Here is a 59188-nt window from a genome sequence, read left to right on the forward strand (position 1 = left end):
TTATGCTTAACGACCACAACAAAATACTGCTTCCACGATATATTATCCTGCTCTTGTTTTAAAAGTTGCATGTGTTCACCGTTAGCTAAGGAAAGCAATCGATTAAAGTGCTAGGCAGTACATGCAAATTGTAAACCAAATATATATATATATATATATATATATATATATATATATATATATATATATATATATATATATATATATATATATATATATATATATATATACACACACACACACACACACACACACACACACATTATATATATATATATATATATATACACACACACACACATTATATATATATATATATATATATATATATACATGCACACCCACAAATATATAAAATAGAACTATAAAATTATACAAACACCCCTTTGCCCACCCATTGGGTTCTATGGGAGGAGAACAGCGGGTCGGAGGGTTAACCCAGCGAGGCCAGCCCCTGGGGCCCCCTGCCCAACCAGCAAGAACCCCCCCCCCCAATCAACTCTGGAACAAAGTTCCAAATTTTTAGGCACTGTTAGGTTCGGGTGCTTTGGCTATCTTCAGGCACGACGGATTGAACGTTTTCTACCTGCGCATTAGCCCAATGTGGAGTGCTTTCTTTGTTTGGGGGTGGGGGAAGCCTCCATCTGACAGTACATTTAAATTCCTTTTTAAAGTTAGCTAAGGTGAAATACTGGAGGAGGAAAACGCTGGATGGTGCTTCGGAAATCCCAGCCCTGCAGAACGCTTCCTCCAAAGTGCATCTTCCCTGTGGAATCCACAAAGACAGCCAAGAAAATCCGGACCTTCCCAGCGACCTATCTGGGCTCAGCCCACTGGATCACTGGAGATTTCTGGGGGTTCTTCACCCCGGTTGTTCATTTTGGCCTTCAAAAGTTTTCAAGAAAGTAACCCAGCATAGAAATCAGCAACATTTCTTATTCCTTTTTAAAAAATCTATTTTTTTAAATTAGATTTTGTAAATGCTCTGCCTTTTTGCTGTTGCTCTGATTTAAATTCCCCACCCCCATCGCTTCTTGGAGGTGAACGCAAGAGCCACACAGCCAATATGCTCTTTCTGGCAGCGTTTCCCTCCCCACAGCAGGTAATCCATGCTCTCACTCTCTTGGGCGAAATGGTAACACTGTGAGAAGGTTTGCTAAGCCGTCAGGCTCCTGGGCAACAGAACCCATCCGCTAGGACCCGTCAGGGATCCAAGCAAAAGCCACACTCCTCTCTGTGTGTCCCCTCAGCATCAAGCTGATCAGCGGCCTACCCTTCCGGCTGCCCCCACCCCGCTGAAGGGATGGGAGACGAAATCCCAGAGAGGTACGGTGCCCTCTCCAAGTGATGCAGGATTTGGCTGCCTGTTGGTTGTGAGCCACACGTGACGTTCTTGTTGTAACCTGGATAGTTGCTGTTATTTGCCGCTTGGGTGGACCCGATTGTTGGCCCGCAGTGGTTTCTTCTTCCTCCGGGCTGCAGGCATGAGTGAGGCATATGTCTTGTGTGGAGAGAGCAGCGAGGAAGCCACGCTGATGCCCTGGCTGCCTTGGGCAATTCTGCTGGGTACAGAGCTGCTCAGGGGACCAGAGGGCTGAAGCCAGCTGCTGCTGGGACCCATCTGAGTGGAGGGCAATCCCAGATTGGCGGGCATGGGACGGTGCCCGTTTCCCGGCAGCTCTGCTCTCTGCGTGTCCCTCTTCCTCACCCTCCAACTCCGTGCTGCCTCCAGCCGGCACTCGATGTGGTAGACGTCCTCGGTGGCCTCGTTCACCCGGTCAAACTGAACAAGCAGGATCTCTAGGAGCGAGAGAAGATGCTGGATGTCGCTGTCTGCCTCGGAGCTATCCCGGGCGCTGGGGGCCAGGCTGAGCCCGTCCAGCTGGCTGGAGGAGGTGGAAGCGCTGTCGGAGACGGCACTGGGCGTGGGGCCTCGCAGGGAGCGGGAGTCCTGGCTGGACGAGCGCGAGGGCAGCGGTTCCATCCCTTCGAAGCGCACCTTGTGGCGGAACTGCAGAGGACAGAGATGTTTGGTGGCGTTACAAACCCAGAGATGTAGCCCTGCGACTCTCTAGCGGCAAAATTAAGCGGGAGACTTGTCACATACGAAAGACCAATAAAGTTTTCTTCTGGTGTAAGCATTTGTTAGCCTTTCTAGTCCCAGGTCTCCTATTCTAATTTTGCAGAGTTTTTAAGTGTACAGTTGTGTTCTAGCTGAAAACCCCAAGTGAAGGCAGTAGGCGAGCTGTTTCCATATCCTGATTCCTCATCTGGCATCGAAATTGGGGATGTATGCCAACAGATGGCCAGAACAGATTTCCTTGGATGGATCCTGTGTATCTGGTTCTACATCTGAGCACGGGGGGCACAGCAGTGTGATTCTGAGGGTTGGTGAATCAGATGCGGCTGATAGAAGGTGCTTCTGGCCTCCATGCCAACCCGCTTTTCAACCTACATTCTTGCAAATGGCGGGGGGCTGGAAAGGATGCCTGTGTCCCCCCACTATTCCCCCCATGCCCCCCCAGCATGTCACTCACACTCACCTCCTTGGCTTTGCTGACCCCCATCCATATCTTGAGCCTCCGAACGAAGAGTTCGACCATCTCGTAGTCCTGGGACTCAAAAGCCGGCCGGTACATCTCGAAACGCGTCTCCTGATAGTGATGGATGAGGACCGTGGTGAACAGCCGCAGAACCACCCACAGCTCCAGCGCAATGTAGCTGGCACAGAAAAGGTGGGAGAGCCCGACCGGCTCGGGGAGGCGGAAGTGGAGGTTGACGCTGCTGCGAAGTGCTGTGAAAAGCAGCTGGAGGGAACCGGAGAAGGTGCAGAAGGACTCCAAGCGGGAGGAGAAGAGCTGTGTCAGAGGAAAGAGGCACGGGCGAGAAAACTTTAACAAGGATGATGAAGAAGAAGAGTTGGTTTTTATATGCCGACTTTCTCTGCCACTTAAGGGAGACCCAAACTGACTTACAATCACCTTCCCTTCCCCTCCCCACCGCAGACACCCTGTGAGGTAGGCGGTGCTGAGAGAGTTCAGAGAGAGCTGTGACTAGCCCACGATCACCCAGCTGGCTTCGTATGTAGGAGTGGGGAAACAAATCCAGTTCACCAGATTAGCCTGTGGAGGAGTGGGGAATCAAACCCGGTTCTCCAGATCGGAATCCAGCGCTCCAAACCATCTCTCTTAACCACTACACCACGCTGGATTGAGGAAGTGGGGCAGAATCACCCGTGGGATGAGAAATAGCAGTCCAAAGTCTGGTCCAAAGCCGCCAGCTCCCCTGCCCAAAGTTGTTCGAAGGACCCTTTTACCATTCTTCCTCCCAAAAACACTAGGCCTTTCCCTCCACCACCTCTCACTGTGGTCCTCTTTTCCTCTGTGCCTCTTTCCCTTAAACGTTATGCCCTGCCTGTGGATAACCACCACGGGCAAGAACTCTTCTGCGGTACCAGCTCATCGCTCACATCCGGGAAGACACAGAGAAGCACACCTTCCCAAAACAACCAAAGCCCTCTAAGGCATCTCTGAAACAACGCACCCAGCCTCCCCCCCTGTGCTTGTGGGAGTACAGATTTACCAGGAAGCCGAGCTGCGCATAGGCAAAAGTGAGGATCCCGAAGGCCAGCCCCGTGGCAAACAGTTCTTTCGCAGACCGCCGCAGAGTTCTCCCAAATGTGGACCACTGCCGGATGAAGCGTAGCTGATGGGAAGCCTGTTTGGGACAAAGGTGACGGCTGAACTCAGGCTCCACCCAACGCGGGGGGGACTCCCCCCGATGAAGACCCCTAAAAAGTGTCTCCTCATGTTATGAAGGAGGAGAGAGCCACAGCCCACTCAGGGTGGTGGGGTTGACCCAGTAAGGGCCTCGCGGCATCCAATCCAAGCGGCAGCCCAGTGAGTAGCCAGCCCTGAGAGAAAATGGCAGGGCTGTTGATTGGCTGCCTCCAGATGCGTCTCCCCCACCCCAATGCCCTCCAGCAGTTTGGTAGCGCATCTGGTGGAACCGTGTTTCACTTCAGAATTCAAGGTTATACTAATGTGGGTCTGCATTCTTGCTCTCTGAACTGTAGCAGTGGGTAGGGACAAGCGCATAAGCCCACTGTCCCGACTGTGCGGTGGCTCGAAATTGCAAAGCGGTGATAGATCGTCCTCCCTTATTCGGAGGACCTTTGTCATCCGCCCATGAAACGTTACCTTGACAGTCAGCAGGAAGAGCAGAACGGCGGCCAGACAGCGGAAGGTGGCATTGAGCGAAGCCACCTGGTGGAAGCTGGTGAAGCCGTGCCTGTTCTTGAGGTAGGTGGCCCACTGCCTCCCAGTGGCAGTGGCCTGGCTGGCATACACCCCCACTGTGCAGGTGGCGAGGAGAATGAGCAGCCACTGGCTGTAGCTGGTGGCCAAGGCAAAGTAGGCCCTGCCAGCCTTCTTGATGGAGAGCGACTCGGAGACCACAAAGTGGACCACCACGATCATCAGGACGACCTAGAGCCGGAGGCAACTGGGGTGAACCCCAAAGGAGCACCAGGGGGCCGACCCAGTCCCGCTCATCACAGAATCATAGAGTTGGAAGGGACCACCAGAGTCATCTAGTCCAACCCCCTGCACAGTGCAAGAAATTCACAACTACCTCCCCCACGCACCCCCAGTGACCCCTACTCCATGCCCAGAAGATGGCCAAGATGCCCTCCCTCTCATCATCTGCCTAAGGTCACAGAATCAGCATTGCTGACAGATGGCCATCTAGCCTCTGCTTCAAAACCTCCAGGAAGGAGAGCCCACCACCTCCCGAGGAAGCCTGTTCCACTGAGGAACTGCTCTAACTGTTAGAAAATTCTTCCTAATGTCTAGACAGAAACTCTTTTCTGCAGCATTCACAGAATGGACTCTTAAGAACCTGAGCGCTTTCCCTTTGGGGAGGAATGTCTGGAGGTGAGAGCCGCTGGTCTGAACTCTTGGAGGAAGGGCGTTTAAAATGGAATCGATAAGATAACCAGCACTCATCCATCAACTGCAAGCTCAGGGACTTTGGGGCTTCAGCTCCCACAATCTCCAGCTCCTTCAGTCCCAAAGACCCAAGAGGGGAAAGAGGGACCCCCAGCACTGACCATCATGAGAAGCTGCACTGTCACTCCTCCATTGAGTGGAAGAACGGGGATGGACCCGACGGCGACCGCTGGCAGCACATGCCCTGCCATGGGGAACTCCAGCCTCAAGGTGACGACAGCCAAGAGGGCCAGGCCAGGGTTGTACTGGGTCAGTTCTACGAAGACCGCTCGACTCCTGCCCAGGATGGAAAGGAAATGTGGGAGTAAGGGTGGGGGAATAGGGTTGGGAACAGCGCCCAACAGGATGGCTGAGGGTCTACTTGTGGCCGCCAACTGCCTGCCTGGTTCCTCCTGGGGCTCGCCCTCTTCGCTTGCCTCCCCTGGATGCCCACACACTCCACTTACATGTTACTGATCCAGTTGTTCTGTTGGAGAAAGTCCAGCCTGGCTTTGCTTTCCTCAAAGGTGGTCCCCAGCTCCTGGATGTAACCACTGCTGTCGTAGAAGGAAAGGTAGCCCCAAAACCAGACTCTGAAATGGAACCAAAAGGGGGAGAAGCACCACAGGTTTAGCTTATGTGTGGGCGGACCCATTCCCTCTGCTCCAGTTCATCAATCTTCTCTGGAGTGGCGTTACCTGGAGTCATATTCTACCCCCCGCCTCTTGGCACGTTAACAAAACAGAGAGAGAGAAAGGCTTGGAAGAGAATGCCAGTTGGGAAGTACAAAGACTGAACCCAGGAACTGCATTCTGCATGCCACAGTGATAAGTCCCCCAAGGGAGCCAGCCAGCAATTTGGCCTACCACGGAATGTGTTGGGAGCAATAGTTCTGACAGCAGATTTACAGCAGTGGGTGTGGCGATTTGGGAGCGTCTTACCCTGTAGACTCAGGAGGCGAATGGATCCAGCGTTGCGTGAGGTTGTCGGAGATCCTTTTCCAGCCAACGGCATAAATGCTGGTGTCAAAACTGTCGGAGCAGAAGGCACCTTTCTTCCCGGCTGCAGGTGGATCAGTCTCACTCAGAAGGCTGTCAACAGGATCCAGGCACTCTGCTGTGGAAACAGTCGGCCCTGTCTTACCTGCTGGTTGTGCGGGGAACACGACATCGCTACTCCCCGCATGGCTGGAACTGCCTCTCTCAAACCTTTCCGTGCTTCTAAACTCTTCTCCCCGCTCTGGCACCAAACAGATAGGAGCCCCTGAGCAGATCTTCCCCATGATGGTTTTCAGAATCAAGAGACGTCGCCCTCTCCAAGGACCCCCCAGTTCTGTGGAAGGCAGGAGTCTCTACCAACCCACCAAAGCCAAAGAGATCAAAACCACCCACAGCGGACAAAAGCTGCTGGCAGGCCAATTCGCTCTAGATGAGTCAAACAAGCTAGCCAAGCTAGATGGTACAATGGGCCCTTCCAAGACCAGAATCTCTCTCTGCTTACTAAACTGCCAAAGGTGTCCTGCAGAGCAAACAACTGAACAGGGTGGGCTATAAGCCCCCCTACCTTCCTGCAAGCGGATTTGCCGCAGCCGCGGGGTTCCCAAGGTGGTGCTGCAGCTCCCTGAGCCGGAGTGGTTGTTGTACAGGTACGGCAGCAGCCCCCGTGACATCCAGACCCAAAACTCGTCAGGTCTGTGCAGAGACAAGAGGAGAGGGGAAGGAAGAGGAGGAGAAGGATGAGTGTGGAATGCATGGATCCTACTTTGGAAGACCCCCTTGGCATCAGGGAGCTGGGATCACTGACTAGCTGGAATGTCTGGGCCCCACCCGGTTTGCTCTGTGCAGCAAAGAGAAAGGGGTCCTTTCTCGGGGCCAGGGAGCCTTTCTGCTCTCGAGGAGAGCACACACGTCTGCCTGTGTCAGGCATGTGGTCCACAATACCCCAGTATTGACTGGCAGCAGCTCCCCAGGGTTTGAGCCAGTGCTCCCCATTGCATGGGACTGCTGGCTTCATGCCCCACATGTGGGCTTGCTTCCAACCCCTGAAAACAGGGAGCTGTTCTAAGTGGACCCTCAGCCTGATCCAGTAGAGTTCTTCTGACCCTTGAACTGGACATCCCTGGGATTTGAAACCTTGGACCTTCTGCGTGCCAGACAGGGACTTTAACCACCTGCCACAGCTCTTGGTCAGTGCCCAAAGACAGCTAGGCATTGTGCAGAAAGAAGAAAAACCCTAGGCTTACAGTGAATATTCAAAGGAACAGTCTTGAAGAAAGAGGAAAGAAGCCAGTCCTGCCAAGAGAAGAGATAAGGAGAAATGGACGGACACCCTGGGGCCACATTCAGTGGAAATTTACTAGGCAATGAATGAGAAGGAGTTCAGGCAGGAGACACGTCTGGGCTCTTCCTTTTTTCAGACTGCCACTGCGTGGGCAAGGAGATGAGGCCAAAAATGAAAATGTTTTGCTCGAATGCCTTCTGCAGAGGGAAACGAGAAGCGCCTCGCGCCACGAGGACCAGGAGCCTGAGCAGCCTGTGCTTTGCGGCGGTACCTCTTAATGCGCAGGAACTGATCGCTGGCCATCTGTTGCTTGATGGAACTCTGCAGCAGGAAGGCCCGGCTGTTGAGGGAGGTGTCGCCGTAGTTGGTGAGGAGGGTGGCCAACAGGAACAGCATGTAGATGAGGAAGTTCTGGCCGGAAGAGACAGGAGAGAGCAACGGAGGACAGGGTTAGCCCCGTTCCTGCCGCCTCCGCCAGAGGACAAGCTGAACAGGTCTCGCTTCGTTAATGCTGCCGTTGCTCACATGCAAGGAGCTGTGGGGAGCCCTCCTTGGGAATAGCCTGGCGCTGCCAGGAGACCCCACAGAACCAGGGCTCAATCCCTCTACCTCCTCTGCACCTCCCTTCTGATGCGCTGTCTCCACCCCCACCCCCCTCACCTTCAGCATCCTGTGCAAAAGTTTCACTTTCCTGGCCTCCTCCTTGGCCTGGAAAAGAGCAAATCCCTGTGGGGGGCGGACCTTGCCGATCTTCTCGGAGATGTGCTCCACCAGCGGGTACTCCACGAGGGTGTCATCCTCCTCCGGGTGCAAGCGCTTGACCACCAGGGAGAAGTAAAGGGCCTCCAGCAGAACCTGAGGGCAGCAAGAGTCTTGCTACATAAGAGGTCCCCGCTAGATCGGCCGCCATCCCCACAACATGTTGAGAGCATGTGCGTTTTCCCAAAGATGAAATAAACTACCCCCCACATCTTCAGTGACCCCTACTCCATGCCCAGAAGATGGCCAAGATGCCCTCCCTCTCATGATCTGCTTAAAGTCATAGAATCAGCACTACTGACAGATGGCCATCTAACCTCTTCTTAAAAACCTCCAGGGAAGGAGAACTTCCCACCTCCCAAGGAAGTCTGTTCCACTGAGGAACTGTTAGAAAGTTCTTCCTAATGTATAGGAAGACCCTAATGCCAGGGTCCAGGAAGGCAGAAGCAGCTACCTCGGCCAGGTCTTACCTTGAGGGGTTCCCAGAACAAGAAGGAAGAGAGGAAGCTAAAAATCCCTGAGATGAGCCACATGAGGGCCACGCTGGACGTGAACGTGACGCCGATCCACGCCGAGACCCCGAAGCAGATGGCCAGCAGGGCGAGGCTGAGGGCGTGAGCCAGGTGCGAGCACCAGGAGGGCAGCAGGCGCTTCCGGAGGGCATGGTCCGCCACTGGAGGACACAAAGCACCATGCAGCTTTTAATCAGAGGTTTTATCTTATCAACCTTTTAATGGTCTGCTTCTGTTTTAGGGATAGTTTTTACGCTGCTTATTTCTAATGGCTTGTGCTTTTTCTGTGCTTTTTAACGGTAGGGCTCTGAAGAGGCAACATAGAAATATTATAAGTAAATACATTCCGAAGGCAAGGCCATCCCACTTGTTGGGGGTCCTATGCCCGAACAACACTGTTCCCATTCCATTCCTAAAACAAATTCCCTCTGTGTGGCCCCCTCCCCCAATGCTCTTGTGGCCAAAACTCCACGCGACACAGGGGATCCCTGCAGGGGCTGAGGAGGAAGACTGCGACAAGAGAGTAGGCCAGAGGAAGGTGGTAGACCTGCTTCTCAGGGGACAGAGAGCATCCCAGCTGGGAACTAAGAATGCAGCCCTTTCCCACCCACCACCCAGTTTTGTGCAGGGTTCGAGATTGAGAGAGCAGCTGGGGACACCCACATACCTGTCCGTGTTGATTTGGCTGAGCAATTTAGTTCCCTGCTGGGGGCTGCCACATTCAGCCTCTGCATCATGATGGCCTCCGTCTTCTCTCCAAGCATGCTGGATCTGCCAGAACCAAATCAGGTGCATTAAATCCAAGCTGCTCTTACTTGCTCCCAGGACAGGGGCAGAGCCAACAAACAACACAAATCCACTGCCAGGATTTCTGGAGCTGGGAATACCTCGTGGCAAGCGTTCTGACCCCTGCACAGCAGGTGGATGAGATGGCAGGTTGCGTATAAGAGGCATGGTCCTCTTGCAAAGAAATCCCACACAAAACCCTTCACAAACCAGATTTTCCTTTTGGCTCACGCACTTACGTACATCCACATTTTGTGCAGGGGGGGGAAATCACTGGAGAGCCACAGCAATAAAGTATTGGTTGGACTAGGATCTGGGAGTCCCAGGTTTGAATCCCTGCTCTGCCATGGAGGCTGACTGGGTGATCTTGGGCCAGTCACATACACTCAGCCTAACCTACCACACAGGGTTGTTGTGAGGATAAAAAATTAGGATGGGAGAACCAGGTATGCAGCTCCTCAGAGGAAGATTGGAATAAAAATGTATCAAATGCGTAAATCAAAGTGCTGGCCCACAGGCTAAGGTGCCCCCTCCAATTCACGGATGCCTTTGGGTACCAGCACCACCCAAGACAGCCTGCAACTCAGCCGGACTTACAGCCCTGAGATGAGGTCAGTCTCCACCCTGGCATACGACCCTATATCCTGCAGATGGGAGATGCTGCCTGCTCCGTCGGCGAGGATTTGCCTGATCAGGTCTTCATCTGTGGTGGAGAAAACACACAAGATGGTGTCTGGGGAGGGTCTCAAGAACGGCCAAAGAGTGCAAAGTGTATCTGTTCTGACATCGTAGAGGAGTTGATGAATGCCAGCCATATGAGGCGTCCAGACCCTGGCTGGGCTGTGCCGTCCGTCTGTCCATGTCTCACCTGAAGCGGAAAAGTATCTGGTCTGAGCTTGGGGGAAGCCGACCGACAAGCCGTCCTCCTCCGTGGCCAGAGGCGCCTCAAGCCCAAGATGGCGGCTGGTCCTCCCCCTCTTCAGCTTCTGGATGGTGTTTCCCATGATGGAAGGATCGCTGAGGAGATCCGGCCAGTTGGGGAGAGCCTCATTGGAATGCCACCGGATCAGGCTGAGGAGAGAGAAGACCTTTAGAAGGAGGCTGAAAACAAGGAATCCTCCAGCAGCTTCCACAAAACTTTGCCAGAAATACCACTTTTCATCACAGAGAACAGCTCCCTGGGCTGGCCTCAGCTGCAAAATGTCCTTCTCTCATCCAAATGCCCTTGGCAAAGAGGGAGATAGTGGAAGGCACCAGCAGAAACGAACTGGGGCAGAGGGGGTCCCACTTACCTCTTGGAGTCGTCCAGGAACACATCTGTTTTTGTCTGCTCCGAAAAGGCCTGTGGAGAAGGAAAAGAGCACTTTTAAGAAATATTTTATTAAAGGTTTTTTAGGGTACAGAAATAAAAAGGGGTATGGGAAAGGAAATGGGGAAAGCATTACATTTCTGTGTCCAGACATTTCCAGTACACTGTAGACAAGTCTCTGCTCTCAGAGTCCTGAGCAGAGCAAGGTCTCCTTCTGGGTTACTTGTGGCGTCAGCCTTGATTTGAGAGCAATGGGACCGTGCCAAGGGACGGCTAACCTGATGCCCACTAGCCAGTCACTGAAGGAAAATAAGCTGGGGCTCAGAGGGCCAAGAGCTGCCTACATTCGGGGTGGGATTCTGCGCGCACTCCCTGACATCCTGCCATCGGCCCTCACCTCTGTCCGGAGCCCAGGGAAGGTGAGGAAAGAGCTCTCCAGAAGTGAGGAGTCCAGGTAGTTGTCAATCTCCAAGGACTGCTGGTCAGAATGAGTCAGGGACTGGCTTACAGACACCTGCCAGAGAGAAGGGCACTTGAAGGGAGAAGCCATTTCTGTGAGGATCATGGAGTGGGGCTGTCAAGAAAGGGGCAGCGGCTGTAGCTCAGTGCAAAAGCCCCTGCTTTGCACGCAAAAGATCCCAGGTGCGGTTTCTGATGTCTTTGTGCAGGGTTCTTTTTTTGAATGATAAGGTCCCCCGCGACATTTCCTTGCAGCACCCGCCCAAACGGACTCTTCCCGCCGTTACCTTGCTGCGTGCCATCCGAAAGAGGAACAAGAGGAGCAGGTAGAGTGGGTAGACAACCAAACTGGATACCAGCCCAACCGAGACTGTTTCACTGCTGACAGGGATCAGGGTGGAAACCGCCACATTGCTGGAAAAAGACAGGGGAGGGAAGAGCTAATGGGTTGGGCCTCTGCTCAGAAGGTTATTCCCCTGGTCTTGGTTACTAGTTTTAAAAAAGAGAGGTGCTGGAGCTTAAGCCTGCCAACACGCCACACCTCTTGTGCTGCACACTTCTCCCCTAATCCCTGACTTTTAGAGCTAAAATGTGACTACTCAGTGCAGGTAAAAGGCCACAACAGAGGAGGATTCGCTGCCTCGGGCGCACCTGAAGTTGACGTCTCCCACGACACCGTACCACACAGCGTTGGCGCAAAGAAAGAGGAAGACGAGGAGGCAACAGCAGGAAGCCCTCTGGACGCGGGTGAAACGGCTACGAGGGGGCCGATCCCACAGAGACAGCCAGATGTGCTTCTCGAAGAAACCCCGCTGCAGCTCGCTCAGAAAGATCCGCAAGAAGCTCCTCAGGTTGGCCTCGCCTGTGTGGAAGGCATTAAAAAAAAACACATGGCCCTTGAGCTGAATTCAGACATTTCCCACAGGTGTCTTCTCCCAGCATGGAAGCTAACATAAGTCTCATGAAAACATGAAGCTGCCTTTTACTGAATCAGACCCTTGGTCCATCAAAGTATTGTCTGCTCAGACTGGCAGCGGCTCTCCAGGGTCTCAGGCAGAGGTCCTTCACATCACCTACTTGCCCGGTCCCTTTAACTGTAGATGCCGGGGATTGAACCGGGGACCTTCTGCATGCCAAGCAGATGCTCTGCCACTGAGCCACGGCCCCTCCCCTTCCCTGTGGCGTGATGCTCCAGCCGGCAGCCAGAAGGGTATATCCCAATCGTCGTCCTGGGAAAGGGAAGAGCCATGGCCAGCCCCATCTCATCCCCAGAGCTTGGTGATGCTTGTGTCGGCAGAGTTTCAGGTCGAGGAATGGATCTGCAGGCAGTTACCTTGCAGGTCTCTGTCCCTCCCCCTTCCCAGAACTGGGCAGACTTGGCCCATCCCTGTTCACTCACTGGCAGCAAAGACCTCTCTCTCCACCAAGCCGTTGTTCTCCTCGCTCTCCACAGACAGCCAGTCGTTCACCAGGAAGTGGAAACTCTTGCAGGTCTGCAGGTCTCGGATGACAACGTGTTGGAGGTACCAGGAGGGACTGAGCCCTGAAACGTCAAGTGGAGAGGGAAAGGAGGGGTAAAGGCCGGCTCCTCTCCGCTTTCAGGTACAGCCAACGAATGCGCAAAGATTTTAAATCACAGTGTTTTGGAAACTTCAAACAGCCTAAACAAAGAACATGTAAAAGCAGCCATTTTGCGAGCACAGCAAAGATTCAGAAGAAGAAGAAAAGTTGGTTTTTATATGCCGACTTTCTCTACCACTTAAGGCAGAATCAAACTGGCTTACAATCACCTTCTCTTCCCTTCCCTTCCCTTCCCTTCCCCACAACAGACACCCTGTGAGGTAGGTGGGGCTGAGAGAGCTCTAACAGAGCTGTAACTTGCCCAAGGTCACACAGCTGGCTTCATGTGGGGAAACAAACCCAGCACCAGATTAGCCTCTGCCGCTCATGTGGAGGAGTGAGGAATCGAACCTGGTTCTGCAGATCAGACTCCACCGCTCCAAACCACCGCTCTTAACCACTACACCACTCCAGCATCTTGTTTCGCACAGTGGCCAACCAGAGGGCTCCCCCCATAAGGCCCACGAGCAGAAACAGTGATCAAAAAATCCCCAGCTATTTAGTATTTAAGAGCCAGTGTGGTGTAGTTGTTACGGTGTCGGATTAGGACCTGGGAAACCCAGGCTCGAACCCCAAATCTTCACTGTGTTAAGTGTCCCCGTCCCATCCCCCCGCTTCAGCAGGACTCTGCCTTAACCTTCAGAGGACCGTACCTGCTGCACCGGGTCCTGCTTTGTCTTCTACACAGCAAGCCTTACCTGCACATCTGGACCAAGCCCCGCTCCCATGCCACGCAAACCCGCTAAGAATCAGGCCCAGCTCTTTGGGGCCTGGATGCAGCCCAGCATGGCCCCCTCTGATCAAGCTGTACCTTTGTTGTCGTGCCAGATCCTGATTTTCCAGACGGTGCCCAGGCTCTGCTCCGTCGCGATCTGAAAGATGTCGAGGCTGTTGCGGTGGAAAGCGTCCTCGCTGTCCAGGTGCCTGTGCCCGGATTTATGGTCCATCCCGTACAGCGTGATCCCCACGTGGGCTGTCGTCCCTGGGGGAAGAAGAAGAGGAGTTGGTTTTTATATGCCAACTTTCTCTACCACTTAAGTGGTAGAGACTCAAACCGGCTTACAATCACCTTCCCTTCCCCTCCCCACAACAGGCACCCTGAGAGGGAGGTGGGGCTGAGAGAGCTGTGACTAGCCCAAGATCACTCAGCTGGCTTCATGTGTAGGAGCGGGGAAACAAATCCCGTTCACCCAGATTAGCCTCCACCGCTCGTGGAGGAGTGGAGGAATCAAACCCGGTTCTCCAGATCAGAGTCCACCACTCCAAACCACTGCTGTTAATCACTACACCATGCTGGAGGAAGGAGCGAGAGCGGATTCTTAAGGAGAAAGGCCCCTTAAATTGGAAACGTCAAGAGACCGAATCCCGGGCCTTTGGCGTGCAAAGCTGCCACTCTGCTGCTGAGTCCTATGGACTACAGCCCTTTGCCAGCCTGCAAGAAACCTTTCCCTTGCAGGGTTTTGAAAAGGTTACTTGGCATGGGGATAAATGCAGTAACAGGCTTCTCTTCCATGCTGTTCCACACCCAGAGATCACATTACGGCAGCCTTGGGAGGAGCAGCTGATGGGGTTGGGCGGATCCAGCTTCGTTTCCTCTCCAAACAGGAGTGGCTCCACTCTTTACTGAGCTGCCAGTATCTCGGAGGGAAGACGTGTTTGTCCTGGACGTTCTCTCCACAGAGTAGTCAAAAACATGCAGGGTTGGGCGTTCATTGCACTCTGCCAAAAGCAGCCGGCTGCACCCGGTTCTACCTGGCCCACCTCAACGATCCACTTGCCCACAGAATGAGCACCCACCCCTTTCCACAAAGCTAAGGGCAGCTGCCCTGCCGATATTCCCAGGACACACAGCTACTTCCCTTACGCTGATCTCCAATTGCTCAAGGGCAGTCCTGCCATTGGGAGTCAGCAAGAATGAAATGTGAACTGTGTTAAAATTAAGGGGAAGGCAGATTCAACGGCATGCATCAAGATGCAAAGTCTGGAGCACTTCTCGGGTACAGAGCGCTAGATTTGCGACTCCATTTAGCAGGAAATACTTCCAGAGTCTGTGGAGGCAGCTGGGGGTTACCAAGTTTGTTGTTGGCACCTCTTAGGGGCGAGGGGAAGCAGTGGCCCCGCCCAGCAGAGATTTGGGGTGGCCACGGGTTTTCCTGACCTCCTAGGGGCCAACCAGAATGAACAGGGAAGGGCTTGCAAGTCTGTTCCTCTACAACGTACACGTGGAACTTAATCTCTCTTGAATTGTAATGTGAGTTTCCAATTGTTTAACTTAGATTTTTAAAATGAACAGGAAAAAAACCCATTTTTTTCAGCGCAGGCTGTCTAACTGGTGCATAGCGAGAGGGGCAGGATAGACAGCTGATCATGATAGAAGGCACTTTCGGTCACACAAACTGCCAAGCTGAGCTCACAGCCAAGGGTGAAGACCCACCCGATGATGACTTCTTGCTAGGTATTACATCTCTTCAAATATTGTCCCAACTTAACAGTCAGTTTTAATGCAATGATTTCCCTCCAGCTACTGCAGGATGCGCACACATTTACCCAAGGTTGTGCCGGGCTCCCCCGGTTACTAACCTGACCCTGTGCCCCAGCCTGTTTTCACCAGGATCTCGTACTTGTACAGCCCATTCTTCCCGCAGAACGGGATCACCCCCACTCGGTTAACGTCGATCAGATCCAGCTTGTGCACGATCACGGCTGCCACCGAGTATGTCACGAAGCAGATGGCGCAGGTGAGCAGGACGATGTAGTTCAGCCCTGGGCCCGGAGGCTGAGTGAGAGAAAGGGACATTGAGAGGTTTCTGAGCCTTCCCTCTGCCTGTTGGGATCTTTGAGGGCAAGAAAACTCGGCTGGCCGAACACAAGGAAATTGCAATGAGGGATGACATTCCCCTGTGCCCACCAGAGAAGCTCCAGAGCCCGACCCTTTAAGAACACCCTGACCATGACTCACAGGCCGTATGAACTGGACAGAGTGCGGCGGGACGAAGAGGCTAGCGCCGAAGGCTGTCAAGTGTTGGGTCAAGCACACGGCCCGGTTGGGTGTGGTCCCCTCCAAGGGAGCCATGCCTTCCGTCTTCCAGCACTCCTCCTCTTTGCTGAAGTACTGGCACAAAGAGCTGTACAGGCCCAGCGTCACTTCCACCGGGGACCAGAGGAAATGGTTCGTGATGTTCAAATAATAATCCCTCACAGCAGCGTCGGTGCTGAGGGAGGGAAAAAATCGAAGAGGTAAGGAGGAGGCAAGGCGGAGGGTTGCTGTTGGCACGCTAGACCAAGCTGGAGGCGGGGGCAGGGAGTCCTCAAACCCTGTGTGTGATCCACAGCTGCTAAGCACAATCCCTAACTCACTGTAGGTGCTATCAAGGTGGCAGATTTGAGGAGGGTTCTTAACCTGCACCCACTGCCACTGACATATGGCAGCAACTCCACCCTCTGTCGGCTTCCTTCTCATGTCCCGCCATCACGCTGTAGGCAGGAACAAACCTGTGAGGAGGCAGTGAGGGAGGAATGGTGCCTCCATGTACCAAGCACGCACACCCAAGCCAAGACAGCACAGCGTCACCATTCGGTTCAAGAACATTGCTGTGCCAGACCCCGTGCCTGCCATGAACTCGATCTTTCTCAGGTAATAATTACTTTGTGTACCGTTGTGTCCCTATTCCATGTTAGTCGCAGGTCAGTCCAGTTTTCGCCCCAGGCATTCCCACTTATCCCCCCCGGACCCCCTCCCGAGATTTCACTTACACTGGGGAGACAAAGAAAGTGTAGTGCCGGGGGTCCCCCTCAGCCATCCGGTTCATGTCCTCGAGGCGGATCTTCTTGGAAGCGGTGCAGTTGTGCTCATTTGGCTGAGGGGAGCGGTGGAGGTAGACGGCAATGAATGGCTCTGGCTCATAGGATACGTAGCGGTCTAGGGGGAGAGATGGGGGAGCTTTGCCAATCCAGCCCGATTGGGAAACCCACAATAAAGGCTCACCTTTAGTGGGTCCAAATCCCATGAATATCCCCTCACCATTTTATCCTTGCAACAACCCTGTGAGGTGGGTGAGGCCGGAAGAGTGAGACTAGCCTGAGGTTTTCCAGAAAACATCATAGCGATGTTAGTGATTTTGAGCCCAGGCTTCACGGGTCCTAGTTTGACACGCTAACCATTATATTGCACAGGATTGCGAGATATATAATCGTTAAATATTATTTATAACTGTGAGTTAATAGCTGTGTGGGGTTTGCACAGATAAAAACTGTGTAAGATGTACAAGCTGTGTACTGAATGTGCATAGCTGCGTGTTTGCACAATCTCACATGCATCGATAAGGTTTGCATTCTGCACAGATAGCAGGGTCTTCTCGGGTGTGGCTCCCTGTCCCAAAGTCATACCAGAAGAGGTGGGACTCCCCAACAACAAAGCATTCAACTTGCACCCCACTTGGCTTGCCTTGTGGTGAAATGCCAGGCTCTCCAATAAGGAAAAGCACAACCCATGTTTGAACCATTAAATGGGTGAAGTTTCAGCTTCCTCAGTGGCCTGAAAGTGGTCAGCTGGCTTGTCAGAAAGTACCCTAGAAATTTCAATACTGATGCCCAATAATATTTGTTTTATGAAACTTCCTGGGCCAATCACCCTCTCTGTGAGCCTAACCTACCTCGCTGGGTTGCTGTGAGGATAAAGTAGGGTAGCCCCCATCCTAGCCCAGGCCAAGCATGGAATACAAGTGTGAGAAATACATTAAAAGGTAAAGTCCGCTGTGCAAGCTCCGGGTCATTCCTGACCCAAGGGTGACGTCACATCCCAACGTTTACTAGGCAGACTTTGTTTACGGGGTGGTTTGCCGCTGCCTTCCCCAGTCGTCTTCCCTTTACCCCCAGCAAGCTGGGTACTCATTTTACCGACCTCGGAAGGATGGAAGGCCGAGTTGACCTTGAGCCTGCTACCTGAAACCAACTTCCGTCGGGATCGAACTCAGGTCGTGAGCAGAGCTTGGACTGCAGTACTGCAGCTTCCCGCTCTGCGCCACGGGGCTCCTCAAGAAATACATAAAGACACACAATTAAGACTCTACACTTGCGCAACAATTTCTCCAATGCGACAAACACGCCCGGCAGGGCTCGGCAGTACGCGTACCGTTTAAGACGCTGAAGGTGACTTGGAAATACAACCCCGCTTCTCTGTTGCCGTTCTCCGTCGTGAGCACCACGTTCACCGACTTCCTTTCCTCCACCATGACCGTCCCTGCTGTGATGTTTTTGGCCGCCGGGTCAGACACCATCACAGTGATGGCCCTCTCCGGATCCAGGCTCCCAACGGGGATTTCGGTACCATTGTTGCTCTGGAACTCCATGGAGGCCACTTCGGAGGACACGGTGTAGTTCAGGATGTAGCCGAAAGGGAAAGGGTTGTAGTCCACGCGGATCATGACCTGGACCACGTCAGTCAGGTCAGAGAAGGTGGTGTTGAAAGCTGGAGGGATGGAGAACCTGCAGCTAGGGCTGCCCTCGTAGCACAGCAGGCCGAATGGGTCCGAGCGCTTGCCCTTGGCCATGATGTCGCTGCTCACCAGCTCCAGCGGCTCCTCGTTGAGAACCCGTGACTTCATCAGGATGCGCATCAAGTCAGTGGAGAGGGCGTATGCCTTGGAAGCCACCTGCACGTGGTTCTGGCCGCTGTTCAGCCCCTGCGACTTCGACGGCTGTGGGACCGTGTTGACCAGGTGGATCAAGTCCCCTGTGAAGAAGGCAGGGAAGATGATCTGTCTCGCCACAACTGGCCTCCTCCAGATTTACCATGCGGAGAGGAGAGCCCACGCAAGGGGAGGCACATATAGAATCATAGGCCATTTATGCTTGGTAATTAGCAGCGCGTTCCAGGCTGAAGTGCCCCGCATATTTTTTTTGTTTTTCACGCTGAACCATCATTTAGGAAGCGACTGCGAAGCTGGTGCATACCTGCTTTGCATTTCTTAAGAGCCCCTTTAACGCGACCTTTTGTGTTTGCTCCGCCCACGCACTGAAGAATCCCCTCAAGGAAGCATGCAAAATGACAGCCACACGTTAGCTATGCAAACAGGAGTTGGCTAATGGAAGGAACAAAGGAGTAGGCAAGTGTGTAGGGGTGAATGGGCATTGTAAAGGTTGCATTTTTAAAGAGCTTTGAGCGAGCATCAAAACTGACCCTGCATAAATGGCCATAGAGTTGGAAGGGACCACCAGGGTCATCTAGTCCAACCCCCTGCACAATGCAGGAAATTCACAACTACCTCCCCCCAAACCCCCAGTGACCCCTATTGTATGGTTGCCTCCTGGCTAAATAAACGAGCCCGTCCACCCCTCTCCCCCCGGCACACGTATCATTACAGTTTCAGGTCCCTCTCAGTCTGTTCTTGCGCAGCGTGGGCTTGAGAACTGACCCATGATGCTGAGGATATTGTCTGCAATGGAGGTTGGTGTCATGGTCCCTTGGAGGGTCTCCCCCTGAAGGATCGACAGCATGCTTTCCAGCTTCTTCAGGGTCTCCGTCAAGCAGGCACGGCACACAAACTCTTTGTTGGCCACCTGGGAAATCCAAAATCCCAAGATCAGCCCTCGCAGTCAAGTTCTTCAATAGCCCAACAAAAAATATCAGGCCGTCCCATCTATAATTGAACAAGAGTTTGGCCGCTGTTCTTGGAGGTTCAAGCACACAAACTTTTTAATCAGCCTCTGCCACTTTCTCAATTAGAAATAAGACTGGAAAGCTCTAGGAATATTCATTAGATGTAAAACAGTGTCCTGAGTAACAATCCAGGTTCTTGTCTCAAGCCACTTTATTGGTCACTTTCATCCAAATAGCATCTCTCGGGCTCTGCTGAGACACCGTTTATTACAATGAGGTTGGGGATTGTAGCCAGACCTTCCTACTCTCAAATCCCTGCGGACGATATGAGGCCACTGTTATCCATCTCTCATAATCAAGGACAACGCTGCAAGTGCACAAAACAAGGAGAAATATGCGCAGAGCTGATAAAAGCCCTGTGGTCCCGTGGCTCACCTGCTGGGAATTGGGACCCCAAAAAAGGTGCAGCACAAAAGCTGGATGGAGGAAGTGGAACAGGGTGAGCTGGAGGGAGAGACTCGACAGCTGACTTTGTACAAAAATGACCCTGATCGAGTTTGCCTCCCGCCATCCCTCTTTGTCTCACTAGTGGGTCCTCACACTACCTACCGTACACTGCGCCAGAGCTGCTGTGATTTGCTGAATGTCGTCCACCGTGTTCACTTTCATGGATATCAGGGTTTCCGTGATGTTCCTCCGCGTCCAGGCGCTGAAGTTTTCCTCGTCCTCAGCTCTGGCTTCTGAATGCATGAAGCGCTCGTACTGCAGTTGGAGAAGAGGGAGGGAGAAAAAGCGGCTGACCACAGTTGGAGGCAGGATACTGGACCAGATGGTCAGATCCAGCGAGGCTGTTTTTTCCAGCAGTGTGCAGTTTTGTGGCACAGCAAGAAAGAGGGGTATATACGTGTTCGTGTGGCATTGCCCGTGTACCAAAGAACTCCCTTCCATTCTTTCTGCACCCCCTCAGACTGGGAGCTTACATTATACCTCATTCAAGATGGTGATGAGAGCCAGCGAATATTCAATGACTTGTTGGGGGTCACTCTGCTTGACCAAGCCCTGGAGGACCACGTCGGTCTGGTTGTAAAGCCACTGAGGGAGGCTGTGGAATCCATCAGGTGTGCTGGGCAGGGTGATAGCCATGGTACTGGAAAAGGAAAAAGCCTCTTCAGTGTTGTATTCACATCCCTGTACATAGAAAGCTAGGTACAATAGCGCACTTGTCCCTGAAAAGCTGTATTTCTAAAAACATGATTTTTGGGGGGAGGAGTTAGCTTTCAACTCCAAAATTTGATCACACATCACACCCGGCCACAGTCAAAAGTGTCTTGGAAAATTAGACCCTGTATCCTGAACACCCCTCTGCCTTCGGAGAGTACCACTTATTACTCCAGGGCCCAGATAGGATTCTGCACTGTTTAGAGCTGAATTAGATGCTCTGTGTGTATCTTTAAAGCAGCAGAAGCAGTCCAGTGTTGAGACAGATGAGCTGTGGGCGCACTGATCATGAGCCGTTTTCCAAGGTGCCTGCATGATCTGTACACCTGCCAGATCCTCCTTGGGCTCAAACGTTGTCCTTAAACACCTTTGTGTGTCGGCTTGATTCTTATCTACTCCCTGAACCCATTCCCCACCCCCCAAATAATTCGCATTGCCAAGCAGAGCGTGGGATGCCATGTCAAGAGCTTAGGACAAAGGGATTCTGTAAAGATAAATGGCCCAACGTTGTGTTTCCCAATTTGTCTCCGGTTGCACCCCATTCATCACTGTGCAGCTGCTCATGGCCAGGGAGGACAGAACATTAAATTCTCTCCCGTGCCAAACAAACAGTATGGTTACCACAGCTGCAGGCTCTTCCTTGATTTACAGCCCAAGAACAGACTTTCATTTCAGACGGTACAGATCTTCTGCCTGCCTCCCAAAATGACATATCATCTTAAAGGAGTTGTAAATCTGGGTAGGTACGGAAAACTTCTTCAAGAAGGGTCAGTGAATGGCAAGGGAAGTAATTTTGGGTGTGAGAACCCTCCAAAAGAAGAGGAAGGGGGTGAAGGGGACGCAACTCAGTCTAAGCAGGGAGGTAGATCTCCATCCGCACAAGTCCTGTTGAGCGTATGATCAGGACTCTGTAGAGTTCACCAGGCATGAGTCATACACTTTCAAGCATATCTTCAGAACCATGAGGACTAGAAACAGTGATAGTGCTGTTTGCTTCAGAGTTACTGCCAACATGAACTTGTGATGAACTCTATACTACCACCTGGTGACAGAACACAGCATTACAACAGCGTTAACTGTCACAGAATACAGAAAAAAGATATCCAACAAGCACATTCTTTCAATTGCTAGCTATGGCACATCTGCATGATGTACTCTTTAGTAACCAATAGAGCAGAGAAAAAGCAGAGTGGCAATGTGAAGATGATGACAACTCCAAACTGTGGTAGGAAACAGCTTGGATTATGCATGCTTCACTGTGAATGGCGAAAGGAAAACAGGGCTTTGACTCTCAAAAGCTTGTACCCAAAAAAGCTTGTCAGCCTCTAAGGTGCTACTGGGCTCAAATTTAGATTATGTAAGATCGCCCCAAAATATGCATCCAAGCAAGGAGGCACCGGGATTTTGGGATTTTGTTTTTACTGGCAGAAACCAAGGCTTGAAGGCTGGCAGTACTCTTGTGGTTGCCTAGCAATGGCCAGAATGGCCACAGAGTTTCTTAAAGCTAGAGCCACTGCCTTTATTATTTGAGGGGGGTTAATCCCTCATGGCTCCAGTCTCTAGATTTCAGCATCCACAGATGGGGCTCTTTGAGAAATGTCTTATGGGAGTGGCCATGGCTCAGTGGAAGAACCTCTGCTTGGCATGCAGAAGGTCTCAGGTTCAATCCCCAGCAGCAACTCCAGTTAAAAAGGGCCAGGCAGTAGATGGTGTGAAAGACCTCCGCCTGAGACCTGGAAGAGCTGCTGCCAGTCTGAGTGGAGGATATTGACTGTGAGAGGATAGCTTCATGTGTACCAGTGGGCCTTTTGTCAGGAAAGAAAGACCTCCCTTTACCTGTTGAGGGCTACCACGGTTGCTCCCAGCTGATCCTGCACCAGCACCGAAATGTGCACCAGGGAGGCGCCGTCCCGGAACCCCGGCAGCAGGAAGGCGGCATGCTCGGAATGGCTCCCTTTGTACACCCAGAATTCCTCACAGTGGCCGGTCCGGCAGCGCGTGGCCAGGAGGATGTACACCAACGGGGTATCTTCGTCCTCATTGTCCCTCCAGCCTAACAGCGAAACACACAGTTAAGACGTCAGGCACGCAAGGGGGGGCACATTCCCCTCGGCAAGGGACCCCCCCCCGGCTCCTTGCCCCCTTCTGGCATCTGCAAATCTGCAGTCAAAACGGCAGTTGTGAAGAATGAGGGCTGAACAGATTCCCTCGTCTTGGCGTCACAGCAACCTAACACCAGCTTGCAAGGACAAAAGAGGAGAGAGGTGGCCATGAGGTGGAAGAAGGGTCTTACACCCAGGGAGACCCTGAGCATGGAGCGACCACTTCTGTGTTGCAGTGTCCACCTCATAAAAATTACTGTGATTCTCAGACAGGAAATTAGGGTATTTGATGGGGATTACTTCAGTATGTCCTGAATTGTATGGTCCAGGCTACCCAGTCTTGTAAGATCTCGGAAGCTAAATAGGGTCAGCCCTGGTTAGTACTTGGATGGGAGCAAGGCCAGGGTGGTGACACAGAGGCAGGTAATGGCAAACCGCCTCTGTTCGTTTCTGGCCTTAAAAACCCCACACGGTTGCCGTAAGTTAGCTGCAACCTGATTGTTAAAAAACTGGATTTGAAGGACACAATTAAGAGAAGTAAGAGCTGAGCTAAGGCTAGCCTGACCTCATCAGATCTCGGAAGCTGGGTAGGGTTGGCCCTGAATGGTAGTATTTGGATGGTAGTATTTGTGGTCACCAAATGGTAGTATTTGAATGGTAGTATTTGTGGTCACCAAGGAAGTCTGGGGTTGCTACATGGAGCCAAGCAATGGCAAACCAACTCTGTTTGGTCTAGAATGTCTAGAAGGCATATGCAGCTCCCAAAGTTTTATGCTGTGAAACAGATTCATAAACTCTTCTCACCATTCTTTAAGGAGGTGGGTGTAGCCTAGAAGGATTTGTGTCATTTTAGCCTCATAATGACCCTGTGAGACCAGTCAGGCTAAGAGAGAGCTGCCGGCCTCCGGGTGAGCATGAGAAAAGGGAGCTTCAAATGAACCCAACGCTGCACCATGCGGGCTCTCTTCCCCCTGCTGGGAACCCTTGAAACTAAATCTAACCTGCTCTCAAAGCCAGGGTTTGATGCCCTGGGGGGCCAGTCCTCACCTGTGCACTCAAAGTGAACCTTTGCTGTCAGTGCTTGGACATGCCCCAGGGGAGACAGCCGACAGAACCCCCCAAAAGGAGGCTGATTCGGAAACAGGTCGATGGAGGCGTAGCCCTCCTCTCCCATGGCCAGATCGGTGATGTGGAAGGTGAACGTGTATCCCTCGCCGTCCTTCAGAGCCCCCGGCCTCAAGACCAGGTTCATCCCCACGTTGCCCGTCGAGGTGGTGGTTTTGTCCAAGACCAGAGTCTTGTTTTTGAAGCTGTGGGCTGCCCACCGCTGTGCAGAGAAGCAACGAAGAGAAATACCAAGGGGAAAAGTTTCAGTTTTGTAATCTGAAAACTGAAGAGAGACCTCCACTGTTTTTCAAACCAGAGGGGGGAAAGGTTTCTACATTCAAGCTTCCAGGCACATTTTTGGCTGATGCCACAGCCCCGTTTCTCATGCGCTTGGACCAAAAAGCACAGGAACAGGTCCAAACTGTCTGATGGGAATACTTCCACCCTGCAATCCGCTTTTAGCCTCCCGCATTACATCACCCGCCCATGAAATATTTCATAAGAGGGAAAAACACAGGAAATAAACCGGGTAGGCCTGGGATCTTTGCAGAACCTCAGAGGTTTGGTGCACGGGCTCCAAGTTAGAGGCTCCTGCGTGGCCTGGCTGGCAGAGATTTCGACATCAGAAGAGACCTGTTGGATCCAGTGAGGGTCCCTCTAGTTCAGCATCCTGTCTCACACAGTGGCCAACCACAGTATGACCAACTACTGGGAAAGGCCCAGCAGAGGGGTGCTGTGATTGCATACAGGAAGAATGGTGTATTGATTCTCTCTCTCTCTCTCTCTCCCTCCCCTGTGCTTGATTTTAAGAAGCCACGCCCTCCGATCTATAAAGCCTGCCTGCTTATTATCTATCAGAACTCACGTTCATGCCTTTCCCAAAGACGGAGGGTGCCTAAGTCTGAGAAACATCATACAAAGTGGTGGGCTAGGGGTGCACAAGTAACAGGCCAGCAAGTCATGCCAGGCTCTTCTCTGCGGGCCCAGAAGTCCCCTTACCCCCAGTTTGGAATTGTTTTGGCAGTTCAAGCAGGTCCCCTCCAGGTACACGTAGGAACTCCGGCTGACTTCGTAGACAGACTGGGCTTTGCAGGAGACGCACTCCAGTGCCACAATGGGGACCGTCCCTTCCTTGATCAACACCTGGAAGAGGAAGTGACAGCATTGTGTGAAGGGAGCCCTGAACATCCCACGGGACCAGATGTTCTCCCTCCAAAGCCAAATTTTCCCCATGGCCAACGTGCTCTTCACTGGTCACCAAGGGAGACCACCCTGGCTCCAGGCAGCATCTCCCCCTGGGGGGTGGGCTCTAGCGGGATTGAGCCAGCCCTTTCCACCACAATTCTTGGCCACCGTTTTGACCTTGACTTGTGCTCATCTCTGCAAGGAAGAGCAAAGAATGGGACCTACAATGATAAAGTCTACGGGGTTAGGACGACCCGGCACTGGAAAAAAAAATACAGGATCTTCCTGTTCCCTTCCTGTGCTTTCCGCCACATTGAGGGAGCATAGAAAGAGTGCAGAATGCCACAGCCCATTCCAAAATTCCCTTGGAAATAGGGAAGGGGGACACACAGTATTTCCTGGGGGGGGGGGGAACCTGGCTGCCTTCCGTCAAGACCCTCTATTGAGATTTGCATGGCAGTGGCCGTTCCGCTGATCATTACAACTGCCTTGTTTTATTTAAATAATTATGTTGTATTACCATTCATTGGCTTGAACAGCTCTCTGGAGAAGTGCTACGCAGATCTCCTTTAAAAAAAATGTTTAGCAGTTTAATTTAAAAGCCAGGAAGCACATCAATTAAAAATAACTTTTAATGCGTTCAAAGGGCGTTTATGAAACGGGCTTGAAGGCGTCCAGAGGAAAGATGGCAAATGGGGAGAGGAGGGGAATCGGCATCTCCAGCTGCACTGCACATGGGACGGCTTTCCCAGACCTCTGCCTGCCGTCCTGGGACCACGCCTGCCACGGAGCTCTCCGAAATCGCTGCGTAGGAGTGCCACTGAAAGCTCTTCAGAGCTTCGGCAATTTTGAAGTATCTCCGCATGCCTCCTCACCCTTTCTCTAAATCCCAACCGAATTCTGTGCTGCCTGCAGCCTCCTTGGCCGAACAGGTGATATTTGACAGGAATGAGAAAAGCTGCGCTTTTATAACGTGGCAGGCTGTCGAAAGAGCAGGACAGCTCTCTTGCAGAGTGGGTTCCAGCAGCATTTGCAAATTTCCTGCCACAGTCAAAGCTTTGTTTTGCATTCACGGACGCGAGAGCGGGAGATAGTACAGAATGTCCTTGAAAGTCTATCAAATTTGACTGGGTCTCTTTCTTCCCTCCCTCCCTCCTCCCTTCCAGCCTTCTGTTTCCAAAAGGAGAAGGGGGGTGGGGAGACATCAAGGCAGTTTTCCACTCGCAGACTAAATGTGTGCCTTTGATGGCCAGCCGTCTCTGAAGCACACGGGTGATGGAAACCAGAAGGTCTTTTGGCTGCAGATGCCCCTGCTGTTCATTCTGTTCTCAGACCTACCAATAGGCACAGCGATTAAAGGGGAAAAAAATCGTAGGGGAGAAGGAGGAGGCCTTCCCTCCCCTCCGCCTCTGTTTTTCCATGGCAGCAGAGGAACACTTACAGGAAATCTGGAGCAAGTGCCAGCGGTCAGCACAGGACTTCTCCTTCGGCTCACATTGCAAGAAGGGTGTGAAGAGCAAAACCGGGTGCTGTTCCTCCGCCCCGTGCGTGCACGCTGTGTTATAAACCTTTCCTAATCTCTTTGCGGACGAACACATGAAGCTGCCTTTTACTGTCTCTGACCGCCAGTCCCTCAAGGTGAGCACTGTCTACTCAAACTAAGAAGCAGCTCTCCAGGGTCTCCTGGATCTTTCACATCACCTCCTTCTTGATCCCTTTAACTGGAGATGCCGGGGATTGAACCTGGGACCTACCGCTTACCAAGCAGATGCTCTACCACTGAGCCACCACCCCTTCCCAGGTGCAAGTCTGTTCTCCAGAAAAACAAGAGAGAAGTCCCCTGTTATACGAACAGTTTGATTGGTGGCTTCGGGATTCATCTCCGTTTTCCAGACTGTGAGGTCGAATGTGTATTCCACATCTGTTTCCAATATGGCTCGGGAAATGGTAACCACTCCTCCCGTGGCGCTGAAGCTCAGAGCACACTCTCCTGAAGAGCTCTGTGCATGAGGAAGAAAGGGGGGGGGGAGGAAAGAAAGCTATTCGGTGCCTGCCCATGGAAGAGAAGCAATGCCCTCTGTGCCAAACTGATGATCACTCCTACCTGGAGTGCGTACTGCTTCTCCCGTATCCAGGACCCTTATCCCATAAAGCATGCCAAAGGAACAAGGGGAGGCAGAGGGTTTTTTTAAAAACCACTCCACCCCTCACACTGTCTCCAACGACCAAAAATTTGGGTTGCTTTCTTTTAGCTGACGTGGCACCTTCTGGACACAGTGCCCAAACCACATACCTTTGAAGAACAATTTTAAAATTCAAAGGATACCAAACTAAAGATTGGTAACCTTCCTGTTGCGAACCAGTCTAATCTTTTTCATCCTTAAAACGGGAGGCACCAAGGTACAAATCTGGTGGGGAGCCAAACACTCCTCACAGGGACCTTTTTGTCCCCCGCTGAGGCTGTGGATCTGATAGCTCAGTGATGACAGAAAGGTACCCATGTCTTGGGTCAGCGCCTGGTTGCCCTTAGGGGTGCCATGTGCCCTCCCCAAATTGCTGACCCTCCTGAAAGCAAACGATTGGCCCAGATGTGCAGACCCTCAGGCAGCAGAGAGAGGGGGAAGGAAAAAGGATACCCATCATGTCCACCTTCACTTCCCAAAACGGCTCTTGGACAGAAGTGGTTGCTAACTTAGATTCTCGCCTTTGGTATGATGACATATTCAAGTCTACCTCTAGCAGTGAAAGAAGGCTCCGAAGACAAAGTGGAAGCTATAGGGCAAGCTAGATTCAAGTCCAGTAGCGCTTTAGAGATTTTCGGGGTATGAGCGTTCAAGAGTCCCCCTTCATCAGATACAAAATAGGAAGGAAGATCCCTGAGCCCTTATATCCCAGACAGAAGATGGGAGGGGTATTACAAAGAAGATTCACTTACCTTGGTGGATGACACACAGGTCCATCGGTAGTGTAACGGCGTCTGCTCCCGGTCTTCGAGGTTAGGATCGTAGGATTTCTCACCGTCCAAGATTAAGTCTCGAGTGCTAGACCACACACGGTATGACCCCCCGTCTATGATAGGTACCAGTTTGTTGGGGACGACAGTCACATTGGCGAAAATGCTCTTGGCCAGGGGCGTGTCTCCGAAAGAGACCAGGAATTTGAAGCAGTAGTTCCCAAGGTCCAGGGCGAGCTTGGGGACGACCAGCTGGGGCCGGCTCACATCCACAGCGGGCAAGTAGACTTTGTTGGCGCCCCTCAGCTGCAGGCAGCTGGAGGTTCGGTAAATCTCCCACAAGTATTCTGTCTGGTACCTGAAGCATCCCCGCAGGTCGATCTGGGCCTCCAGGTAATTCTTCTGTGACCGTTTCATGACCACCTGTGCAGGCAAGACCAGCTCCGCCTCTGGCTCCTCACACTCCAGCACTCGCACCGTGACCGTCAGGTGGGTGATGGCGAAACTGATGAGGTTGGTGGCGTTCACCTCCACCAGGTAATCCCCTGGCCTCAGGTATGTGTGGCTGGCGAATGCCACAAGGCTCTTCTGTGCTGGTGAACCATCCCCAAATTGCCACCAAAACGTGACCTGCCTTACACTGGGGAACACCGATGCTTCGAACAATGCTGACCGGTTGGCAAAGGGTTCGATGGACTTGAGAGAAAACTGCACTATCGGGTCCTGGACATGAATCACTACACTTATGTTCAGGTTGCCCAGGCCATTGAAAGCGGTGAGATGGATTTCTAGCAACCCAGCAACCTCTGGTGTATAAGAAACACTCTTGCCTTCCAGGACCACCTGGGAATGTCCCAGCTCCTCCTCTAAGGAGAACTGCCACAAATAAGATACCCGCGAGCCTGTCTCGATCTCAGCTGTGAAATGCCTTTCAATCCCTGTTGGCGTGCCTGGCTCACAGCAGTCCACGATCCACAAGCCAGAGACGGGCTCCAACACCACGATGAGGACTTCAACCTGGACCCTGCTAACATGATTTTCTGCAGTGACCTTTACTTTGTAGTCTCCAACCTGGGCAAACGCGTGGGTGAAGATGGAGGTGTTGAGCGCCACCATACGATCCCCACCAATGCTCACCCCATAGCTCACAGAAGAGCCGGAAGACATTTCAATAACAAAGGAGACCTCTTCCCCAGGCTCCACCACTTCCTTGTTCATGCGGAGTTGTAGACCCTGGACTGCCTCTTGCACAGTGATATTGTGGCAAGCCGCTTCCCAGCTGACCTCATTGGAAGCATTCAGGCAGACAGAGAAGAAGCCCACCGTGGGGAACTCTAGAGCTACTCTCTGGCCTGATAAGGTTCTGTTCAGCATCTTCCACTTCCAAGCTATATCAGTTCCCCTTTCGAGTTCTCCACGGAAGTTCACTACCGAACCGGACCTGACATAACTGCTGTCTAGGCTTACAGCCTGGATCTTCAGGCCAACCACTGGCTCCTGGACAAATACCAGAAGTGTTGCGTTGGCAGAACCAAATTTGTTTTCTGCTGTAACCATGATTACCTTGATACCAGGGCTTTGGAAAGAATAGGTGATGAAAGGGCTGGAAGTGAGAAGAATGACACCATCCTCCAGGTACCAAGTATACACCAAGCCAGTCCCGGCAGTGACACTGATGCTTATGTTAATGGAAACATTGACCGCCACAGGGTTAGGAGATGCAGCAGGCTTCAGGACACCAATCTGCTCAATGAACTCCACTGTCTTGTTCACCGCCAGACTCCCCAGCATGTTCGTGGCGTTCAGATGGATAACATAGACTCCTGCTTCCATAACAAGTAAGGAGAAAGTCTTACCTGTGAACGTCTGCACAGAGTAACTTTCTTTCAGGGCTGACCAGGTGTAGGAGATGTTGGTCCCTTCTCTCACTGCTGCCTGCAGATGAAGCGTCTTGTTGGTGGGGAAGAAGGTGTCCTCCAGGAGGTCGCTGCTGGTCACCTGCAGTCCTTCAATCTGCTGTAGGACGGAGATGAAAATGCTGTCTTGCAAAGACCCAATCTCATTCTCTACCGTGACAATCACGTTGAAGGTCCCGACAGAGCGGAAAGTGTAAGAGATGGTGGAAGTGCCGGGGATGGGTGTGCACCTGTCACACAAGATCCAAGAGTACCGGACGGCCGTGCCAGCAAGCAAGGTAGCCACGAAGCTCACAGATCCGTTGAGCGGGACTATGGTCTTGCTGGCATTGATGGCGAGCCCTTGGAGACGCCTCTTCACCGTCATGTTGAGTCTCGCTTCTGTGTGGCTCACCTCGTTCCAGCCTCTCAAGCTGATAGTGTAAATACCAGTTTTGTTGTACGAGTGGGTGATGAATTTTCCCAGCTGGCTGGTGCCATCCCCAAAATCCCACAAGTAGCTCACTTTGGTGCCGCTTACATTGGCGGAGAACAGATAGATCTGGTTCAGTTCCAAAACCTTTGACCCATTGGACTCAATCTTGGCTACCCCGACTGGCTCCAGGACTTTCACAATGGCTGTGTCGTTGTTGAAAGACACGTTGTTGGACACTGTTACCGTGACTAAATAGTTCCCTGGGATCTTATATGTGTAGCTGACTTCTGTCCCGCCAAATCGAGCTGAGTCGTTGGCCCCGAAGTCCCAAAAGTAACAGTAGTTGTAAGGGGGTGAGGCCGTGACCTGGAACTTGCTCTCGTTGCCTAGCATGACAAACGGTGGACTGAACAGTGTGACGTTGGTTATCTCTGGCTCCACGCACACCACAGTATAATAGTGCGCTTTGTTGACCTTGCTTGAGAGGACCAAAGAGAGTGAGAAGACACCACTGCGGGTAAAGTTGTGTATCACCATGGGGTCCCCATCCACCGTCACATTGGAGGAGCCATCCCCAAAGGTCCAGTCAAAAATGTAGTTGGCGGGATCTCCCGAGACATAAGCAGTGAGCTGTACTTCAGGGTGCTCCAGGATACAAGAGGAAGGCTCGATCTTGAGAACCATCAGCACAAATATCTGGACGGGCACTGCTTGGGAAACGGAGTTGACCGGATTCACCGCCGTCACGTTGACAGTGCAGTTGGCCTCCTTTAAATAGATGTGTTTCACAGAGCCCACAGAACTCTCCAGTATTGTCCCATCACCCATATCAAATATCCAGGTGATATTGTCCCCCGTCTCCACAGAAGCATTCACCTCAACCGGCGTACGGAGCTCCATCGCTTCATTCAAAGTCACCCTCAGCCCGCTGATCTCTTCAAAGACGCGGTACAACTCGAACACCTCCACAGCACTGATGCTATTGTTGGCTTGCAAGCTAACGTTGTACATCCCTTTCTGACTGTAGCTGTGGACGATGGTAGGCTGGCTTTCCACAAACACCGTGCAACCGTCACCAAAATCCCAAGTGTAGGAGACTCCAAACCTGGAGGGAAGAGGGTAGGCTTCAAAAGTGACAGGGTGACCCGCAACCAGGACCTCTGTTTTTGCTTCCATGGTCACATCCAGCAGGCAAGTGTAGATGTGGACAGCAGTGGAGTAGGTCAGGTTCTCAAACTCGTTGAACACGGAAACAATGAGGGTATATTGGCCTATATTGGAAAAAAGAAAAAGAGGCTAAGACACCCTTCTTCACACTCATGGAAACATTGTTCATGCAATTGCCCCTCGCTACAAATCCTCTGGTGCTACACTGGACCTCTTTGTAAGGCTATCCCAGAGTCTCGGGGCCACCAACCACAAAGCCCTTCTTGCCAAGGTCAATCTCTTGCAATGATGGAACATGATACCAGAAGCAGATCTTGCATGGAGAACCGCTCAAAGAAGAGTGCTTTTCTGAGAGAACTAACAACGCATGAAGGATCTTAAAGATTGATTCCACTAAAGCGCGTGCTTTCTTCGTACATGGGGAAACTTCCGCTGGCAGAACAGTGACTTGCATCAGCAGAAGGTTCCTTGAAGTGGAAGAAACCGCCACAACGGAACATCTGTCAAATCCAACTCTTTGCCCAGGGGGTGGCAAAGTTTTAAGAGACAACAGGAAAATACAGATTCGATACAGCCTTGGTAGGGCCTGCTTTCTTGCTATTCCTATCCGCTTGCTGTTATCGGTGAAGAGATACTGTTATCTATTCAAGAGCTGGAGGAACGGGGGGATGCTCCCTACGCAGACATCCCACGTGTGCAACAGATGCCGAAACTTTTCTCACCTGGTTCTTGGTAGATATGTGACACGTTCTGAGCAATCACCACCTGATGCACATTGGGATCCGGCACAAGGAAAGACTCGTTATAAGGAGGCATAAACTGGAAAACAATCTGTTCATCATCTCCAAAGTCCCACCTGGGGAGAGAAGAAGATAACAGACGTTGAGGTAGACTAATGGAGAAACAAAATGTCTGCCGCCTCAGGTACTGAGCCCAAATTTCCCCCAGATTTATTTCTTTTCTGAGTTTTCTAATCCAGTCGACTTGGCTTAAGCAATTTGGGGAGGGGGGCGTTCTGTCCCATCAACTGGCCAATGAAAATAACCACACGCTCTAGGCCAGTACACAATGTCCAGTTTCATCAGTAGCAGAAGACAGAGTTGCAAGGGGAAAATGAGCCTGTGAAACCTACGCCAAGCCACTGAAAAGATTTTGCTGGTTTCGGTACAGGTGGGCTCAGTACTGGTGGGACTAGCCCAAGGTCACCCAGCTGGCTTCATGTGTAGGAGCAGGGAAACCAGCCCAGTTCACCAGATTAGCCTTCGCTGCTCATGTGGAGGAGTGGGGAGTCAAACCCGGTTCTCCAGATCAGAGTCCACTGCTCCAAACCTCTGCTCTTAACCACTACACCGGCCTGGCTCTTGAGATTTGCCTTAAAAACGGGTGCTTTGGGCTGACCTGTACAGGAGAGACTGATAGTCAGCGGTGTGATGTGGTAGCTAAAAAGGCAAATGCGGTCTTGGGCTGCATCAACAGAAGTATAGTGTCCAGATCATGTGAAGTGATGGTATTGCTTTACTCTGCTCTGGTTAGACCTCACCTAGTGTACTGTGTTCAGTTTTGGGCACCGCAATTTAAGAAAGATGTAGACAAGCTGGAACGTGTCCAGAGGAGGGCAACGAGGATGGTGAGGGGTCTGGAGACCAAGTCCTATGAGGAAAGGTTGAAGGAGCTGGGTATGTTTAGCCTGAAAAGGAGAAGACTGAGGGGGGGGGATGTGATAACCATCTTCAAGTACTTGAAAGGCTGTCATAGAGAGGATGGTGCCGAGTTGTTTTCTGTTGCCCCAGGAGGTCGGACCAGAACTAACGGGTTGAAATTAAATCAAAACAGTTTCCGTCTTGACATTAGGAAGAATTTTCTAACAGTGGAACAGGTTTCCTCGGGAGGTGGTAAGCTCTCCTTCCCTGGAGGTTTTTAAGAAGAGGTTAGATGGCCATCTGTCAGAAATGCTGATTCTGTGACCTTAGGCAGATGATGAGAGGGAGGGCATCTTGGCCATCTTCTGGTCACTGGGGGTGTGGAGGGGAGGTAGTTGTGAATGTCCTGCATTGTGCAGGGGGTTGGACTAGATGACCCTGGTGGTCCCTTCCAACTCTATAATTCCCTTCCAACTCTATAATTTGGACTGTGAACATGTATAGATCTGAATCAAGTTTCTACATGATAAGTTGCAGGTTTATGCCTGACAACTTGAGAAATTTCATGTTTCTGTGTGCAGATGCTGTTTATATACCATTAACTCATTATTTGTGAAGCATTTAAAGTCATATTTTGGCAAGGGCGGGGAACAACCCAAATCATCTGACAGTCATTAAAGAGGACTCTAACTGCGTTGCTTATTTGAGGTGTATGAGGGAGGGGGGCAGCAGGAAAAAAACCCAATGAGCACACTTACAAGAACGTGGCGTCCACGGCAGAGTCCACCGTAACCACAGCAGACAGGTCCACAGTAGTATTCTGAGGGATCAGCGAGGGGATCTCAGAGACCATCAGATCCTTCATCCTGTTCATCTTCTCCACAGTAATGTTGTAGTTGACGGTGACGTTGCTGACGTGGTTGGAGGCTGTGAGCTGCACAAAGCGAAGGCAAGCGGTTTTTTGTCATGCCACAGATTCCACAAACCTCGGGCCTCTAGGGCATCTGCATAACGGTGCCCTCAAGAAGTTCCTTCCCCTCTGGAAAATCTGCTCACTGAAAATCAGGACCATTCGGCGATTCGCAAGCCTTCCCCCCCCCCCGCCTTCCTTCAAGCAGAGGCTGGACAGTGGCCATAGCTGTGGACTTGATACTCCAACACGAAGTTGGATGAGATGACCTAGAAGGCCCTTTCCACTCAAGATCTCTGCTGTCTCACAAAGGTGCATGGTCAGGCACGAAATTTTGTGGGCACACCTGCCACTTGCACATAGTCCTCCGTCACAATTTCTGCTTTTCTGCTGGTGTGGGCTCACAGCAAAGAAGTAGACTGTGCAGACAGAGGGAGAACCCAGGAGAGAGTTTACCAGGAGGTAACTTTCTGGCAGGTGTGTAACCATTTGTTAAGCGGGTCCTCCATACCCATCCTCTCATGAATGCTACCACTCTCCTACTGATCCCGAGATTTCTATTTGCAGATGGAGAAGTTTAGCGAGATCATAATCACTCAGCACGATGGTATCGATGGTGACAAACACCAATGTACCCTTGGTATGAAGCTCATCTTTAATTACCCTAACCAAGAGGCAAAGGAAATTACATTATTTCCTCCCACTTCGAGCCAGATGTTGGACTCTGGCAAAAATTCGCTTGGCTTGGAAGGCCATGCAGGTGAGCTGCTTAGGAGGAAGTTTGCACCCACCTGTGCAGGCAGAGGGGGAACACAGGAGGGAGTTTACTAGGAGGGAATGATGACTTCTCTAAGCACCCTCAGAAGGATCTCTGCACAACATCTGGCTCCTCCAGCAGGACAAAACAAAGAGGCAAGAAGTGGGAGGTCTCAGCTTACCGACAACTTGTACACAGCAGGTGTCTGGTAGACGACCTTGAAGACGTTATTGTAGAAGGTGAAGGAGGGCTTGTCATCCACCGTCCACCTGAAGGTGACATCTGATCCGGCATCCATCATGGGGACATAGCTCTGAAACGGGTGGAAACAACAGGCACAGATCTGGGAGAGAATGCTAGGCCGCTTTGCATGAACACTCGCCTGACCGTTAAGGCTTGCCAGCCTCAGGCGGGACTTCTAAGAGCTGCCAGTTGGGCTCCTCCCTTTACCAAAAACCAAAAGAGAGGCCAGCAGCAGGAGAGGAGAGGCTACTGTTACAGCACAAGAGCTGGAGAGAAAAACAGGGAGAAGGGCCTTGCGAATGATGCTTTGTGAGCACAGATTAGTGGTCTCACTGCCTTTCAGAGGTAACGTTAGCTACTGATAAGGTAGGATTTCCGCATCGAAAGAAACTGCAGTCAGGAAATCCAAATTCTGCACCCAAGAGAGCTGAATTCAGTGACCTGAAATTTTCCACAGTTTCCCTTTTTTGCCTAATTTCATTCTGCTTTTGCTCTTTGTGGAATGGAGCTGTACTGGGCTGCGAAGCCCCCACCTGCCGAAGATTCAGTATCGCCCCCTCTGCAATTTCACTGGACATCACCCACAGCTCTTGGGAAAACATTGCAACCATGAGGGCTGGAAACCTAGGAACTTTCCCTGGAACGATAACTAAGATTCACAGCAAATTGAATTTCGCCCCCAGGAGTGCTTTCTGAACTCCCACAGAATGGTAGCAAACCCCTGTTTGAGTATTTATTTGTAATTCTGTATTTGGGATAGGAACCTAAACGCATTTCAGAAATTCACCCCCCCCCCCCCGGTGCATCCCGGCACCTTTCCCACAACTCACCACTCGTTTGTTCAGCAAGACTCGGGTTTCAGGGTCTGGGGTCGCCCGCAGCCCTCGGATGGGCTCTTCGGCTTTCACCATGATGCTGATGTTCTGGGAGCTGACCGCGTTCTCTGCCCACAGCACGACAGTGCTGAAGTTCTGCCCAATGCCATCCAGTGTGATTACAGAGAACCAGGAGTCTTTGGTTTCCCTGGCACACTCTGCCGTCAGCGGAGCAACTGTGGGGGGGCAGTGCCTTTCGAAGGGGAAGCTCTGGTTCCCCCCCAGCCAGCCGGCAGATGCATTCACCCTCGAAGAAACCTTCACCACCAGCCAAGTGCGGTTGGTCGGCACATAGATCTTGCCATCTTGAACTGCAGGGTAAATGACACAGAGACCCTGAACGGGAGGAACAGCCCAGAAATTGCAGGACAGATTGGTGGTGAAGACTCCATTGTCTACGGTGGCTCTCACAGAGTAGAGGCCATAGCGATCCACGCCAGAATTCTCTCGACCGATGATGGGCACCGTCTCTTCGGCCATGAAGAGAACCCGGAGGAAGCACACAGAGTCATTCCGCCAGCTGCTAGCAGCGTCGTGGGCAAGGAAGCCAGGGTCCCAGTCAGAAGAGGTTGAGGTTAAATAGCTGATCGGGTCAGATGGCACTGGGCTTGGGTGGCAAAGAAGGAAGGCGCCGGGTCCTGCATCATGTTGGATGCTAATGGTATCATTGGGTCCGACAAAAGCATCTTTCCCTCTGAAGAGCAACTGCAAGAGAGAGAGAGAAGCTCAGTATTTCAGATCCAGTCCTCGCTGCAGGGTGTTTACACAGCACCCCCGTCAGTTGTCGCTAAACGCTAGGGGAAGGGGGTTGCCGTTTACACAGTTGCATGTACACAAACACAACATGACGCTCTGATTGGGAATGGCTGGAAAGATTTCCTTTTGATGCACCTGCCAGCCCAGGAATTCAGCCCGAACACCAAACCCCACCCATCCACAAAGCGTCCAGCTAATCAACCTTTGCAAGTCTGGCTGCCCTGCGACGGAAGCAGAGAACAGGTGCAAAGATGGTCACGAAGCTCAAGCAAGAGAAACAAGGCAGATTTATAAGGGAAGGTGAATAAAACAAGGATCTAATCAAACTGGGAAGAAAATATTTCCTTGTGCTCAGCGAAGGCAATCAGACAGGACAACACTCCGGGTGGGTGTGTTGGAAGGAGAAGCCCAGCAGCACAGTTCCATGGCAGAAGAAAAAAGAGGGGAATGAAACCCAACCTAGAAAACAGAAGCTGGGTACACAAGGTTGGGTAGAATAAATAAAATATATAGATAATGAAAATATAATTTATTTAAGGCGTTATGTCAAGATAAAAATTTATTTTAAAAACGTTAAAACAGCACAATGGCATTTCCTAAGGTTGATATCTATTTGGCCTTCCTCAGTGGTCAACTGAAACCCATGTAAAACACACACACATATACATATACAGACAATATATATCAGACCAGGCATGTAATAGGTTGTATAATATATTACCAATTATACAAACATCTGGTAAGATTGTCTCAAGTTGTTATGTGGGCTGTATATGTCTCCCATATAAAATGTGTGCAATTATCAACCTGGTAAAACAATTATGTTATCATAAGAAACCAGCAAACCACTAACATCTGCGTAGCGCACTTCAAGAGCTGAAAGCACTTCACGTATATACCACTGCAGTAAGCTTGATTTTATGCTGCCACTTAGCCGTGACCCTACACCAACTCCCACCGTTCTCTTCTTTGACAGAGGAACCTCTTGAAAAAGGTGCAACTGCAAATTCAGCCCCACACTGAAAAAAGTCCCGGTGGCCCTTGAGTTCCACCACCTATTAGGGCACTTACGAGATACTGCTTGGAGGGTCCAGGAAGTACGTCAAAAAACGACTCTTCCAGCAGCCTGTTCCGGAGATGGTTTTCATGAAGGCAAGGATTGGGGTCAGCCTTGCTGGCAGCGGAGCCGTTGGCACACATTGCTGGGTCACAACAGCTCTCCAGCGGCAGGCAGGCGTTGCTCCAAGGGCACCACTGGAACCCAGCCGAACAGTCCAGCGGTGACCGAGTCCCGTTTCCTTGAGAAGCAAGGGGCAGGCCTGTGATGTTGGTGGTCTCCTCGCAATCTGAAGGCAGGGGGAAAGAAACAAACGATTAGCTGGTTGGGTCAAGAGACCTTCATGCAGAGGATGGGCAGGCCTTCTGCCGGGGATGCTCTAAGCGCTGGATTTCCTGCGTGGGGTTGGACTAAATGCCCTCCATAGGACCCTTCCAACTCTAGGACGCTATGCGTTTTCAATCAGTGACAAGTTACAGGAAGCCAGTTTACTTTTCCTTGTCAGGACATTTCAGTGAATTCCCAGTCACCTGAGGAACAGCAGCTCACCTTCCCCCAGTTCTGGACGGTGCACCTGAAACCGGACTTGAACGGTGTGGCGCAGCTCCTGGGTCACAAACTCCAAGGCCACTAAAAAGCCCCTCTGCCGAAACACCCAGCCGGGAAACGCCATCCTCTGCAAAACAAGAGCCTACATTGCACAGAGCTGCTGGGACCCCCTGGGAGGGTTCGCAGAGAGGAGAGGGCCAGAGATGTTCCTCACCTCCACTAGTCCGGATGGGGCCGACAGATGGTATTTTTCTGTGACGTTGCTCACCGCTGCGTGTACATCAAAGGCGAGGGCACCCAGGAAGAAGTACTCCGTGTTCAGAAGTATCTCTGCTTGGAGGCATGGGGAGGGAATTAGTCTCTCCATTTCTCTTGCACAAGATGTACACAAATATGTGCAAAACCCAGCTTTATGTCCAGTTTTCTGCTGATCTTAGATACCTGCAGAAACTCCACCGTGTCTCCGATATCCTTGTTTTAAGGAAGCATCGCTGTAAATCAGATACACCCTGACCTGTCTATCCACATTCCAGAAGGAAGCTTTTCTTTTTTTCCTGTTTCCGCAAAAATTTTCAGTTACTGTTCCCCACCTCCCTCCGCTTAGTTTGTAGGAGAACGTGTGTCAACAGCTGTCAAGAATCTTTCCCCCAATTTAACATAGAACAGGTTGGAGAGTTCTGGCCATAAGGAAAGTTAAGGGGAGCTGTCCACACAATTTTTATTATGCAATTTGGTTTTGGGGCGTGTAATTTGTTTTTTATGGGTCTTGAGTGGTCTTGTCTTATGGCAAGCCACCTTGAGCTGGAGAGGAAGCAAAAAATATCTACCACATCCAAGCTGGAAGTCAAAGCGTCCCTAGACAGAAGCAGAAGTCATGATCTGCCCACTATAGAGTAAGAAATGCCAGGGTAGGCTGAGAAGCCAGAGAATATGGATGGGAAGGGGGTGAGAGACAGTAAAAGCCGCAAAATAGAATGAAGAAAAAGAAGAAGAGTTGGTTTTTTATATGCCAACTTTCTCTACCACTTAAGGGAGACTCAAACCGGCTTACAATTGCCTTCCCTTCCCCTCCCCACAACAGACACCCTGGGAGGTAGGTGGGGCTGAGAGAGCTGTGACTAGCCCAAGGTCACCCAGCTGGCTTCATGTGTAGGAGTGGGGAAACAAACCCAGTTCACCAGATTAGCCTCCGCCTCTCGTGGAGGAGTGGGGAATCAGACCCGGTTCTCCAGATCAGAGTCCACCGCTCCAAACCACCAATCTTAACCACTACACCACATGGGCTCAAAAGATTAAGAGAAATTGTGCAAATGTACTCCCTTTGCGTAATTCATACAGTTCGCAGAATGGGGCTTTTCTTAGCACGTTAACCCTGTTTGCTGGTTTTCTTTTTAAAGCAGACGCGCGCAGGCCTGGCCTGGAAGGGACCGAAGGCGCAATTTACCCTGCGGCTTGTACTCGCAGACGTAGCTGTGTTTTGCCATGCAGAGGTCCGTGTTGCACTGGCCGGTGGGGCCCATCCGGACGCAGTGGTCAGCGTTGGATGGGTGCGGCTCTCCGGGGAGCCAGTTCTGGCAGCTCTGCAGATCGAAGCCTTCTCGCTGCCGCGGGTCGCCAGGGCGCGCCAAATCATTGAACCCGATCCAGACGTCCAAGCTCCTTGGCAAGGGGAGAGTCAAAGTTGAGAGGATTCATCAGAAAGACACAAGGGCTGGGCACGCAAACGGAGAGACGTGGCTTTGCTGGTAAACCCATTTCATTGTTTAGTAATAATACAATATTTAATGTCCAGTCTGGCTCTAAGCCACTAAATTCTTTAGATGCTTCTGAGTACAGAATCATAGCATGATCGAGTCATAGATTAAGGCCGATGTTTGTTTGTGAAATGATAGGTAATAATAAGGTGGCTAATAATAATAAGGTTGCCCTGCAGACAATTACATTATTTTGTATTTGTTACTCATGACAATAGAGATTAAGAAATATCAAAGATAAGCAGCTATCAGAACAAAGTGATAACCTGTGAAGTCAAACATCAACATATGTAAGCCAGTACCAGCTTGTCCCCTCCACCTTTCCCCAGAGGGCCAGGTAGCAGCCGGCAAACAGAGGACAATACGCCCCTAAACACTGCCATGAAGCATGCTGAGCAACCTCAGCTCATTCTCTCTCTCTCAGCCTAAAAGGATTGTTGGACAGATCAAAGGGGGAAATGAGAACTGTGTATGCTTCCCATAGCTCCTTGGCAGAAGGACAGGATAAAAATGTCCAAGATAGAAAAGTCGAAGTTTTTGAAAAAGCAAACTGCATGGGTGTGATCTCATACTCGCACATATCGTCCAAAGATGTACTTCAGTCAGCTCGCAGGCTTGGCCTCCCATGGCTGCAGAATCTGGAATATTGCAGAATACTGCCCTCTTGTAAACTTGGACTCAGAATCCTTGGCTTTTTTTGTGTGGGTGTCCTTTTTAAAAAGAAGTCACACCTCAGCTGTGCCCATCTCCCCTCAAGGTCCGCAGGCAGAACGGCACGGCAAAGAGGTCATAAACAACCCCCTCTTACCACTGCAAGTCTTTGCCAAATGAGGTCATGCTAAAAGGAGCTTTCGCAGCAAGAAAACGACGTCAAAAATAACTTGCTCTTGCAAAGCAGAAGGGCTTTTAATTTCTTTTTTCTTTCTTGTTTTTTTTTTTTAAGAAAAGGGCTTTAAAAATATGCTGAAAGAACAAGCCGCTGCTGTGCTTTGCTTCCGAGCTACTGGCACTTTAGCGCGGCAGAGCGGGGAAGTGGCCAACTACCTGCCATCTCCGAGAGGCCTGGAGAGATTTTCCTGCTCCCGTTCCAGCTATGACCTCATCGAGAGAGTCATTCAAAAATGCCTAGATGGACCGGTGCCCCCGCGGCCCACCCCTTGGCCTCAGCAGCTCCCAGAGGCGGTTGGTGCGCTTTCGGAAGGGAGATCGCAAGGAAGAAGGTGCATACGACCGTGCGGAGGAAGGGGGCTCTCTGTTGGGCTGGGGACAGGTTAGGGGGACAGAGACAGGCGGACAAAAAGCCGCGGCCCAGAAGAGGAGGGAGCCCTCCAGTGACAGAGGGAGAGAGAGAAAGAAAGTGGGTGTGTGTCCTGGCTGCTGCACAGTCTAATGGGAAACAGATTTCTCCTGCCATTGCTTTCCCACAAGAAACCATGGAAGCTGAGGGCCTTCCAAGAAAACACTCCACAGCACCCCCTATTCATCGTCTGCCACTAACTTAAAAGCAGGGGGAGAGGAGGAGGAGGAAAAAAACACCCAGTTGCATCCTGGAATCGCTTCCCATGTTTATCTAATAGGATTAATCTACCAAAGCAATGCAGAGAAGTGGATGACGGGACAGAAGGGGGGAAGGGAAGCCGTGAGGTTGAGGGCAGGGAAGCAGCTCTCCCTGGTCCACTTCTGCAGCTTCAGAATAGTCTTCCTGCACGGGAGGAACAATAGTCAAGCTGCATGGCGAGAACCCTTCCCAAAGAGGGCCTTTCTAAGGTGATGGCTCTGCACATGACAGGGTGAGAGCAGCCATTTGGGACAAGGGCAGGATCAAAGGTCATATCTTCCACGTGGGGGTAAGCTTTGGGAAGGGGTGTCAGTTCGTTAGAAACACCCACAGGCGCTAAAAAGGAGGCAGCAGAGACCACGTGTCCTGGCCAAGTTGCCCATCATGCCTGCCTGGGTCAGAACAGGGAAAGGGGCATCTTTGAGGCTGGAGGGAATCTAATGCAGGCACACGGATTGTTGCCCGGGCAGGCTTCGAAGCGGAGGAGATCCCGTCAGGGCCCAGCCTCTGAGGAAAACAGGCTGCTTTTTCTCAAGGCAGATGAAAGGGGGTGCCATGCAGTGGGAAGGCAGCGAGAACACAAGCTGGGAGGAAGGGGACCCTCAAACAACCCATGTTCTCGGCAGCAAGAAGAAGAAGAGTTGGTTTTTATACGCCAACTTTATCCACCACTTAAGGGAGACTCAAACCGGCTTATAATCCCCTTCCCTTCCCCTCCCCACAACAGACACCCTGGGAGGTAGGTGGGACTGAGAGAGTGTGACTAGGCCAAAATCACCCAGCTGGCTTCATGTGGAGGAGTGGGGAAACAAATCCAGTTCACCAGATTAGCCTCTGTCACTCATGTGAAGGAGTGGGGAATCAAACCTGGTTCTCCAGATCAGAGTCCACTGCTCCAAACCACCGCTCTTAACTACTACACCACACTGGCTCCTGAAGGCATTACTAGGAGCCAATGTTTCCACCTACAGTGGAGCGGGGACAAAGGAGCTCCCAAACATTGGCCTGTTTTCAACCCCGGAAACACAGAAGAGTGACAACTCCTTTACAGATGCAGAGTGCCTGAGGCTTATGAAGTCACAGATGTGCAGACCCGGTGAAGACTGAACCGTCCCTGTCACCCTACCCTGGGAATTTGCTTTGGGTTCCCTTCCTGTTTATGTCCCCGTGCAAACCCGCCCTTCCCTTTGAAAGCAGGTGTAGGAGAGGGCCAAGAGGCACAGGAGGGGTCGAGTGCCCCCATCCCATCCCAACCCTTTGCAAATGCGCACAACTCCACTCCTGTATTCACCACCTCTAGAAGAGACAGGTCTAACGAACAGTGGCTTGTCCGTATAGTGTGTTGCTTCGCCCTATTAAAATCAGACAGGACTTAAGGGAAGCTCCACACAGGCCTTTTGCTTACTCACCTGGTGACCTGGGACACCAAGAAACTCTGGATTTCCGGGCTGCTGACAAAGGCTAAGTCTCCGTTGCCAAATTCCTGGCAATGTCGCTGGGCCTCCAGCCATTCAGCTTTCTCCGCCACCAGCTGATAACAGTGTCTGTTCCCAGGGAAGACCACGCTGTCCGTGGGGCACATCGGGTGTACCTCTGCACAAGAGAGAAACAACATGGACCCCTGCAGGCTGTTCCCGCAAAGCTTAAGGGTCAGACCCTTGCAGAGGAAGGAGCCCCCCTCCCCAGGGCCAGACCCAAACAGGAGCTGATGCAACCCTTCCAAACTACCCCGGCAGATGATCTGAACGGTTCTCAAGGTGGGGGGACAGAAAGTCAGGAGAGGCAGCATGCTTGCAGTGAGTATGCTGATTTATCTCGTGTAAGTCCTTGAGCTTGGATGCCATGCATAGATATGGTTAGACCTCACCTAGAGTACTGTGTTCAGTTTTGGGCACCGCAGTTTAAGAAAGATGTAGACAAGCTGTAACATGTCCAGAGGAGGGCAACAAAGATGGTGAGGGGTCTGGAGACCAAATCATATGAGGAAAGATTGAAGGAGCTGGGTATGTTTAGCCTGAAGAGGAGAAGACTGAGAGGGGATATGATAATATCATATCCTCTCTCTTATGTGTACTTGAAGGGCTGTCACATAGAGGAGGGTGCCGAGTTGTTTTCTGTTGCCCCAGAAGATTGGACCAGAAACAACGGGTTGAAATTAAAAGAGTTTCCGTCTAGACATTAGGAAGAATTTTCTAACAGAGCAGTTCCTCAGTGGAACAGGCTTCCTCGGGAGGTGGTGAGCTCTCCTTCCCTGGAGGTTTTTAAGTTTAGATAGCCATCTGTCAGCAATGCTGATTCTATACCCTTAAGCAGATGATGAGAGGGGGGGCACCTTGACCATCCTCTGGGCATGGAGTAGGGGTCACTGGGGGTGGGGAGGTAGTTGTAAATTTTCTTCATTGTCCAGAGTGTTGGACTAGAGGACCCTGGTGGTCCCGTTCGACTCTAGGATTCTACACCTATTTGGTTACATGAAGATTACAGCTGGAAGGGATTTTAAAGGTCGTCCACCCTTAACCTGTATTCAACAAAGGAAATCCTTCCCAGATGTGTGTCCTGTCAAATTCAAGGCCTCAACTCACCTCGTTCAGTCTCGCCATCCTGTGCCATGATGCTGTACACGGCCGACAGGCCAGTCCCCCCTCGGTTCCTTATCTGCAGCTGCAAACTTTCATTCGTCTTCACTAAAGGGGGACACTGAAGCTCTATCTTTGCTGGCGGGGCCACCACCTCAATTTCTGTCTGTGCTGAGGTAAAATGACTGCCTGCAGCGGCAGTGGCGGTGACGTTGTAGCGCCCGGGCAAAGAGTACTTGTGGAGGACGGCTGCCTTTGTGGTGTTGAAAAGCTTGGTCTGGTCCCCGAAGTCCCACTGGAGGGTGCTGATGGCAAGGGGGACGCTGGCGCTGAAAGCCACCGCTTGGTAAAGGCTAGAAGGAGGCCTTGGCCCCGCTAAGGAAATGGGCAGTTGAGCCAGGAAAACGTCTGAAACGATGGAAGGCCCCCCACAGACTGGCCTGGGAAACAGCTCCGTGCAAAATGGCAAACAGTCTGTGGAAGAGTTTGGCTCGAGAGCAGCGCCGCACAGACAGTGTCCGTCATCGCTGAAGCCCCCGTAGTCCTGGCCTTCGACGTAGCAGTGAGCGCTGCAGATCTCCTTTGTCCAGTTCTGAGGGAGGTTGTATACAAACCGGACAACAGAATCGGCCAGTCCCGTGGTATTGTCTGTCAGGCACGCGATGTAGTCAGCCCCTGGAGAGGGATACACGCAAAAGAAGCCTCACATAAATCCTAAATCCCAAACCACAGTCTCACAAGCCCTTTCCTGATTGCACCTCTCCACTCATTCCCAAAGTATTCATCCCTCTTTTCCTGCGAGGCTGAATGAAAACCCAGAAGCAAACCGGAGGGAGAGGTGTAAGGCTTTCCTGTGTCGTGGGAACAAAATAATAACTTGCAGGCACTAGTGGGGCAGGCCTTAGTATAAGTATCAGTTTCCTTGTTTCTTCAAGCAATGCATCTTATCAATAGTGCAGCGCAAGGAGAACACTGGAATGAAGTTTTGCGTGTTTGGCTGTCAGAACTAGAGACGATAACAAGCACAATAACTTGCACATTTATTATGTGGTTAACATACGACTGAGGCCTTAGCTATTTGGCTCAGGATAATATGGCGCATTAGGAGACATTACAATCAAACACGATGGGCATAAAAGAAACAATTGTAAGAGAGTCACCTAAAAGTCAGTCAAAAGCTGAACTCCAATTTCTGGAATATAAGGAAAGGAAGTATTTGGCCTCCTTGAACATAAAGAATCAAAACATAAAGAATCAAAACACTGACAGGTTGGTGAAGCCCCCCTAGACAAAGGCATTGCTATTAATTGTGACCTGCTCTGTATAATTCCATCTTAGATTTGTTATCTTCTGGGGCCTGACCCCTTCCTCTTACCACAAGTAGTATCGGTGAACGACACGTTGAAAAGAGGAAGGTTGGCCGCCTCAGGTGGCTGGGCGCATTTTGTATCCAACGGGCGCACAATTTTCACTTTTCTTCTGTCTACCCAGCTGGGAAACCAGGCGAGATTGCAGTCACAAAGGAACGGATTCAGACTTAGGTTTCTGGAAACAAGGAGAGCAGTGAGACGGGCCACGTGGTACCTTCACAAGAGGAGGCCAGCAAGAATATTAATTAGGCCAACCGCCAATACCCCTCTGCCCCTAGTTGCACCCCTTTTAAGCGCCCCGCTTTATAAAGAACTGCATATGGTCAACAACCAAAGAAGCACGCAGTAATTAGTGCAATTCCATCCCCCTCACACAAGCACACAAATATTAGAATTGTACAAATAATTCATTCCGCTAATAATTGCTGTAATTATAAGCAGAAAAGAAGAACGAGTTTTGCATTAAGGAGCACCCTGCCTTTTCACATCAGATGAAAGCTACGGCGGGCCTATAGCCAATAGGGGGAACGAGGAATCAGAAAGGAAGAGAACGGGGAGTTTCCAAAAGCCTTCAAAGGGATTAAAAACATGCCTGTCGAAATCTAATGACATGCCTTTTGAAATGTCAGTTTGATAGAACAAAGGGGAATTCAGGGGGTGGGGGGCTAGCTGTAACTCCTGTGTAACATGGAGAATAAAAGAGAAAGGGAGGGGGAAAGGTTTAACTAAGGAGGTTGATAACCCAGGATTCTTTTCCATGTACAGTAGGTAGTGGAGGGGTACCCTGGACCACGGCCATCCCCAGAGAGTGGGCAGGATTTGTGACCCGATGCAATTTTTGTAGCAAGAGTCAGCAAGGCTGCAGGTAGGTAAATTTCACACTCTGGACTTAATGGGTCATACAAGGGTTAGGTGGTAATGTATTGTTCGAACACAAAGCACAGAACAAACATCCCCTATGCTTGCCTCATTCTATCCCACTGTCTTTGTAACTGGAATCTATGCATATTAACTCAGAAGTAGAGTTGTCCTATGCTCAAGAGGGCTTGCCGGCTGCAGGCTGCATTTGGAGGCCCCTGCTGAGATTTCCCCCAAAGGCCAGCCCCGATGGCACCACAAACTTGTAATTCAGCCCTGAAAGAGTTCACAGTATCTTTGTACACATCCCTCAATAATGGGGTCTTAATTTGAGAACGTAATCTGCGTTTTGAAAGGCAGGTCTAATTACGGGTTGGATCCCACAAATCCATGCGGCTAACAGTGGCGCCTTCTTCCACACGAGTAGTCTCCTGCTATCAGCAGAAGGCTCCTTGCCGTGGTGTAAAGAGCTGACGGAGGGACCAGGTCCACAGGATGCGACCCCATCATAAATAGCATTGTTTTAAACATGCAGTAACCAGCTAGAGTCAAAGAGCCGGGGCCCTGGAGGAATGCAAACTGTATTTAGCAACCCAGAAGGGCCGGTTCAGAAATGTCAGAATCAAAATAAAAATGTGCTTGGACTTACATTTCGCTTAAATTAAATAAATTATCAAATACTCCATCTTCTAACGTAGAAATCTTGTTGTTGCTTAAATCTCTGAAGCAAGAGAGACAAAAGGAGAGAGATAATCATCAGAGTGCCACAAGCCTTCCCCCCCCTTCTTGCTCCCTGAATATCAGCTGTAAGGAGGTGTTCCCTCCCCAGTGTTCAGAGCAAAATGCACCTTCTTGCTCCCTGAATATCAGCTGTAAGGAGGTGTTCCCTCCCCAGTGTTCAGAGCAAAACGCACCAAAGCGCTTGCTCATTTAGCAACCGCCTTTTGACTTCCTGTAGGCATAAATTCCACTTTTGCACAGAAACCGCGGGAGTCGCACTTCAGCCCGTAGGCCTCACCCTGGCCTGCTGCCCAGAGATAGAATTTCAGCCCGGGTGTCTTTGCAGACCCAGGTATCCAGCAGGATAAACAGCTAGTTCGTACTGGGCCTTGCCGTGAATCCACCTCTCCCTTCTGGCACCAGGAGCCAAAAGGGCCCACAGGAACGTCGAAAACTTTCACCTACTCAACCTGCTTAGGCTTGACAAGTCCCCCTCGTGTGCCTGCCTCGTTTTTCCTCCCTATTTTGGGCAACGATCAGGAAGGCAGGGGCTTTGGCTGGCAGAGGCAACACAGGAAACCAAGGAACCGAGGCCTTTAAAATCACAGCCAGTTCCACTATTTACAATCCAGTGGCTCAGGAGACCTGGGCACCGATACCCCCCTCTTTTCAGTCTGTTCAGACCTTGTCGTGGCTAGAGCTTCTGTTTCTCCCCCAAACTCCTTAGTTATAGGGCAGCATATAAATAACCTTGATCAATTGCTTTTGCAGTTAGCATAAGAATAACGGAAGTGGTTATTATGTTGTTTTAATAAAACATAATGCTTAGAAAAATACCTAACCTGTATTCAATCAGAATTGTAACCAAACACTGCCCAATACATCTATCTGTGAGCCAGTATGGCGGAGTGGTTAGAGTGTCGGACTAGGATCTGGGAGACCCATGTTCAAATCCACCAGGTTCAAATTCTGCCATGGAAGCTAGCTCGGAGACCTTGGGCCAGTCACACACAATCTCCCCCTAACCTACCTCACAGGGCTGCTGTGTGGATAAAATAGAGGAGAGGAGAATGATGTAAGCTGCTTTGGATTCTAATTGGGGAGAAAGGTGGGATATAAATGAAGTAAATAAATAAATGCCCTGACCTGGATGGCCCAGGCTAGCCTGATCTCATCAGATCTCAGAAGCTAAGCAGGGTCAGCCCTGGTTAGTAATTAGATGGGAGACCACCAAGGAATGCCAGCGTTGTTGTGCAGAGGAAGGCAAGGGCATTCAGAACAGAACTCACATGAAGCTGCCTTATACTGAATCGGACCCTTGGTCCATCAAAGTCAGTATTGTCTACTCAGACCAGCAGCGGCTCTCCAGGATCTCAGGCAGGGGTCTTTCACATCTCCTCCTTGCCTAGTCCCTTTAACTGGAGATGCCGGGGATTGAACCTGGCACCTTCTGCATGCCAAGCAGATGCTGTATCACTGAGCTATGGCAAACCATATCTGTTAGTCTCTTGCCTTGAAAACCCTGCAGGGTTGCCATAAGTTGGCCGCGACTTGATGGCATTTTACACACACACACGAATATCTAGTACAAGTGATCCCAGCAATCCTTCAAGCAGGTATACGTCATTCTCCTTTCTCCATTTCATCGTCACAAGCCTCTAAAGTAGGTTATGACGAGGATGTGTGGCTAGCCCAAGACCCCCCCCCCCGGGAGCTTCATGGCAGTGCGGGGATTTGAACTCGGTTCCTTGCGATCCCTGCTGACCTGCACCATTCTAGTTCTGCTGCACAATTTCTGCCACTTCTTGTAAGTCACAGAGAGGGTATTCCTTCTCAGTTCCTCGCCTCTAGCTTTGAGGTTTTTCCAGACATTTGTCCCCAGAGTTTTGGAAACTACCTTTTGTTTTTGTTTTAATGAAAGCAGAGATTCCCAGGATGCCGGACAGGAAACCTGATAGCCCCTTCCGTGCTTGCCTAGCACAACTGTGGATGCGTCCGCCCGCCCCCGGTAGCGGAATTTGAGCATGGTAACTAATACTTACAGTTTTGTCAGGGAAGTCAGATGTGCAAATGTCTTAGCATTTAAAGCGCTGATATTGTTACTGGAAAGATTTCTAGAGGGGGGATGAAACAGAAAGAGACAAGAGAGTAAAGCTTCTTATCTTTCACATTTATATTGCCTTTGTTCTGTCACCAGGAACACCAGGATTAAATGTTAAAATATGGCAGGAAAAATATATTAATGCAAAACACCCTTTAAAAAAAGTCACAAGAAACTACTAAATTTAAGTCCTTGATAGGGTTGATTAGACAATTAAATACAGATGTGTAACCGTTTGATCTTTTTTTTTAAAATTGAAAATAGCATGGAGCAGCTGCCAGTCTGAGTTGAGGGATGGAAATACAAGGGGATGCTTCATCCTTCCATCTTCCTGCTTCCCCTTCACTCAAAAATGGCTCCCCCTCAACTATTTTTCTCTGCCTGGGAGAAAAGAGATAGTCCCGATATGCCTTTTTCTCCTGGGACTGGGGGAAGGCAGCTAGAGAGGGCAGATTCTGAGCAGAGAAACGGTGGGAAGGGAAAGGGATGAGCAGACTCCGTCCATCCTCCCTGCTACCACCTTCTGACTTCCAGTTGCAGCCTCCAAGGTTTTTCTGCAGTGGGCGGGGTGGGGGGAGAGGGCAGATCCCCAAGAGGCAACTTGTGCATTCCTTGTGTGGCATCCAACGTTCGGCCCGTTGGTTAACCAGGGAACAACGCTGCCCTAGATTCCCTCACATGCACTTTTACTGGCATGGTTTTTAGAACTTTCCCAACATTTCACAACTAGAAACATTACCAGAAAAGTTAATTCCTTTTAAATTCCAAACAATGTGAAACAAGCCAGTGTGAAACTATTTCTTCTAAGGGTTATAAAATGGAGCTCCGTAAAGTAAAACATTTTGCTCCTTTGGACATAAGGTTGCTCGCATCTTCCTCTCAGCAGCCGGAGGCCTCAAACAAATCACCATTTTCAAGGGAGCAGAGATATGGTTTTAAAGGGTACGTCGTCTCCTTTAAGAATCTAACAGCAGAGTAGGGAAGCTGGTTTCGAATGGTGAAACCAATCAGAAGTTAAAGGGTAAAACCCTCTCTCCCTTCCTGGAATGGGTACAGGGGAGCTATGCATACTGCCCTGAGCATCTTAGAGGAAGGGAAGGAGAAGGACCGTGGCTGTGGGAAGGGAGCTTGGACTGCCTTTCACTGTGCTATTTCCTTGATCGACAATTGTCCCTGTGGGTTGCTTTAAGGCCTAGGAAGGGTGGGGGAGGCACTGAGATCAGGAAAATGACATGGGGGAGGTTTAAACTTGCCCACCCAACAGACCCTTCCCCCGTGGCTGCTCTTTGCAGCTCATTTGTGCATCAGGGGATCGGGGCCTGATACGTGTGCAGGGCCTTAGCAGAGCAGCATGTGCAACTCCCACCGCTCGTTGTAGTCTTTTCCTCACACTCCACTGCGCAGGCAGCCCTGGGCCCGTTTCACACCAAGAATCCCTTCCAACAACTCCCACTCACAGGGCTACGGACCAAGAACGCCGTATTAGCTCCAGAGGATCAATACTGCACAACTCTGCTCAAAGGCGGTTGGGTGGCTGCCTTCCACGCCGGGTAAGGGCCCTGTTGTTTTTCTGTCTCAAAAAGTGCATTTTCTTTGGCCGGTCCGCGTGCACAAATAGTTCAGAGCTGCTCAGAAAGACGGGCTTCCTGTCCTCCGCCCCAAATGACGTGCAAAGAAAATGCAAGTTCTCCATATGCAGAAGAGCTTATTTTTGCGGTCATTTTTGCGAGATCGCTCTCTATTCCCGTCATGCAAACCGTTTCCTGCATTCATGCAGTGGTTCCCCCCCCCCCACTGGCCTTAATGTAGGTAGAGACCACCTTTTTCCTTCTGAAGGCCACCCAATTCCTCTACCCCCTCCCCTACCCCTGTCAACCGGAGCCGTGATACTGAAACTGCCCCATGAAGCACTAGGGCAGCGTGCCCTGGAACCTCCGCCTCCTGCAATGTCACATTTGTGCAATTACTGGCTCTCCGCCATTTCCACCAAGCACAGCCCAGGCCTTTCCCTTTCTCTTCTGTTTGGCTCTCTGCCCAAACCACCAGCAGCTTCAAATATCGCCACCCCCTCACTGGCCTCCACCTACTCAAATCTGCCAGAAGAAATAAGAGCTGCTGAGATGGTCTCTTTTTGTCCTTCGGACTGATGCACCTCCAATCCTTCGGTGGGGGGGCAAGCTCCAGGCCCCTGTTAGGCAAGAAAACTGGCTGACTGGAGGGGGAAAGAGTCCTGGATTCAAATCTTACCTGTGGCGTGAAGTCAGTAGGAGACCTCACCTTTCCCACATGGGGATAATGCTACCCTGTGATGATGCCACCATTTCGAGGCTGGCTGTACTAACTGGTGATGCCCTGGGCTGAGCCTGAACACATGAAGCTGCCTTATACTGAATCAGATCCCTGGTCCATCAAAGTCAGTATTGTCTACTCTGACTGGCAGCGGCTTTCCAGGGTCTCAGGTAGAGGTCTTTCATATCACCTACTTGCCTGGTCCCTTTAACTGGAGATGCCAGGGATTGAACCTGGGACCTTGTACATGGAAATATGCGCTCTGTGCCACAGTGGATGGGCACTACCACAAGCAGCAAGATGAACTTCTAGAATACCAAAATCCCTGTAAGTCAGGGGTGGGGAACGTCAGGCCCGGGGGCTGTTTAAGGCCCCCCAAATCATTTGGTCTGGCCCTTTGTGAGTCCTGGCAGATCTCTAGCTCAGAAGGATCTAAGACTGGCGATCCGCCCCCTCCCGCTGACAGGAATAGCCTCTATTCAAGGCGGATGTGAGTTTGTTTTGCTGAGAAAAGGAACCTTTTTTCCCCCTTGCAGAAGAGTCGTTAGCTATGGAGCTGCTAGGACCGCCCTGCAGGCGAAGGTAGCAGGAGCCGGCTGTAGAATCCGTCCCTGACCATGCGGAGCAGGAGCGACTCTGGCATGTGGCTGGATGGCTACGCCTGGCTGGTGCAACAGACCATCCTGTGCCACCAGGTGGCCGAGTGCACCACCGGTTGGATGTCTGCCTGCACGAGGGGGTTCATCTGGGGCAGCTGCCTGCTTGGGACTCAGTTGGCTAATTTTTAAGTTGATCATTTTGTATGGCCCGCGAATGATGTTATAAATATCCAAATGGCCCTTGGTGGAAAAAAGGTTCCCCACCCCCTGCTGTAAGTAAATGAACATTAGACTTGATAACTCCACAGTGACAAAACCAGCAGTGGCTGCAGATGTGTGCATGATGCGCCGGACATGAAGCACTGCTTTCAGCGCAATACCTGCCATGCCCACGTCTCTTTCCCAGTGTGGCACAAGGGGCCACTGTCGTGGTCCGTCCAAATAACACACACTGTAATGTTAAAGAGTTTTGGCAGTTCTGCCAAGCCTGATGTCATGTTCCCATTATGTCATCTGCAGGCCTATTCCGCCTTTGTTTCTCCAAGAAAGGGAGGGGGACTAAAAGAAAGGGGGAAGGAGGTTTGAAAGAGAACAGCTCTGGATTCCTCCTCTTCCAGCCCTTGAAGCGCAGGGCCCGTAGCCAGCTCCGTAATGAGAAAAGCATCTACCGACAAGGGAAACCGTCTGTACAGATTGAGCCTGGAGGAAATTTGAAGTGATCCGCTGGAACGGCAACTTCAGAAGTGGCAAGCCAATGGGCCAGGATTCTGAAAGCCCAAGCGGGGCAGAGTAATCCAGGATTACAGGGCTGCCTTCTGATGTGACTTTGGGATCGTGATCCCCAGTCTACACCCTCCCCTGGGGGGTTTGTATGTATCCTCAAACTTGATTTAAAAGGGATGCCAACGAGGCAAAAGAACACACACTCACCTGTGGGGCTTCACACCATTATGGCTTCTCGTTCAGCTGGGCTTCTACCTGCGTAGAGTAGTGTTGCACGCCACCCAGCTATGGTGCACAGGTACCAGCCCCATTTTACCTAGATACTGTGCCCAGTCTGCCACAGGTAAGCACTCTTTTCTTCAGCCGACGTCACATTCAAATCAGGTCTCCGTCCCCCTTCAGTTAGCTCCGTTGCGTGCTGGTTGCTGTCTTAGTTCGACCAAAGTCTGCCCCCAAAGAAGGGCCAGTAATCTCTGAATGAAAAATCATGTGGGGCAGCCCAAAAATAGTTTGGCAGGCGTAATCTGCTACCACTTCACTCAGTGCTGAGGATCAGGATTTTTAAAAAAAACACAATGGGAAAATGTTCCTCGGGCCTCGGCAACCTTGAGGGCTAGAAACTTGACGGCATTCTCCATAGGCATCTCTGTATTTATTTATTTATTTGGTTATTCTTTTTGTAAAGGGTCTTCCCATCCAGAAAAGCCGTTAGCAACCACCGTTTCCTCTACAAAATAGCCCTTCCTTGCCAGGTGATGATTACCAGTCAATTTCCTGCTTTTCTGACATTAGGGCAAATTTCACTTTGGCAGGGGGAAAAGAAATGACATTTCAAGCCGCATTTTAACCAATTCCACTCCCCCAAAGTGACGGTATCTCTCTCCCGGCTCACCCCGTCCAGGCTTGTCACTTGATGCAATGTCAGACAGAAAGTCTCTCTTTGGAACGGAGCTGCTTGAAGAAGCTGGAGGGTTGATTAAATTGTTGCCATGGCAAACGCATTGGAATGGCACGGACAGAGAACACCAGACGTGTGTGTCTCTCTGTGTTAACAGAGGTTGCAGGCTGTCTTGTTCATATATAACCCTTACCAGAAAATGGGATTCCTTGCAAGAAAAAACACCGTTTCTCTTTTTCCATACGAAAACCAGGTGGTTTAATTTCTCCCTCTTTTTTCAACAATTCTGCTCTCTTTTTTTGGACCGCAGCTGTGAGCAGAGCCACGTGTGTGTTCCAGCCACCTCGAACGCAGCACCTGGGAATTCAGGTGAAGCGTCTGCTCGCAGGCATGGAAGGAGGGAGACTCAAGGCTCACAGCTCACCCTGCGCTACGGCTGCTGAAGTTGTCGTTCCCTAGGCATGAGTATGCTTTCCTTTGGCTTGGCGCTTCATCTTTCAAGCTTTCTGAAAAGAAAGCGTAAATCACTGTGGCAAGGAGAGTGGCGAAGATCCTCCTGGACCGCTTGCTGGTGCCAGAGGGGAGCCCCTGCCCTGATATGGCCTCACTATGCACCAGTCTCTCAGAGAGAAGAGGACCATGTCAAGGGCAGAAAAGCAGAGCCAAAGGATCATTGCGTGAGTTCACAGAACTGCGTGGGTGGCGTATAGACTTCTGTGGGCAGAGCATTCTAGAATAGGTGGCAAGAGTGCCTCTGATCATGTGCCGAAAGCACCACTCGCCTCCCACTATAGACTCAACCACAGCCGTACCTCTGCGATTGGGTGAGCGAACTTCCAGATCCAGAAAGGCCAGCTTCCAAAGCATGAGCAATTTCTGAGAACCCTCACTCAACATAAGAGAAACTTCTAGGACTGAGATTCGGCAAGTGGTCCCCTCCACCCCAGTTCCAGGTGGGACGTGTCTTATTTTGTAAGACTTAAACTGTTGTTTTTAAAAAATCTATTAAACAGTCCTCGGAGCCAGAGAAAATCCTCCCAGGCAGTCCTTTCCCCCCATATATGGTTATTGGAACCAACTCGAGGGATCAGGCTGTTCAAACAAAAGGGGACACGCTTACCTCATGAGGCTGCCTGACCCTCGGGCGGGGAGGGGACCCGTCCACCCACTCACACGTCCCCAATGCTTCCCTCACCTCCCCCCCTCCCCAATCAGCAAATTGCTATTTTCACCCGCGCACTCCTAAGAACCATACAGAAGCCGAATTGGAACCGCACCAGTCATCCAGGTCTTTGCATGAACGAAGTCTTACGTATTTTAATGATTATTAATAACAACTCTCCGCAGACATTCCATGCACTAACTCAGATAGGTATTGTTACCCACATACTGAAGATGGGAGATGGGAGAAAGGTGGAGAAAAAAAACAGCTTGCCTTGAAGGGGCAATTATGCAATTTCAACTTAGGAACAGTCTACATTTAGATCTGCTTCACACGTGCAGGAGAATTCAGATGGAAGAGACACAGTCTTAATCGATACGACAGGGACCGTTGACAAGTGTTGGTTCAGACCAAGCGGCTCCTGAAAACTCAGAAAATAAATTGTTCTTTTCCAAGGCCACCATTGGCAAGGAAAGAGGAAGACATATTTCTGTAGTCACCAGTTACGGGGGGGGGGGGGGGGAAATATACCACTGAGTGTCTTTTGCCAATAACCCCCGGTAGGTCCAGTTCTTAGCTAATCGACAGTTTCTTACAGAAAAGGGCATTCCTGAAGAAAAACGCAATGCAACTTCTCTCTCCCAGACAGACACTCCGGCCAGCCTGCTCCAGACTCAAACGGTGGTTCAGGGCGACCTTAAGAAAAGGGATCTTCGAGGCCAAAATGGGAAGAGCCGGAACCAACCCAAATGGGATAAATCATAGGATGTTTTTCTCAAGGAGTGTACATCCATGGGGCAAAGAGGGACTGTTTGACAGAGGAAATGTTTTCAGGGCCCAGCACTATGGAAACCGGGAATTTCCTGGAGGGTGTCCCACGTTATTTTCTCAGAAAACAGCTTCTCCCCGCAGCAAGACACAAACATTTCTGGATGGCCATTTTTCCTCTTCACTCTGGAATTTTATTTTCATGCCCTTGAGCATTGCGGAAGCAGTTCCGGAACCGGCCGCCAGTCGCCGGAGAACAGTCTGAGACTAGCAACCATCAGCCTGTGTTGTGGCTCCGTCAGGGCCAGCCCAAGCGGCCGCACCCTTCCAGCGGGCAGTGCGGTGCTCTCAAGGAGCTCCTGCAGTGGCACAGAGGATGGTGGGATGTTGGGGGCATGATCTGGTACTCCTGCCTCCCTGCAACACTGTCAAAGAATCCTGGACAGCAGCTCTCAGAGGTCCAGGTCGAGAAACTGCTGCCCCAAGCAACCATCTGGGTTGCTTATGAGGTTGGGGCAGCCCCAAACATGCCAGAGAATCCTTTGGGCCCTTTTTTGGAAATCAAGGGGGCAGACCCTGTTAATGGCATCTTTAGCCACTTTCAAAGAGTTCTGTTTGGGAGTGAAGAAAGCGTGAGTGTGTGTGTGTCTTTTTGCAGGTCTGAGCCAGCAGTCAAATGCACAAACGGTTTCCTTGATGCCTGAGATGTTATGGCTGCGCTCTGTGCCCAGGAATGGAGGAACAGGTCATCCAGATGCACCGAAGGAAAGAGACCATTTCAGACAAGAGATTCTTGGCCAAGGAACCACCTGGGAAGTTACCCTATTATCTCACTCTGGACATCTGGCTACCTTGACCCAGCTACAAGATGGATGGATTGGGGAGGGGGAGCTGAAGACATCATCCAGCTTGTCGATGAGCCAGAAGGAAAAACAGAGAACATCTCCACAGGCCCGCGCCCTGCTCTGTTCTCAAACTCAAGACTATTAATTTCCCACTTTAATCCCATCTGGAGCAGAAACTGCACAAGAGGAGATATGGGACCAAATCAACACATGACGCTCCTTTATACTGAATAGACTCTTGGTCCATCAAAGTCAGGATTGTCAGACTGACAGCAGCTCTCCAGGGTCTCAGGCGGAGGCCTTTCACATTACCTACTAGCTGATTTTTAACTGGAGATGCCTGGTATTGAACCTGGGGCCTTCTGAACTCCAAGCAGATGCTCTTCCACTGAGCCACGACCCCTCCCCGGTGCAGCCAAGTGAACCACCGGCATATCCCATGAACTGCTGCCAATCTTCAAGCACCTCTCTTGCCAAAGCAGAGGACTCTGCTGGTACTCCTCATCTGGCCGGCTTTGGGCTTCCAGCTGCTAAGCCCTGCTGACCCAATTAATGGTCCCCCTGTTCTGTCACCTGGTTTTCCCCCAGGTGCTCCAGAAGGTCCACAACCAGAGAGACAGTGGCCTCCACCTGTTGCTACTCCCCAGCAAGTGGCCTTCACGGTACACTGCCTCTGAACATGGTGGTTCCATTTATTCCTCATGGCTAAGAGCCCTTGCTGTCCCTCTCCTCCACCCTTGTTGTTCTCTTGCCCCTATGCATCTTTGTTCTCTCACTCCTAAGCATCTCGCAAAAAACCCGAAAACCTACATCGCTCCAAGACTTACCAGATGCCGTCTGGCACCTTGAAGCCAAACTAATCTGTTCTTTTTAATCTTCCCTCATAAAAGAATTATGTATCTCACTGCATAAAAGTCTAACCACATTACCAATTGTTAACAGCTGATGAGAACGTAGAGACCGAGGCCCTCTCCCAAGTTAGTACAACATATCTGCCCACTTGATGGCAGCTAGCAAGAGACTCAGTCCAAGAACCAATGCATTTGTGCATTGATAACGGTTTGGAAGCCATCCTGGTTGAGGATCGGGGCATTCGGGATTTTTTTTGGGGGGGGGGTGTTGTTTGCAGTCTTGCAAACGGGGCCATCCTGTAGGCTGCGTCGTCCCAGCAGGGCTAGTGTGTTCAAGCTCATTGGCTCCCGGGTCTCCAAAGGAAACATCTGCACATTCCAGACACGTTTGGTAACGGGAGTGAAAGCCATCCTTGAAGTGAAATTTTACAGCCGCTGCAGCGCACAAAAAATGAAGGAAGGAGTGAGTGCTGGCAGGCGCCCGTGGAAAAGTTATGTTTAAGATATTATTCTGAGGGAGGCGGCAGCCGGAGTCTCAAATTAATCACGAGAACGTGTCTTTGTCTGTGTGGGGTTGCATTATGTAACGTTCGTCCCCCTCCAGATTAGAAAATGGCTGCTTTCGCTTTGCTTTAGCCCCACCCTCCGCCTCCAGACGCCTCCGTTTTTCGGCAGAGATGAAGCGTCCTTGGCACACCAAGCCTCTGCTGGAGGAGAAAAATTGAGCAGACCCAAGGAGGACGGGGCCTAGCTACCCATACCGCCAGCAGAAATGGAACCCCTAAGCTTGGAAGCAGCATCCCTCCAAGCACCAGAGGATGGGAACAAAGAACAGGGAGAAGACCTCAGCGATGTGCCCTTCCTGGGAGTGTCAGAAGCATCTTGCTGGCCACTTTTGTAGACAGAATGGAGACAGCACTTTTGGAGAGCCAGCATATTGTAGTGGTTAAGAGCGGCGGTTTAGAGCAGTGGACTCTAATCTGGAAAACCGGGTTTGCTTCTCCACTCCTCCACATGAGCGGCGGACGCTAATCTGGTGAGCTGGATTTTCCCCCCACTCCTACACAAGAAGCCAGCTGGGTGACCTTGGGCCAGTCATAGTTCTCTCAGCCCCATCTACCGCACAGGGTATCTGCTGTGAGGAGGGGGAAGGTGACTGTAAGGCGGTTTGAGTCTCCCTTAAGTGGTAGAGAAAGTCGGCATATAAAAGCCAACTCTTTTTCAGAATATTGGGCTAGATGGGCCTTGGTCTGATTCATCAGCTTTGAATGGTCTTAGAAAATGTACTTGTTGGTCAGTTTTTAAAATAAAATCACGCCTTCCCACCATCCAAGGCAGGCCTCTCTCGTGTCCATCCTCTATAAAAAAAAACCAGCAACCACCCAAAACTTTGAAGTGCCTGCTAATGAGGAAAGAGCTTTGGAACCAGGATCTAAATCTCACACCTGGAAGCAGCGATCATCTCCATGAGTGTCTGCAAAAGTCTGAGCTGCCTGGGTTTTCCTGCATGGAGTTTGTTTGCATAAAGAGAGCCAGAAAAGGTACAGGAGGGAAGAGAAGGAAGCCTTCGCTCCCCTGGGCCACTCTCCTGGCCGAACAAGCAGCCCCACCTGGCTGCTTCAGCATCAAAGGGGAGTCCTTCATCCTATCAAAGGGGAGAACCTCATCCTGCCACTTCAGCACCAAGCGACAGAAAAGGCCGGGGCCTCGGGCAAAAATTCTTCCCAGCTGTGCGATCTCAGAGGAGAACTATACAAACTGTCAGGGACAGATGGAGTCTTGGACCGAAACCCTCACTGGCACCTTCTCTAGCCTGCACGCAAACAAGGGGTCTGTCCACCCTGGAAGGGGGGGGGGTTGTGTCAGCCATGGCCTTCGTGAAGATGTAGTGGAGAGTTCCATCCAGAACGGCTCTTAAGAGCGATAGACCTGGGTCTTGATTTCAGAGCTCTCCC

The 59188-nt window shown here is 51.0% G+C and overlaps 3 protein-coding genes and 1 long non-coding RNA gene across 4 annotated transcripts; all 4 read right to left on the bottom strand.

Annotated features, from left to right (window-relative positions):
• Positions 1-1417: 1417 nt before the first annotated feature.
• PKD1 (polycystin 1, transient receptor potential channel interacting) lies at positions 1418-32190 on the bottom strand. The gene is made up of 33 exons (XM_056866184.1): positions 32097-32190; positions 27859-31478; positions 26777-26923; positions 24738-24881; positions 23679-23958; positions 22366-22582; positions 20299-20458; positions 19921-20073; positions 19127-19271; positions 17845-18444; positions 16467-16632; positions 15673-15925; positions 15294-15489; positions 13525-13695; positions 12493-12636; positions 11745-11955; positions 11381-11507; positions 11032-11148; positions 10618-10667; positions 10194-10396; positions 9923-10028; positions 9207-9310; positions 8498-8700; positions 7929-8123; positions 7540-7679; positions 6552-6679; positions 5930-6050; positions 5456-5581; positions 5111-5285; positions 4200-4487; positions 3583-3717; positions 2544-2858; positions 1418-2011 (listed from the first exon to the last, which is right to left on the bottom strand). Exons 1-33 carry the CDS (start codon positions 32188-32190, stop codon positions 1418-1420), a joined length of 9828 nt encoding a protein of 3275 aa, XP_056722162.1.
• Positions 32191-33768: 1578 nt separating this feature from the next.
• LOC130492751 (polycystin-1-like) lies at positions 33769-38285 on the bottom strand. Its single transcript, XM_056866535.1, has 5 exons — positions 38162-38285; positions 37627-37901; positions 35755-36504; positions 34863-34994; positions 33769-33948 (listed from the first exon to the last, which is right to left on the bottom strand). Exons 1-5 carry the CDS (start codon positions 38283-38285, stop codon positions 33769-33771), a joined length of 1461 nt encoding a protein of 486 aa, XP_056722513.1.
• Positions 38286-38303: 18 nt separating this feature from the next.
• Positions 38304-45382, bottom strand: LOC130492752 (polycystin-1-like). Its single transcript, XM_056866536.1, has 5 exons — positions 45364-45382; positions 44056-44724; positions 42883-43066; positions 39606-39820; positions 38304-38491 (listed from the first exon to the last, which is right to left on the bottom strand). Exons 1-5 carry the CDS (start codon positions 45380-45382, stop codon positions 38304-38306), a joined length of 1275 nt encoding a protein of 424 aa, XP_056722514.1.
• A 95-nt stretch (positions 45383-45477) lies between these two features.
• On the bottom strand, positions 45478-49113 carry LOC130492436 (uncharacterized). The gene is made up of 3 exons (XR_008933885.1): positions 49040-49113; positions 46927-46998; positions 45478-45594 (listed from the first exon to the last, which is right to left on the bottom strand). It is a non-coding gene; the product is annotated as an uncharacterized LOC130492436 (long non-coding RNA).
• Positions 49114-59188: the final 10075 nt, after the last annotated feature.

This window comes from Euleptes europaea, chromosome 21, assembly GCF_029931775.1.
Source record: "Euleptes europaea isolate rEulEur1 chromosome 21, rEulEur1.hap1, whole genome shotgun sequence".
NCBI lineage: Eukaryota > Metazoa > Chordata > Lepidosauria > Squamata > Sphaerodactylidae > Euleptes > Euleptes europaea.

Coding starts and splice junctions, on each gene's coding strand:
- LOC130492751 (XM_056866535.1), bottom strand. CDS start 38,285: ATGGCGTTTCCCGGCTGGGTGTTTCGGCAGAGGGGCTTTTTAGTGGCC. Junction 37,902..38,161: donor CCGTCCAGAACTGGGGGAAG/GTGAGCTGCTGT, acceptor CCCTGCCTTCAG/ATTGCGAGGAGACCACCAAC. Junction 36,505..37,626: donor GACCCTCCAAGCAGTATCTC/GTAAGTGCCCTA, acceptor TCTCTCTTGCAG/TTGCTCTTCAGAGGGAAAGA.
- PKD1 (XM_056866184.1), bottom strand. CDS start 32,190: ATGCCTCCTTATAACGAGTCTTTCCTTGTGCCGGATCCCAATGTGCAT. Junction 11,956..12,492: donor GAGAGAGGTCTTTGCTGCCA/GTGAGTGAACAG, acceptor CCTTCCACACAG/GCGAGGCCAACCTGAGGAGC. Junction 10,668..11,031: donor TCCCTGGGCTCCGGACAGAG/GTGAGGGCCGAT, acceptor CCTTCTCCACAG/GCCTTTTCGGAGCAGACAAA.
- LOC130492752 (XM_056866536.1), bottom strand. Junction 39,821..42,882: donor TTGGTGTCCCAGGTCACCAG/GTGAGTAAGCAA, acceptor CCCCTTGCCAAG/GAGCTTGGACGTCTGGATCG. Junction 38,492..39,605: donor CTGCGAGTACAAGCCGCAGG/GTAAATTGCGCC, acceptor GCCTCCAAGCAG/AGATACTTCTGAACACGGAG.